The 72,089-nt window shown below is 48.2% G+C and overlaps 1 long non-coding RNA gene across 1 annotated transcript; it reads left to right on the plus strand.

Moving 5' to 3' along the window:
- Positions 1 to 25,263: 25,263 nt before the first annotated feature.
- Positions 25,264 to 43,008, plus strand: LOC141171673 (uncharacterized). The gene is made up of 4 exons (XR_012252368.1): positions 25,264 to 25,447; positions 38,786 to 38,875; positions 40,794 to 40,859; positions 41,831 to 43,008. It is a non-coding gene; the product is annotated as an uncharacterized lncRNA (long non-coding RNA).
- The last annotated feature ends 29,081 nt before the right edge of the window (positions 43,009 to 72,089 follow it).

Here is a 72,089-nt window from a genome sequence, read left to right on the forward strand (position 1 = left end):
TTTTTTATTACCTGAATAAGGCTATTGTGAAAAATTAGCCGAAACGCGTTGTGCTTTATTGATTGCCTAGAATAAAAAAATATTTTCATATATATGATGAAAACATCTGAAAAAATTTTTTGGGAAGCGCCACATTGATTTTTCAGTTGGATACCTGTGATCCTTGATGTTGCCTTAGGAGAGCCGTTCAAATTTCTGCTAATTATCCACCGTGTGCTGCATACCCGTGAAATATAAAAATCTATTACTGGATCCCCCAAATTTTCCTTTGACATACGATTTCAATTGAAGCCTCAATATACTGGATACCAGGGGAGCAAAACACTTGGTGAATTGATTCTCTTATCTTTAACAGCTAATCTTAGATCGGCACCGCTGGTCTCCTTTTTCTCCCTATAGATAAACACTTCCTGGGAACCTATCTAGTGTGAATCCTCTCTCAGAATGAAGTCTATATGTATATGGGAAGGAAGGATCCTGTTATAATTAAAACCGCCGGAGACTTATTGATGGAGTGCTCAGTCAGAAAGAATATATATACAAATATCAAATATACAAATATGTACAGGTGCTTACTAAGAGTAGCCATCTCCAAATATAACCAACATTTCATGTTTGCATACTATAGCGCTACAGAGTGATACTTTATTTGTTGGTTATATATGGAGATGGCTACTCTTAGTAAGCACCTGTACACACCAGTTTTCTGTTTTTGAAGTGACAGTCTTTTGATATTTGTATATGTGGCGCCCCTGCGGGTTCAGTCGCCACAGAGGTACTGCATCTCACCCAGAGTTGTGGTACCCCACTCTCAGATAAGGAGGGAGTACTGCCCGGGACCCACCCACCTGCATCCAACACTACACCATTCCAGACCAGCAGGCAGGGTCAAGTTGCATGTGTACAATGCTGAGCCCTGCTCCCTGGTTGGAAGGGGGGGAACCAAGAGAGGGGGAACCATGCAGTGGGTGTGGGTGGAGGAAGTAGATCAGGGGAGCACCTTCAGTAGGAGTATAAGAAGGGAACCATCTTGAAGGAATCAGTTCAGTCTGAGGAGAGAGTCAGAAGAGAGAGAGAGCTGGGAGCAGGAGCTCAAGAGGAGCTCTGCTCAGGAAGAGAGGAGGAAAGAGTGGGCCTAGACTGAGAGGCTCAGGAGGACAGACTGAGAGAGGATGGGAGCAGAGGGAAGGCTCCAGGGAAACAGAGGGGATCCCAGGGGCACGGGAAGTGCAGGGAGCCACCCGTGTGCCCGAATCTATACGGACGTGGAGGGATCAGGCCGCAGAGGGGACCGGCCCCTAAACTAGTGGAGAAGAATCAGGCTCAGCTAGATAACTGGAGGCTACTGTACTTTCAAGGTGCAGCTGCCCACTACCACAATTATATCGCTCGAAAAGGTGGCCGCATAGGGTCCAGGGGACTGAAGGTTGCCGGACAAGATCCGAGGCTACCGGCTTGGGACACTGATTGTGAGGCGCAGGGCAGGAGGATGAGAGCCAGCGAAGGAAGACGACCGAGGAAGGAACATAGAACGGGGTCCCGTTTAAGTACTCCTGAAATACCTGAGAGCTGCTGAACCCCTTTCTTGGTGAACGCAGGATGACATGGGTGGTTATAATCTGGCAGTTGTAACCTGGAGCAGCGTGATAACTGTGAGTAAAACCTTGAAGACTGCACCCCACTGTGTCCTAGAATTATTGCTGCGCCATCACCAGCCCTGCACTATACAGCGTAGCAACATCTACCTCATACCATCACTATCCTGACCTGGAGCTAAGCTCTGCCTGTGGAGAGCTGAACCAACTCTGCTGCGTCACCATCAGCTCCAGAGGATCTGCACCGCAGCGGCGGCCCCATATAGCCGCATACCACAGTTGGCGTCACAAACATTATCTATAAAAACTTTATTCCCCTTTTACTCTTTCCCTTTAATTGACCGCCCTGGGTCACGGCCCGGGTCACTGCCACTGTGACATCCCCCAGCATCAACCGGCCCGGCTACCGAGTACCCCACGGCCCAGGGGACGCGTCATATACATAGACTTTCTGACTGAGCACTCCACCCCTAAGCCTCAGGCGGTTTTAATTATAGCAAGATCTTACCTCCGCATACACATGCAGACATCAGTCTAAGAGAGAATTCACATTAGGTAGGTTCCCAGCAACGAAAGTTGCCTTACCATGGCTACCTGGCGCACATGAATTGACCAATTTATGCACTAAGGGGTTGAAGCCTAGTACAGTTCTTCAACCCCAGTCGGGGTACAGTTTCATACACGGTGTCAGGACTGGGAACAGAGTATATATGAATGCTGGGTCCCTGCGTTTCCAGCGCACCCCACAGCAATGGGATCGTGTAACCTTCCTTAAATAGGACAGGCCTAGGGGGTGAATTATCCAGTAAAATTTAAATTGTAATGAGCCGGGTGTTCCCTGATGTGTGCGGCTGTTCCTGGATCCAAGGACGAGGATACAGCGATGGCCTGCAAACCAAACTTCACAGCACAATACTACTGGACGGGGACACTGTTAAGTGCCAGGGCGTGGGGAAACATAAGCTCTCCCATGGCTACTACTACATGGCTACTACTACTGGGCAACTTACACTGACTGTACACAACACAAATGGCCAAGAGCATGATGATGGAGACCACCAACTTCTAGTTTAGCATCAGGCCCACTGATGAGTTAAAATGGCCAAAGGTGGACCCTCATCAAAAAAACATTTATAGAGTAATAAAATCAGTTTGCAATTGATGATATTTGTGATAAAATCTCTTTAAGTGCAGAATGTAAGAATGTATAGTGTTTTGTCTTCTAAATCTAGTCCTAGCTAACATTTTAAATGACCTTTGAATTAAAAGTTTTCACAATATTTTTAGTATTTCACCAGTAGATGGCATTATATGCATGTCATAATACAGCATGTGTTTTTTTTACACTCCATTATTATACTATAGTCAATATAATCCTGAAAACCTTCAATTTGCAATGAATGATATTGCATTGTATGCCTCTCTAAGGGTTGTATGTGTTGAATAATTCCTGATTGTGATTTGTACTACATCTATAGTAGAAAAGTAGCAATCACAACTGTTCACTTAATGCTAATGAGTGGTTATATCGCACTTACGTTATTTGTGCAGCTTGCACGCCATTAATTTTGTATTGTACCGGGCCAAGCTAAAAAGAATGTGGTGCCCCCTGGCATGAAGTGAAAATATGCTTGTCACCATAAACATTTATTTGTCGCATACTACATCTTTATACAGCAAGTATTTATTTTCTGTGCAGCACCCCTTTCACACTGGTAACTCGCACTCCTTCTCGTCGCCGTCCTACTCACTGCATTCACCGCTCTGCTCCTCCCTGTGTCAGGTCATCACGCTGAACCTCCTCTTGCAGCACTCCTAGCATTGCTGCATTTCACTGTTGCTGGAGAGTCTCCACCTGGCAATAGGGAGGAGCGGCCAGAATCTGCATGAATTTAACCTGCTGTGACCTGCAGATTTTTACTTCCCTGGCCTATCCCCTCCCAGCAGGGGATATATTAGGCAGCTCATTCGTCCACACCTTGCCTGAAGTTAGGTTCCTAGTTTCAGTCCGTCTCTAGTATTCTGTTAAGGTGCATTTTTGTTTTGACTCTCCTGTTACTGACCCGGCTTGTTTACTCGTTTTGTCTGATCTCTCTGCTCCTGACCTGGCTTCCTATTTTGAACCTGTGCTGGCCGCCCCAACCTCAGACTGACCACATCTCTGTTTTCGTTTTCTGTGCCTCACATTTCTGGCTTGACCCACAGATCTGCTGCTGCTTGACCTGGCACTGCCCTGGCGTGGCCCTTGGTGACTACCCTAATGGCACAAGCCTGTTCTCACCATCAGAGGCTCTAGTGAAAATAAGGTAGTCACTTAGTCCCACCACTCTAGGGTAAGCCCAGCCAGTGGCGCAGTGGGTCTACACCCACTGCAGATTTATTTAGGCATAACATTGTTTCCTTTGCATTTCATAGGCTGTCTGTGTAATGTATGATGGTGTTGAGTGCATAACAGCAAGCCACCCTGTTCTGGTAATTAAGAGGGGTCTTTCAAAATCACACAATCACTTTAACAAATATGTAGCCCCAGGGGTGTAGAGATAGCAGGTTTACTTAGACCCAGGATATAGCAGGAAGCCCTTTTATCACATAAGAAATTGCCACATGTTAGGGAACGTAGGGGTCCCACTTACCAATTTACCATAGGGGTCCATGAGCCTCAAGTTACATCTCTGCTGCTTAATTTAATAAAAATATTTTTTTCAAACCTGGGACAAACTGTGTTGCGCATGATAGGACAATTTCTCAGGATCTTAAGGCCTTCATACACATTAGACTAGCTTTGGCCAAAACTCACCAGTATTGAGGGCAGCCAACTGATGATTGTTGGGGGATTTTGGACAGCCAATCCTTTTGTTTGCCAAAAGATAAGCCGCTGTCAGAGGAGCCTGACAGCAGCTCTCTCATAGATCAGCTTTCTTATAAAGAACACATGATCGAACCATATGTGGTCGACAATTATCTAATGAGTATAGAGGGCTTTATAGTATATCTGTAGCGTCGGCTTTCCTGCCTCCTTCTAGGCAGGGACGCTGTTCCCCTCACCTCTCCGCTCCGTGCCCGGCGTCTTCCTCCCGCTCTGCTGGCAGCGCGCGCTGCTTCCCGGTTACTGTGCTTAGGGCGCGCGCGCTCCCTCTCTCTTAAAGGGGTCGCGCGTGCCGTCCTAAGGAGTCCCCGGCCAATGGCCGGAGGACCTCACTGTATATAAGGCACCTCCTCCAAAATGGAGGTGCCCGAGCAATGTTGTTGCAAAGCCTTTCAACTCTGCTTCAGCCCTCAGGTCCCGTTGCCTGATACCTGCCTGATATCTGCCTGATTTCTGTCTACCTGCTTGCAATCCTGTGGTCCGACAGTCTGCCTACCAGCACCTGCCAGTCTGTCTATGGATCAGTCCTCCCGCGGACCAGGAAGTACCTGCCAGATACCTGCCTGATACCTGCCTGCCTGTCCAGAGACTCTCACCCGCTCACCTGGGAGCGCTCTCCTGCTACCTGCCTGCTAGCCTACCTGGAGGCTTAGCCGTCAATTGCTGTGACCACCTGCCTGTCCAGAGACGCTTACTTGCTCACCTGGGAGCGCTCACCTGCTACCTGCCTGCTAGCCTACCTGGAGGCTTAGCTGTCACTTGCTGTGACCTCCTGCCTGTCCAGAGACGCTTACTCGCTCACCTGGGAGCGCTCACCTGCTACCTGCCTGCTAGCCTACCTGGAGGCTCAGCCGTCACTTGCTGTGACCACCTGCCTGTCCAGAGACTCTTACTCGCTCACCTGGGAGCGCTCACCTGCTACCTGTCTGCTAGCCTACCTGGAGGCTTAGCCATCACTTGCTGTGACCACCTGCCTGTCCAGAGACTCTTACTCGCTCACCTGGGAGCGCTCACCTGCTACCTGCCTGCTAGCCTACCTGGAGGCTCTGCCGTCACTTGCCGTGACCCCCTGCCTGCCTAGAGACTCTTACCCTGTTGTCACTTGCTGTGACCACCCGCCTGTCAAGAGACTGTCCTTTGTATAGTAGCTCAGAGGTTCCACCTCCCAACCTGTTACAGTTTGCTCGGGCCATGGAACCCGGTGGCACCCAAGCTCCCTCGCTCTCGGACCTATGTCATGAACTTTCCCTTCAGAGGTCCCAACAGGAGTCCATCCTGAGTCACCTGCGTAGTGTTAACTCTCGCCTGGACACACTGACTGCCTCATCGGAAGCTGCTTCCACTCGCACACTTACTACCCCGGCACCGCCGCTGCCCATCAATACCATGGCATCCCTTCCCGGTCCCCGTCTCTCCGCCCCGCCTCGTTTTGGCGGAGATCCCGGTCAGGCACGGGGCTTCATTAACCAGTGCACTCTGCACTTCAAACTTTTGGCACACCAGTTTTCCACCTACCGAGCCAAAGTAGCATTCATCATGTCCCATCTCACGGGGGAGGCGCTGGCTTGGCTAAATCCTCTATGGGAGAGAGGAGATCCCCTGGTGTCCAACCTGCCAGCCTTTCTCACGGCTTTCCGGAAAGTCTTAGACGAACCAGGACGGAAGACCTCATTAGCCTCATCTCTGCTACGCCTCCGTCAAGGAAGTCTCACCGTGGGCCAATATGCCATACGGTTCCGTACCCTTGCTTCGGAGCTTGCCTGGGATAACGACGCCCTGGTGTCCGTCTTCTGGGAGGGTCTGTCCGGCCGTATTAAAGATGAACTCGCCGGTCAGGACATTCCTACCACTCTCGACGACTTAATAACACTCGCCACCCGGATTGACATCCGGTTCCAGGAGCGCACCAAAGAGGTCACCCGTGAGAGGAGGTTTCCACGCCTTGCCCCTACCTTTCAGAAACCCGTCACTTCCTCCTTTACTCCTCAGGCGCACTCACCCGAGCCTATGCAGGTCGACCAGACCAAGATGGTCAAAACCCGTCAAGAATTACGCCGTGCCGAGGGGAGCTGCTTCTACTGTGGCAGTAAGGAGCACCGGATCTGTTCCTGCCCGGAGAGGTCGGGAAACGCCTGTGTCTAGGATCGCTCAGAGAGGTCATCCTAGACAAGAGTAAACCCTCTCCATCTCTGATGCTGTCGGTCTCTATCGTCTGCGGGGAGAACCGTTTCTGTGAACTAGCTCAACTTGACTCTGGAGCTGCCGGAAATCTCATTTCTCAATCCCTGGTAGAGAAATACCGCATTCCCACCAAACCCCTGGCTGTACCCTTATCTGTCGCTTCCGTGGATGGGGGTCTCTTACTGCATCCCAATCAACTCATCACCAAATCCATAACTCTGCAGGTGGGAATACTGCACTCTGAGAGCATCTTCTTCCATGTTCTGCCTGGACTCTCTCACGCCCTCTTGCTAGGCCTACCTTGGCTCCATAAACATGCACCCGTGCTTGATTGGCAGACCGGAGAAGTCCTTCGCTGGGGACAGGACTGCCATAAGACTTGTTTAGTTCCCGTTCATCCTGCCCATCCTTCTCCTACCCCAGCCAATCTACCCGGCCTAAAGGTTCCCTATTGGTCTTCTGCGGACGTCTTTAATAAAAGAGAAGCAGAGACATTACCCCCTCATAGACCATACGATTGCCCAATCGACCTGATACCCGGCGCTACTCCTCCCCGTGGGCGTATTTACCCTTTGTCCGCTGCTGAGACCCGGTCCATGTCTGAATATATTGAGGAGAATCTGGCCCGGGGATTTATCCGGAAATCTACCTCCCCGGCGGGAGCAGGCTTCTTCTTCGTCAAAAAGAAAGACGGCTCACTCCATCCCTGTATAGACTATAGAGGTCTTAACCAGATCACGGTGAAAAATAAATACCCTCTTCTGCTCATTCCGGAATTATTTGACCGTCTGAGGGGTGCTAGAATCTTCACCAAGCTGGACCTCCGTGGGGCGTATAACCTGGTCCTTATCCGTCAGGGGGATGAATAGAAGACGGCATTCAACACCCGGGACGGCCACTATGAATACCTTGTAATGCCCTTCGGTCTCTGTAACGCTCCCGCCGTCTTTCAAGAGATGGTCAATGACATCTTCCGTGACCTTCTCTACTCCTGCGCGGTGGTATACCTGGACGACATCTTGGTCTTCTCTCCGGATCTTCTCACTCACCGGAGGGACGTTCGTCAGGTTCTGCTCAGGCTCAGGCAGAACCACCTCTACGCAAAATATGAGAAGTGCCTCTTTGAGCAGACCTCGCTTCCGTTTCTGGGCTACATAATCTCTCAGACCGGCCTACAAATGGATCCTGAGAAACTGTCTGCCATCCAGAAGTGGCCCCGACCGGAGGGGTTGAAGGCTATTCAGCGGTTCCTGGGCTTCGCCAACTACTACCGCCTCTTCATTCCGCACTTCTCTTCCCGGACTGCCCCTATCTCTGCGCTCACCCGTAAGGGCGCTAATCCCAGAGAATGGCCGCCCGAAGCTGAGGAGGCCTTCCTTTCTTTGAAACAAGCTTTCTCCTCCGCCCCTGTGCTGCATCGTCCGGACAGCAACAAACAATTCTTCCTAGAAGTTGACGCTTCATCGTCCGGAGCCGGAGCGGTACTCACCCAAAAGTCGTCTTCCGGAAGAAAGGTAACCTGCGGCTTCTTCTCCAAACTCTTCTCCTTTTCTGAGCGCAATTATTCTATAGGAGACCGAGAATTATTGGCCATCAAGCTGGCACTGGAGGAATGGCGTTACCTGCTCGAAGGGGCTCTTCACCCGGTAATAATTTACACGGACCACAAGAACTTGGCTTACCTCCAGAGTGCCCAGAGACTTAACCCGCGCCAAGCCCGGTGGTCCTTGTTCTTCGCCCGCTTTGATTTCACTCTTCATTTTCGTCCGGCAGACAAAAGCATCAAAGCTGATGCCTTGTCCCGATCCTTTTTGGTCTCTGATCTAGAGTAGGAGCCTAAGCTCATCATCGACCCCGCCAAAGTAATGCAGGTGGCCCCGGTGAATCTAAATCGTCTTCCACCCGGTAAGACGTTTGTAACAGTCCCTGATCGTGAGAAGGTCCTACACTGGGGACACTCGTCTATGCTAGCTGGCCACGCTGGTCAGAAAAAGACCCTCCAGCTTATTACCCGGCATTACTGGTGGCCTACCCTGCACAAGGACGTAATAGACTTTGTTTCAGCCTGTGTGTCCTGCGCCCGCAACAAGGTTCCGAGACACCTGCCAGCCGGCCGCCTGCTTCCTCTTCCTGTACCTGCTGCCCCGTGGCAGCATATAGCTATGGACTTTATAACGGACCTCCCTGTCTCTGCTGGTTGTACGGTCATTTGGGTGGTCGCTGACCGCTTTTCTAAGATGGCTCACTTCATTCCCCTGCCGGGCCACCCGTCTGCATCTGAGTTGGCTAAAGACTTTATACATCATATTTTCCGTCTTCATGGTCTTCCTCTCCACATTGTATCCGACCGAGGGGTTCAGTTCACCTCTCGCTTTTGGCGAGCCATGTGTAAATTGCTGGGGGTCACCTTGGACATTTCTTCTGCTTATCACCCACAGTCCAATGGTCAAGTAGAACGGATCAACCAAAATTTAACCAGTTACCTCCGGCACTTTATTAATGCTCACCATTCCGACTGGGTGGATCTTTTACCGTGGGCCGAATTTTCCTACAATAATCACGAGAGCGAATCTTCCTCCAAATCCCCATTTTTTGTAGTCTACGGTCAGCATCCTCGGATCCCGTTTCCCGTCTCCACCTCGGTGGATAATCCGGCCGCGGAATCTATTGTTAGCGAATTTTCCTCCATTTGGGAGAGTACCAGATCCGCACTTCTTCAGTCATCCGAGCGGATGAAAAAACAGGCTGACAAAAGACGTCTGGATCTACCGCAATTCCGTCCTGGAGATAAAGTCTGGCTCTCGTCCAAATATGTCCGGCTCAAGATTCCTTCCTACAAGTTAGGGCCTCGGTTCATCGGCCCACTGGAAGTTATCAAGCAAATCAACCCGGTGGCCTATAAATTGAAACTCCCGGCCAACTTGCGGATCCCTAACTCCTTCCATGTATCTCTACTCAAACCCGTGGTACTTAACTCTTTCTTCAAGTCTACAGGTACGCCTCCTGCTCCGGTTTCCGCTGAAGGCGAGTTTGAGGTAGAGAACATTCTAGCCACCAAAAGGGTAAGAGGAAAGACCTTTTTTCCAGTGGATTGGAAAGGGTTTGGTCCTGAGGAGAGAACATGGGAGCCCCGGGAGAACATCCATGCCCCTCTCATCCTTGATAAATTTCTCTCTGGCCTAAAAAAGGGGGGCCTAAAGGGGGGGGTACTGTAGCGTCGGCGTCCCTGCCTCCTGCTAGGCAGGGACGCCGTTCCCCTCACCTCTCCACTCCGTGCCCGGCGTCTTCCTCCCGCTCTGCTGGCAGAGCGTGCTGCTTCCCGGTCACTGTGCTTAGGGCGCGCTCCCTCTGTCTTAAAGGGGCCGAGCGCGCCGTCCTAAGGAGTCCCCGGCCAATGGCCGGAGGACCTCACCATATATAAGGCACCTCCTCCAAAATGGAGGTGCCCGAGCAATGTTGTTGCAAAGCCTTTCAACTCTGCTTCAGCCCTCAGGTCCCGTTGCCTGATACCTGCCTGATATCTGCCTGATTTCTGTCTTCCTGCTTGCAATCCTGTGGTCCGACAGTCTGCCTACCAGCACCTGCCAGTCTGTCTATGGATCAGTCCTCCCACGGACCAGGAAGTACCTGCCAGATACCTGCCTGATACCTGCCTGCCTGTCCAGAGACTCTCACCCGCTCACCTGGGAGCGCTCTCCTGCTACCTGCCTGCTAGCCTACCTGGAGGCTTAGCCGTCACTTGCTGTGACCACCTGCCTGTCCAGAGACTCTTACTCGCTCACCTGGGAGCGCTCACCTGCTACCTGCCTGCTAGCCTACCTGGAGGCTTTGCCGTCACTTGCTGTGACCACCTGCCTGTCCAGAGATTCTTACTCGCTCACCTGGGAGCGCTAACCTGCTACCTGCCTGCTAGCCTACCTGGAGGCTCTGCCGTCACTTGCCGTGACCCCCTGCCTGCCTAGAGACTCTTACCCTGTTGTCACTTGCCGTGACCACCCGCCTGTCAAGAGACTGTTCCCGTCACTTGCTGTGACCGCCCTGCCCTTCTACCCTGAGACTGTCCTTGTCACTTGCCGTGTCTACCTACCCGCCTTCCCTGGGAGCCACCCGCTTCCTTACAAGGACTGCCCTTTGTATAGTAGCTCAGAGGTTCCACCTCCCAGACCTATTACAATATCTGTCTTTACATGATATGGATTTTCAGAATATCTGTGATAAAGAACTCTTGGTGTCAGCTAATGGGGTTTGTATAATTGAAAAACGGCTCCATGGACACTTTGAAGAAATTGACATACCATTGGTTCCACAATCAAATCCATGTAACACTGAGCTGTTAGTGTAACTGTGTGGCACCCCAGGGCAGGGCCGGCGTCAGCACCCGGCGCACCCGGGCAAATGCCGGGGCCCTGAGCAGGCAGAGGGGCCCACTGGCGGTCGCACACCCCGCTGGGCTATGGGCGGAGGAGAGCGGTGTCAGCGCCCGCCCTTCTCCGTCGCTTGCTCAGGGCCCCGGCAGCCCGATACTTACCTCTCCCCGTGCCTCCGCAGATCAGCTGTCTTCCTGCTCTGCGCTCCCTGTGACATCTCAGGTCAGAGGGCGCGGTGACATCTTTACACCGCGCCCTTCCCTGAGCCGTCACAGGGAGCGCTGAGCGGGAAGACGCCAACAACGCTGGAGTTCGGACCCGAGCAACGGGCAGCAGGTAGCAGGTGAGGAGAAGGGAGGTGAGTATTTGATTTTTTTTTAATGTATGGAGGCATGGGGCAGTATAAAGAGAGGGGGGGACATCCTGCATGGGGCATTATAAAGAGGGGGGGTGACATCCTGCATGGGGCATTATAAGGTGGGGAACAGCCTGCATGGGGCATTATAAAGGGGGGGGCAGCCTGCATAGTGCATTATGTGGGGGGTAACAGCCTGCATGGAGCATTAAAAGGGGGGGGCTGTATGGGGCATTATGTGGGGGGTAACAGCCTGCATGGAGCATTATAAAGGGGGGACAGCCTGTATGGGGCATTATGTGTGGGGTAACAGCCTGCATGCAGCATTATATGGGGGCCAGTATCCTGTATGGAGCGTTATAAGGGGACCGGTATCCTGTATGGAGCTTTATAAGGTGGCCAGTATTCTGTATGGAGCCTTATATGGGGGCCAGTATTCTGTATGGAGCCTTATATGGGGGCCAGTATTCCGTATGGAGCCTTATATGGGGGCCAGTATTCCGTATGGAGCCTTATATGGGGGCCAGTGTTCCGTATGGAGCCTTATATGGGGGCCAGTATTCCGTATGGAGCCTTATATGGGGGCCAGTATCCTGTATGGAGTTTTATAAGGGGACCAGTATCCTGTATGGAGCGTTATATGGGGGCCAGTATCCCGTATGGAGCTTTATAAGGTGGCCAGTATTCTGTATGGAGCCTTATATGGGGGCCAGTATTCTGTATGGAGCCTTATATGGGGGCCAGTATTCCGTATGGAGCCTTATATGGGGGCCAGTATTCCGTATGGAGCCTTATATGGGGGCCAGTGTTCCGTATGGAGCCTTATATGGGGGCCAGTATTCCGTATGGGGCCTTATATGGGGCCAGTATTCCGTATGGGGCCTTATATGGGGGCCAGTATTCCGTATAGAGCCTTATATGGGGGCTAGTATTCCGTATGGAGCCTTATATGGGGGCCAGTATTCCGTATGGGGCCTTATATGGGGGCCAGTATTCCGTATGGAGCCTTATATGGGGGCTAGTATTCCGTATGGAGCCTTATATGGGGGCCAGTATTCCGTATGGAGCCTTATATGGGGGCCAGTATTCTGTATGGAGCCTTATATGGGGGCCAGTATTCCGTATGGAGCCTTATATGGGGGCCAGTATTCTGTATGGAGCCTTATATGGGGCCAGTATTCTGTATGGAGCCTTATATGGGGGGCAGTATTCCGCATGGAGCCTTATATGGGGGCCAGTATTCCGTATGGGGCCTTATATGGGGGCCAGTATTCCTTATGGGGCCTTATATGGGTTCCAGTATTCCGTATGGGGCCTTATATGGGGGCCAGTATTCCGTATGAAGCGTTATATGGGGGCCAGTATTCCTTATGGGGCCTTATATGGGGGCCAGTATTCCGTATGGGGCCTTATATGGGGGCCAGTATTCCGTATGAAGCGTTATATGGGGGCCAGTATTCCGTATGGAGCCTTATATGGGGGCCAGTATTCTGTGTGGAGCGATTCACCGGTTTCTGAGCTATTGTGGAATTTACAATAGATATCACTCATGTAATGTAAGAAGTGAAATCTTTGCATTGTACTATATATATATATATATATATATATATATATATATATATATATATATATATATATATATTTCTCCGCCGTATCTCTGCATCATGAATCGTGGTATGTGTTAAAGGGGCCCACTGAGACTCTTTCGCCCGGGGCCCAGAAAAACCTGGAGCCCAGGGGTCTGGTTACCACAGTAATAGAAATATTATGTCTGAGAGCAAGTGGGAGGTTTCTCTGGTCAGGAGCCCTAAGCATGCAACACCGCCCGACCAGACCTGGGAGGGGAGGAATCTGCCCTTATAAACTGGGTCTGGGGCGGGATTAAGTGAGTCAGAGCCTGGAGACAGTTCCAGACACAGGGAAAGTGTCAGCAAGGAGCTTTGTAGGAGCAGGAGCGAGTGCCAGGGGCTGGAAGCTAGATAGCTTGCCCTGGCTGAAGACATTAAGACCGGACACGGAGTCCGAGGCTGTCGGGCATCCAGGTCCAGCAGCAGAATCCAACCGGCAAGGGATTCCATGTCCTCTGGCCAGAGAAGCCCGGAGGCACGGTCACAAGCAAGGGACCAGCACCGCCATCGTGAAGCGGAGGCTAACAGAAGGCCCCAAGTCACCGGCCGTACGGGTGAGCACCACACGGTATACTCAGGGACGTGGGCTACTTCTACCCGCACACAGCAAGGTAGCCAGGAAAGAGTACAGATAGATGGGGAGGCCTACAACTCCACCTGGCCAGGGGAGATCCTGCTAGCTCTCAGACTGACCAGGCCTCTACTGCTAGCCAGTACTCCCGTGAGGGTCTTCTTTATAACATCAGTAAAGACCCTGAACTGCACTGCACGGACTCTGAGTTATTCCTGCTGCGCTCGTGCACCATCACTCCCATCATCCACACTAACTGCCCTGAGGCTATACTCCTCCCGTGGGGAGTCATCCCATTCTTAGCTGCACACACAACTCCGGCCTCAGCGGTCTGCCTTGCAGCGGCGGTCCCCACTGACCGCAATCCACGGGTGGCGTAGTCGGACTATTATCTCACTAATAAGTCTGCCACTGAATTGACCACCCTGGGCACGGACTGGGTCAGCGCAACGGAGACTACAGCCCCCAGCGATCCGGCTCCGGGTATTCCCTGCACAACACAGGCCCAGGGGGCGCGTCAGTTTTGGCGTAGTCGGCAGGATTCAAACCAACCCGCCTCAACGGGTATTGCGTGCCTGAAAAAAGACTTTTGCACTTACCTGAGAGAAGTTTCCTGCCGTCCGGAGTCGTTTCCCGCCATCGGACGCCATCTTGGGTCGTTTCCCGGCATCTTCTGCCGTCTTCCCGCCATCCGCAGCCGCTTCCCGCCATCGGACGCCATCTTCGGGACGCCGCGCGGGAAGAAGAGGGGCGTGGACGCCGAAAGCGCGCGAGATCCGAAGCTCCGCCCCACGCGCTGACGCTGCGCAAGGTCCTGGAAGGGAGAGGGAGCGACGCTGACGTCACAGGAGCGCGACGCAAGGTCCTCAACCCCGACGATCGACTGCGGAGCCGCGGCCTACGGAAGAAGTGCATCGCAAGGTAGGCCACGGTCCACTAGGGGGGAAGGAGGATGTCGGATACCGAGGGAAGCTCCACCGCCACACCGGCCGCCAGCGCAACCGCTGCTGCGGTCATGCCATTCACCATGCCCTATATCCCGGGGGCAACCTGGCAACCCCAGTACTCAGGGGAGTCACATACCCTAAGTGACTTTAGGGAAAGACTGGATAGCCTCTTCCAGGTATACCCCCTCACGGAAGAGCAAAAAGTGAGCATCCTGGTGGCCCAGTTAATCGGGGCAGCCCAAAGGGAGGTAAAGTCCTGGCCACCTAGGAAGAAGAGGACTGTCAGAGAAATACTAGCCCGGCTGAAAGACACATTTGATACCAGAACCTCAGCCGAAATAAAGCTCAGATTTTACGGGTGCAAACAACGGGCGCATGAAAGTATAAGAGACTATGCTCTAAACCTACAAGAGGCCCTGAGAGCCATTAAGCAGGCAGACCCTGACAGCGTGGGGAATGAAGACAAGCTGTTGACTGAACAATTTATTGAGGGTCTACTGTGCAATGCCCACCGAACCCAGTTGCGGGCAATGGCCTTACAGGACCCTGACCTTTGCACAGTTAAAGGACAGAGCCATCCGGGTGCTCCGAGAACCAGCAGCAGGTGGCGCTGTGACCCACAGGCGCCCTGCTATCACTTATCACCAGGACGCGGCGCCCTTGTCTGCAGGGCCTGTGGGAGCTGATGCGCAGGCTTTGAACAATAACCCGGCTACAGACCTGCACCATCAGGTCCAAGAGCTGACTAAGAGCGTTGCCGCACTAACCAGAACTGTGCAGTCTTTACAGGTCTCTTCTCCAGAAAAGATCCAGCTGGCATCCGGACCGGAGGACGTCCCGTGGCGCCGACTGAGGAGGACCCCACCGGCCAGAAGAAGACCCAGCGACCGATACAACGAGGACGGACAACCCATCTGCCGCCGCTGCAATCAACCCGGACATATGGCAAGGTACTGTCATTTAAACGGGCACAACCTGGGGTAGAGGGCCAACCCCCAGGCATAAGATCATCAGGCCCATCGAACTGGAGTGATAAATACGTAGGGGGACGTCCGGTCTTGCCTGTGTTACTGGATGGCATTCCTATGAGTGCCCTACTAGACACTGGGTCACAGGTGACTACCATCCCGTACATGCTTTTCAAGCGGTACTGGAATGACTCGGACATAACCCGCTACCCAGATGACGACCTGAGCATTATCGCCAGCAAGGGTCAGCCCATGCCACAGATAGGATTTAAAGAGGTGACCATCAAGGTCGGTAAGGTTGAACTGCCGGCACCAGGACTGATCATTGTAGACATTGACCGCCGCGAGAGTCACCCAAAAATAACCCTAGGTACTAACGTAATCGAAAACTGTCTTGCAGAGGTGATTCTTATTTTGCAACAGGTTGCCAAGAACGCCAGTTCCAGCCAGCAGCGTGTCCTCCAAAAAGAGATCCGGGCACTGATGAAACGGCAACAGGTGGAACTATCTGGTGGTGAGATTGGTAGCGTGAGAATGTGTGACCCGTTCCCTATTGCCATGCCCCCGAAGAGTGAGATGATGATTTGGTGCCGGGCAGCTATTGGTCTAAGAGGTAGAGACTACCAAGCAATGGTAGAACCCGTCTCCTCAGACAGTAGGCCCACCATTTTGACAGCACGGGGGGTGGTCGATGTACGCCATGGGAGGGTGCCCGTCCACATCATAAATATCGGGGAGAGAGAAGTATACCTGTCCCGGTATGCCACGCTAGCCAAATTGTTCACCATCAACCAGAACTCTGTACAGGCCGTGGAACCCTTGCCTCCATCTCAACCAGAGGAAGGTAACGGCTCTAAGAAACCAATGGAGGACTGGTGTCAGCAACTGCATTTGGGTACTGACTCCACTCCCTCACACCAAAAACAGGAAGTCTATCGGGTGGTTCAAGAGTACGAGAGAGTGTTTAGTAAACACCCGCTGGACTTCGGGCGAGTAAAGGGGGTAGAACATCACATTCCCACGGGAGACCATCCTCCCATAAAGGAGAGATACCGACCCGTACCCCCTGTACACTATCAACACGCCAAGGGGATGCTAAAAGACATGAAGGAGGCTGGGGTAATTAGGGACAGCTGTAGCCCCTGGGCAGCTCCAGTAGTCCTAGTGAAAAAGAAAGACAACACCATGAGAATGTGTGTAGACTACAGGAAGGTCAACCGTATCACACACAAAGATGCGTACCCGTTACCAAGGATAGAAGAGTCCTTAGCTGCATTAAAATCTGCTAACTTCTTCTCTACTTTGGATCTCACTAGCGGGTACTGGCAGGTTCCTGTAGCAGAGGCGGACCGGGAGAAGACCGCATTCACCACCCCGATGGGACTCAACGAATTTAACTGTATGCCGTTCGGGCTCTGCAACGCACCAGTAACCTTCCAACGGTTGATGGAATGCTGTCTGGGACACCGGAACTTCGAGACGGTCCTATTATACCTGGACGATGTCATCGTCTATTCCAAGACCTATGAGGACCATCTGGAACACCTGGCAGAAGTGTTTGAAGCCCTGGCAAACTATGGCGTAAAGGTCAAACCCTCAAAGTGTCATCTACTGAAGCCAAAGGTACAGTACCTGGGACACGTGGTGAGTGCTGACGGAGTAGCCCCCGACCCTGACAAGATCACCTTGATTAAGGACTGGCCAAGACCATCCAGCATAAAGGAAGTGCGGCAGTTCCTCGGGTTGGTAGGCTACTATCGAAGATTCATTCCCGGTTTTACCAAGAAGGCAGCTCCTATGCAGGACCTCCTGATAGGCCAGTCCAGGAAGGCCAAAAACCAGAAGCCACCCTTCAGATGGGAAAAGCTGGAAGAGGAGTCATTCCGCCAGCTGAAGATGGCCCTCACGGGGGATGAAATCCTGGCATACCCTGATTACAGCCAGCCCTTTATCCTCCACACGGACGCAAGCAACATCGGGCTAGGAGCCGTACTGTCCCAGATCCAGCACGGGAGAGAACGGGTAATTGCTTACGCCAGCCGAAAACTGCGACCCACGGAAAGAAACCCTGAGAATTACAGCTCGTTCAAGCTAGATTTCCTGGCAGTGGTGTGGGCGGTAACCAAACGTTTTAAGCATTACCTTGCCTCTTCCAGGTTCACCGTGTACACGGACAACAACCCATTGACACACCTGGACACTGCAAGACTGGGTGCCCTGGAGCAGAGAGGGATGGCCCGCCTGTCCAATTATGAGTTCACGATCAAATACCGGGCAGGACGCTCCAATACCAACGCGGACGCCCTCTCCAGGATGCCAAACCTACCAGACGGAGGGGAAGATCCAGAAGAACTGGAAGAGGTCGAACTCCCTGCGTTCCACCGTCATGGGATTACCCAGTATTCCCACCGTGTGAGGGGCCAGCGATCCGCTACTTCAACCCCTTATCCCACTACAACTGGGCGGAGACGCAAGACAGTGACCCCGCAGTCCATCTGGTGAAGGAGACTCCTGGACCCAGACGCTCCGGAAGGGACCAAGCAACTGTGGACGGAAAAAAAGCAGACTGTTTATCTACAAGGAGAAGTTATGCCGCAGAATGGTCAATTCCCGGACACATGAACTGATCTGGCAGGTTGTGGTACCGAGACGGGACGCAGCTATGGTGCTGGAGGCCTACCACAATGGGGCAGGGCACTTCGGATGGAAGAAGCTGGAGGTCCTGCTACGTGAACGGTTCTACTGGATAGGCATGAGAGGAGCCATTGAGAGATGGTGTAGAGACTGTGGCCCGTGCAATCTAAGAAGGAGGGACCGTGCCAGCCAGAGGACTCCCCTGCAGCCCATCCTCACCAGGCAGCCGCTGGAACTGGTCGCTCTGGACCATGTTAAACTGGCTCCAAGCAGAAGCGGGTATGTCTACGCCCTAACCATCGTGGATCACTACTCCCGTTTCCTGGTGGTGGTCCCTGTCAAAGACTTGACGGCTCAGACAGCAGCCAGAGCCTTACAGCTGCACTTCTGCCGCCCACACGGGTACCCGGACCAAGTGCTGACGTACCAAGGACCAGCCTTCGAAGCGGAGGTCTTCCAGGAGTTCTGCAACCTGTATGGCTGCAAGAAGATAAGAACAACGCCCTATCACCCCCAAACCAATGGACTCTGCGAGAAGATGAACCAGGTGGTGATAGATCTGCTAAAAACATTGCCCCTGGAAGAACGCAGTCTGTGGCCTGAGAAACTGCCCGATCTGGTGGACCTGTATAACCACATCCCGGTAGGTTCCACCAACTGTACCCCGGCTTACCTAATGCGAGCAAGACCTGGTAAGCTGCCTGTTGACCTGGATATGGGAGTCCTGACACCCGAGGACACCTCGCCAGAGGCAGACTGGGATACAGAACGGCAGCAGCAGTATCGGAAAGTACAGGAGAGCGTCGAGCGAAGTCTCTGTCAAGCAAGAGAAAGGCAGGAGAGGACTTATAACCAACATGCTCCCGCTGTTCCCCTGGTACCTGGAGAGCAGGTCTTGAAAAGAAAAAGGCGGCTCCATAAGTTGGACGACCAGTGGGAAAAGGACCCGTACACCGTACTGCCCTCAAGCCACAATAATCCAAAGGTGTACGTCATCAGCAAGGATGGAGGAGAGACCACAGCCACTGTCTCCAGAGACCACCTGAAAAAGTGCCCCGAGAAGTTGCAAAGCACTGATGAAGATCAGGAAGACCCTCAACCCGTAGAGGAAAAGGAGGAAATGATCAGCACCGTACTCGGAGACTTTCCCCGGTCCTGGACACAAGTAAACAACGCTATCGTGGTGCCCGTCCTCACCTTTCTCCAGCCAGCCCCTCAACTGCCTACAGAAGACCAGGTAGAGCTGGAAGAACAGCTGGCCCAGGAGGCAGAAGAGTCCACACCAGCAGCGCAGGAGGATCAACCCTCTGCTAGTAGTGAGCCTGCCGTGCCCCTAGTGAGCCAAAGAGTGCACAGACAGTTGCCCAGCTTACCCATAACACCTCCTACACCCTGTAGTGCAGGACCAGTTAGTGAGCTCCGTAGGTCTACTAGAGTCACTAGAGGTCAGATGCCCGCTCGCTGGAGAATATAAAGTAATGCACTGTAAATTTACCTGTTTCTTGAAAATGTTTACGGTTTTTGTTGTTGCCTGTTATTAATTATGTTTCTCAGTTACCCTGCAGATTTCTATGGACTAACAGGTTATGGACGCTGGATAACCGGAACAATCTTGTAGATAGTTGCACATTGTGCCTCTTGCGAAGACGGCCGCGGAAGAGAAAACCTGTCTGGCGTGGCCTCCTTGCGGCCCAAAGTAGCTAGCTTCAGCCTTGCAGCCACGCCCAAGGCCAACGCAAGGGGTTTTCTTTGGACAGGTCCCCTACCTCGCTTAAAACTTCACCTTGGGTGATATGGACACCCGGTTATGGAAACGCCGTGACCACAAAATGTACTTTTTCATGTTGTCTTGTTATTGTTATACCCTACATTTATGTTTCTTTAAAAATATGTTTAGTCCCGGAGTACTAAATTTTACTAGGGGGGAATGTGGCACCCCAGGGGTCTGGTTACAACAGTAATAGAAATATTATGTCTGAGAGCAAGTGGGAGGTTTCTCTGGTCAGGAGAGGGGAGGGGAGGAATCTGCCCTTATAAACTGGGTCTGGGGCGGGATTAAGTGAGTCAGAGCCTGGAGACAGTTCCAGACATAGGGAAAGTGTCAGCAAGGAGCTCTGTAGGAGCAGGAGCGAGTGCCAGGGGCTGGAAGCTAGATAGCTCACCCTGGCTGAAGACATTAAGACCGGACACGGAGTCCGAGGCTGTGGGGACATCCAGGTCCAGCAGCAGAACCCAACCGGCAGGGGATTCCATGTCCTCTGGCCAGAGAAGCCCGGAGGCACGGTCACAAGCAAGGGACCAGCACCGCCATCGTGAAGCGGAGGCTAACAGAAGGCCCCAAGTCACCGGCCGTATGGGTGAGCACCACACGGTATACTCAGGGACGTGGGCTACTTCTACCCGCACACAGCAAGGTAGCCAGGAAAGAGTACAGATAGACGGGGAGGCCTACAACTCCACCTGGCCAGGGGAGATCCTGCTAGCTCTCAGACTGACCAGGCCTCTACTGCTAGCCAGTACTCCCGGGAGGGTCTGCTTTATAACATCAGTAAAGACCCTGAACTGCACTACATGGACTCTGAGTTATTCCTGCTGTGCTCGTGCACCATCAATCCCATCATGCACACTAACTGCCCTGAGGCTATACTCCTCCCGTGGGGAGTCACCCCGTTCTTAGCTGCACACACAACACCGGCCTCAGTGGTCTGCCTTGCAGCGGCGGTCCCCTTTGACCGCAATCCACGGGTGGCGTAGTCGGACTATTATCTCACTAATAAGTCTGCCACTGAATTGACCACCCTGGGCACGGACCGGGTCAGCGCCACGGAGACTACAACCCCCAGCGATCTGGCTCCGGGTATTCCCTGCACAACACAGGCCCAGGGGGCGCGTCAACTGCAATGAAGAATAGAGGGGTCCGGCTACTATTCATAATGTTCCCCCCTCCACTGTAATCATGCTGTGACATTCTCTCTTGAAGGCCTTTTCATGGCATTGCCCATGGTCTCCAGACTAATCACAGGCTATCATAATGTCCAAAGCAAAAGCAGGACTCATCACTGAAGAGGAGAGACTTCCATTGCTGTCTTGCTCTGCATTATAATAGCCTTTGAGAGTGATGGCATGTGGTCAATGGAACACATGTCTCTGGATATCTGTCTTGCAGCCCAATATCATGAAAATGCCTTCTGATAGTTTGTGTAGACACTGTTTGACATCTTAAGCTTCTTATGTGATATCCAATTTCACTTGTAGTACAGAATATGTAAATCGTGGAACCAGTGGTATGGGCATTTCTCCAACATGTCCAGGAGTAGTTCTTCAATATGACAACGTCAGGCTGTACATTGCTCACACTAATGTGAGCAGCCTGCCTGGCCTAAATGTGTTACAATTCCCTGCAGCTTCTCCAGATTTGTCTGCAATCGAGCACACCTGGATCACTATTGTTCAGTATTTGAAAAGGTAGCTGCCAGCAGCATATCTTGATGGTTTTCGTGCCTGAGTGCATTTAGCATGGCAGACTATTCCTCAGACCACCATTAATAATCTCATTGATAACAGCCAAGGCATTTAAAAGTGGGCATTTCTCCGTGTGGTGCTCATACTCGATAGTGAACAAATCAAGATGTTTTGAAAATGTCTATCCTGTGATTTCCATAAGTCCATGACTTTTTCTTCTTGGTGTTGCAATTTAAATGTTGAGGAGTGTAGCATAACTTATAGATGTATTTGAAATAAGTCCTGCCTTTACTGCTGATTTTAAGGTCGAATTCAGATGTTCATTTATTACTGTCTAACTGTGGGCCATGATTTACGGACTGACCTAAGGCTCTGAACCCGAACTCAACAGCCTCATAAGATAAGACACAGTTGAGTTCAGGTCAAGAGACCCACGGTCAGTCCTCAAGTCAAGGTCTGTACTCGCAACATGATATTTGGACATCTGAAGTCGGCCTAAATATATATATCATGGTCTTCAACTTAAAGAGAACCTGTCACCATGATCAGGGCCGGCCTTTGGGGCGTGCCAGCTGTGCAACTGCACAGGGCGCCTCAAACTTGAGAGTGAAGGGGGGCGCTGCGCTGGCTCCCTCCCCGTCGGTATTTTTCTTATGGAAGAGCAGAGAGGGAGCGCCCAGCGTTTCTTCTGTGCTCAGGCGCCGGCGCCCCCTCTCTGCTCTGAAATGTCCGGCCGGGACCCGGGCGCGCTGCACTCTCTCCTCCTCACACACAGGGGCGGAACTACCGCCCGTGCAGCCGGTTCATTGAACGGGGGCCCCGAGGGAGAGGGGGCCCCTTCAGCCTCCAGCAGGGCCGCCATCAGGGCATGACTGCCCTGACTCCAGTATGGGGCCCGGCCGGTAGGGGCCCCCTTGGGGGCCCCCCTCTTGTGTGTCTCTCTCCTCATGGGGCCCCCGGCCCCATGCTAAGCGCCGGGGCCGGAACATCTCTGTCATGATTTCTCTGACTTCCGGTCATGTGACGGCACCGTCACATGACCGGAAGTCAGGAGAACCTGGTGTCATCGATTTGGACGAGGATTCTGCAGGGATCGCATGGGGGTAAGTATAACAAGTTTTTTTTTTTTTTTAAATACAATTTACTAGGAGTGGGGGGAATGGGAGGTGCACATGTGGGGGAGGGGAATGAGAGAGGTGCACATGTGGGGGAGGGGGATGAGAGAGGTGCACATGTGGGGGAGGGGGATGAGAGGTGTGCACATGTGGGGGAGGGGGATGAGAGAGGTGCACATGTGGGGGAGGGGGATGAGAGAGGTGCACATGTGGGGGAGGGGGATGAGAGATGTGCACATGGGGGGGATGAGAGAGGTGCACATGTGGGGGAGGGGGATGAGAGAGGTGCACATGTGGGGGAGGGGGATGAGAGAGGTGCACATGTGGGGGAGTGGGATGAGAGAGGTGCACATGTGGGGGAGGGGGATGAGAGAGGGGCACATGTGGGGGAGGGGGATGAGAGATGTGCACATGGGGGGGTGAGAGCTGCACATGGGGGAATTGGGAGAAAATGAGCTGCACATGGGGGAATTGGGAGTAGGGGGATAATGAGCTGCACATAATGAATGTGGGGTGGGGGACAGTAAATGATGATGGGGTGGGGAGAGCAGGACATGATATAATGAATTGGGGCAGGGGGTGCATGTAAATAATGAATGCGGGGAGCAGGAAGTATAGAGTAGGGGGCGTTGCGGATGCAGGAGTGTAACTGGTAACAAATTGGCGGAAAGAGTAGAGGTTCTAATTAAATTATATATTAAGTGCCTATTTACAGTTAATGGGGGCACCGTGGTGGATTACAATTTATATTTGGAATGGTAGGTTGTATAATAACTAACCATATATTGATGGTGGATACACGTCTGTATTCAGCTGCGTAATGTAGAAGTTGGGGAATGTGCTCTAGATAACTGTGTTATTTTATGCAGAGACGAGTCCTGGCTGGAAGACGTAATGGCGGTCTGTGCTGGATGAAGGAGAAAAGCGTAGCTGAAGGACTTCACCTAGAGACGTCACCAGTGAGTCAGTGTATTACATGTACACTTACACTATATACTATGTACCGGGCTCCTGTGTATAATGTCACTGGTGATCACTGTATTACCTGTACACTGACACTATATACAGAGCTCCTGTGTATAATGTCACTGATGATCACTGTATTACCTGTACACTGACACTATATACAGAGCTCCTGTGTATAATGTCACTGGTGATCACTAGATTACCTGGACACTTACATTATACATACCATGTATAGAGCTCCCGTGCATAATGACACTTATGGTAATATTAGTAATGTGGTGGTAATATTAGTAATGTGGTGGTAATATGTGGTCTGGTCATGGTGTGGCAGTTTTTCCCCCTTCTGTGTGGTATTATTCGGTCACTATGTTGTGGTAATATGTGGTCTGGTCATGGTGTGGCAGTATTCCCTGTATGTGGTATTATTGGTCATTTTTTAAAAAAAATGTATATGACACATTCCCTTAAAGAAAACTAAATAAAAATATATCTAAAAAGAGTATTGGATATTTTAAGAAAATTTTAATAGGTTAGAGTAGGGCCCTGCCAGAAGAGTCTACCTTATCGTGGTGGCGGCTTTAAAACTTTTCAACTTTTGTTGCTTGTTATTACTTGATCATTTGATTAATAAAAAATGCACTTGTTGTTTTCACCTACATGAGTTTAATTTTTTTTCTTTGGGGGGGGGCGCCAAGAGGGATTTCGCACAGGGCGCCATATACCCTAAGGCCGGCCCTGACCATGATTTTATACCCCAAACTAATGATATGTATGTAAAGGTGCTTTTATACTGATTTGATTCTTACCTGTCTTGTAGAAATCTGTATTTCTATTTTAGAGAAATCCATAGTTGAATGTGGATTACCGGCCTGCTACCTGCCTTCTGGCTCTGACTGACAGAACACTCATTTTTCAGTGACCTGTCAGTCAGAGACAGGAGACAGGCAGCCCCTGTTTAATAGGTGGAGGCAGGAGAGCTGTAAGTGCAGGGCCCACCCCACTGCACTTGCGACTCATTAACATACAATGTCAACTATGGATTTCTCTAGAAAATAAAAATGGATTTCTATAGGAAAGGTAAGGAATAAGTCAGCCTTTACATACATGTCATTAGTTTAAGGTATAAAATACTGATTGACAGGTTAACTTTAAAGAGTGTAATGATCCCTGAGCCCTCACAACTTTCAGTAGTTATATTGCATCACTATGTACTTTTACCTTTTGTTATTACTGCTTAATGTGCTGGCAGGTGATAAAGATAGAAGTGTGATTGACCCTGGCTAAGGACTCTCATGGAAAAACACCTACTGATAACATGGAAAACTACACTCAGGGTTCCTAGGAACATTATGCTTGATAAAGTACAAAATATTGCAAAACATAATGGTTTACATTTATTAACAAACACCAGGAAAAAGAGGAAAAGGTATGTAATATATCAAAGGGTACATAATCTTTATTTGATGCAATTTAAAGCACCATTCCAGGATTTTTTTTATTGCACCGCTGGAGTGGTGCTTTAAATGTAAGTCCCCTGCCCCCTATCATATACCCACCTTCCGCTGCCTTTATTGGTTAGCCTGCTACTCCGCTCTGTCTCCTGTGAAATGTGACCTGCCAGCGCTCTCCAGTGTCTGCTGGAGCTGTGCAGAGGTCACTTTTCAATACAAGTCTATGAGAGCCTCATTCTGGCTTCATAGAGTTGTATTGAGAGCTTGTGAGAGCTTGCTGCACTCACAACATGGTGCCATGGGACCGGAGTGGTACTGAAAACCGGGGAAGACACCAGAGGGTGAGTATATCACGAGGGGCTGGGGGCTTACAGTTAAAGCGCCACTCCAGCACTGAAAAAAAAAACCCCGCTGGAATGATGCTTTAAAGACTATAAAATTATATAAAATTATATATATGTATATATATTATATATATATATATATATATATATATATATATATATATATATATATATATACAGTGCCTACAAGTAGTATTCAACCCCCTGCAGATTTAGCTGGTTTGATAAGATGCAAATAAGTTAGAGCCTTCAAACTGCAAACGAGAGTAGGTTTTATGAACAGAAGCATAAATCTTACAAACCAAAAAGTTATGTTGCTCAGTTGAATTTTATTAAATTTTAAACATAAAAGTGTGGGTCAATTATTATTCAACCCCTATGTTTAATATTTTGTGGAATAACCCTTGTTTGCAATTACAGCTAATAATCGTCTTTTATAAGACCTGATCAGGCCAGCACAGGTCTGTGGAGTTATCTTGGCCCACTCCTCCATGCAGATCTTCTCCAAGTTATCTAGGTTCTTTGGGTGTCTCATGTGGACTTTATTCTTGAGCTCCTTCCACAAGTTTTCAATTGGGTTAAGGTCAGGAGACTGACTAGGCCACTCCAACACCTTGACTTTTTCCCTCTTGAACCAGGCCTTGGTTTTCTTGGCTGTGTGCTTTGGGTCGTTGTCTTGTTGGAAGATGAAATTACGACCCATCTTAAGATCCTTGATGGAGGAGCGGAGGTTCTTGGCCAAAATCTCCAGGTAGGCTGTGCTATCCATCTTCCCATGGATGCGGACCAGATGGCCAGGCCCCTTGGCTGAGAAACAGCCCCACAGCATGATGCTGCCACCACCATGCTTGACTGTAGGGATGGTATTCTTGGGGTCGTATGCAGTGCCATCCAGTCTCCAAACGTCACGTGTGTGGTTGGCACCAAAGATCTCGATCTTGGTCTCAGCAGACCATAGAACCTTGAACCAGTCTGTCTCAGAGTCCTCCAAGTGATCATGAGCAAACTGTAGATGAGCCTTGACATGACGCTTTGAAAGTAAAGGTACCTTACGGGCTTGTCTGGAACGGAGACCATTGCGGTGGAGTACGTTACTTATGGTATTGACTGAAACCAATGTCCCCACTGCCATGAGATCTTCCCGGAGCTCCTTCCTTGTTGTCCTTGGGTTAGCCTTGACTCTTCGGACAAGCCTGGCCTCGGCACGGGAGGACACTTTCAAAGGCTGTCCAGGCCGTGGAAGGCTAACAGTAGTTCCATAAGCCTTCCACTTACGGATGATGCTCCCAACAGTGGAGACAGGTAGGCCCAACTCCTTGGAAAGGGTTTTGTACCCATTGCCAGCCTTGTGACCCTCCACACATCTTGTCTCTGATGGCCTTGGAATGCTCCTTTGTCATTCCCATGTTGACCATGTCTGAGTGCTGTTCACAAGTTTGGGGAGGGTCTTAAATAGTCAGAAAAGGCTGGCAAAAGAGATCTTTAATCCACACATGTGAAGCTCATTATTCTTGGTGCCTGAACTACTTCTTAATACTTTAGGGGGACCAAACAGAATTCTTGTGGTTTGAGGGGTTGAATAATAAATGACACTCTGAATTAACTTTTAACGTTTTAAAAAAAAAACAAAAAAAAAACAAAAACAAAATTTGCTGCAGTGCATTTCCCACTTCCAGGCTGATCTACAGTACAAATGTCACAAAGCCAAGTTAATTTCGCATGTGTCAACCAGCAAAATCTGCAGGGGGTTGAATACTACTTGTAGGCACTGTATATATATATATATATATATATATATAATTATTTTATAGAATTTTAAAGTTTTCATGTGGCCCTAGCCTAAATCAACCCTCTTTTCCACCTTCAAAAATAAGGAAAAGAAAAAAGAAAAAATATCTGGTATCGCTGTGTCCAATAAAGTCTGATCGATCAAAATATAAAATACTATAAACCATATGTTAAATGATGAAGAGAAAAACAAAAAGGGGGAGCCAAAATTACCATTTTTTTTGCATCTCTCTTCCCCAAAAAAATCCATTAAAAAGTGATCACAATTTCATATGTACCCGAAATAGTAGTAATCATATTTTCAGTTCAGGGAGCAAAACAAGCTTTCACACAGCTCCATCAATGAAAAAATAAAACATTTACAGGTCTCAGAAAAAGGCGACACAAACAATTATTTTTTTACAAATTTTAGACCTTTTTTCACCACTAAAATAATAAAAAAAACTGAGCAACGAACACCAGACAAGTAAAACCCCCAAAGCAACGCCAGAATTATGGGTTTTTTCATTTTCACCGGACTTGGAATTTTTTTTCCTGTTTTCCAGTAAGTTGTCTGACAAAATGAAGTGTTATTCAAAACTGCAGAATCATGTGACGCGCCCCCTAGGACCGTGGGGTACTCGCCACCAGGTCGTTCGGTTCCTTGGGATAGTCACGGGGCCGTGACCGGGTCCGGGGCCCTAGGCGGTCAATAAAAAGGACAGCTTATTTAGGGGAAAAGTTTTGTGACGCCACCAGTGGTATGTGGCTATAGGTGGCCGCCGCTGCTGAAAGAGACCGCTGGGGCCATTGGTGATGCAGCTGGGATGGATTTGCTCCCCATTGGTAGAGCGGGACTCCAGGGCTACCGGTACAGTTTATGTAGGGGATTGTGGATGTTGGGGAGCAGGATTGAGGGTGCAGATAATGACCAGACGACACAAGAATGGCGGTTTCCTCTACCTTTACTTGATGGTGCAGACCGGGGCACTGGTAACAGAAGGTAATGGAGATTCAGGCAGCCTAGAAGCAATTTGGGATCCACCTCGCCAGGTGGGGTTGTAGGCCTTCCTTCTGCGCTGTCCTCTTTGGCCCTGCTGCCTAAAGCTATGCTGTGACCCTCTTTCCTGAGTGATCGTTAAATCCTAGCCCATATGGCAGGCACCTCGAGCCTTTTACAGGTGTCGCTCCTTCGTGGCGTCTCCGGGCTCTAGTATGCTGCTGAGTCACCGGGTGTTTGATGGGGCAAGGAGACCTGCAGTCTCCTGTCCTCCAGATTTAGTTGCTGGGACTTCAGTTCTAAAGCAACCACGGACTCTGGTGTCTGGTTTCTGGTGCTTTTCTCTGGGGTGAGCTTGGTCACAGCTCCCCTCCCCAGGTTCTCCCTCGTCTCTCTCCCGCTCTCCTCCATCCCCAACTGACTTTTCTCCGTCTCCAACTGACTTTTCTAACTCCCGCCTCCGGGCCCCAATTTAAAGGGGAAGCACCCCTGAAACCGGGTTAGAGCTCCCCCTTCTGGTCTGTAGCCAGGAAAAGTGTTGGATGCTTGTGTTACCTGATAAGGGGACCCCTCTTTGCGTCTAGGCATGGCATCACCCCCCTTGAGGGAGGCAATGCCAATGTGGCAACCGGACTCCTGGGGTGCCACACATGGATTTCCATGATTGAGGACAGAACTGTCTGACACACATAGGAAGATGTTATTCACTATGCCTGGAATGTTTTTATGCTGTTGAAATAAAGATTTTGAGACCATGTTAACAACTTAGTAACCACCAATATATCCTTTTACTGACCTGTGGTTTAAGAGAGTAGAATCCACCGATTGGTGACAATCCTGTAGCTATTAGCTGTACACTATAGCTGTCTCCCTGCTGCATCAGCCACGATTAGTATCAGCATCAACCATGCCGTTTAACCCCTTACATGCTGCTGTCAATAGTGACTACGGCATTTTGATGGTTAACAGAGAGTGGAGGCTCCCTCTTTTACCCCATCGGTACGATGAGTTCATGGTTATGTGGCCCTAATGTTTGCCATGGCAATTCACGGCTAAATAAAGGCCTTAGAGTCTTCTGGCTCTAGTGGCCTGTTCAGAAGTTAGCAACATTTAGGTGGTAAAAATACATTTTTTTCATTCTTGTTATGCCACTTTGTATTAATTTCTGAAAAGCACCTGAAGGGTTAATACACTACCTGACAACAGCTTTAAATCTGCTAAAGGGCACTGTTTATAAAATGGTATCACTTTTGGGTAGTTTCCAATATATAAGTCCATTAAAGATACTTCAAAACTGAATCGGTCCCTAAAAAAAATAAGTTTTACAAATGTCCTTGACTAAATGAAAAATGAATGCTACATTTTTAAACTTTATTATTACATTTATTGCCCCATAAACTGACACATTTGATAAAAAAATGGCCTGGTCACTAAGGGGTTAATCTGGAAAATACAATGTTTTGAAGTTGTCTATATATTCATCTATTGTCATTTTAGTGTCCAGATACTTACCCCCCCTCCACAGTAATCACTATAATAGATCTGAAGTCCCTGGGGACAGTGACGTCAGCGCTGATTGGGCGCCGGGCTCACATGTCATAACAACCGCAAGAGCCCTGGGAACGCGAGTGCTGACACCGCTGGAACGGCGCCGGCACGGGAGGGGAGTATAAGCTTTTTAGATCAAGAAGGGGTTGTCCTAGAAGTGGACAACCCCTTTAAAAGCTGCTTTTGCCACAGTCACATTATTGGACTGTGAAGGACCTAAATACTGTTCTTGCACAGGTGTCTGTGTGCCATTGATGGTGCAAAATTATTACTTAACTATGAAGGATGCTGTGTTTTCAGCATATACTTGATAATTCCCTGCTCCAAAGGTTCATGGTCCACACAGCAGGTGAAGTACTCGCTGACTCGCTTATCTTACAGCTGTTAGATATCCTAAGTTAAAGGTTTTGCTGATTCCCTTTAATTATGTTTTCTTTCAGGATTTCATACTTATGTTCAAAGTGTATACCTTGTGTTTGTAAGAAGATATTGTTGTCTGCAAAACAATATACATGTGTTATCACACTGAAATAACACCTACAAAAGCAATTAAGAGGTTTTATGAATACTAAAAGAATGTAACACTAGAGGTTGCTGTGGATTATTGTATTAGAAAGTAGCCGTGTTCCTTACGCTCAGGGCCGGCCTTTGGGGCGTGCCAGCTGTGCAACTGCACAGGGCGCCTCAAACTTGAGAGTGAAGGGGGGCGCTGCGCTGGCTCCCTCCCCGTCGGTATTTTTCTTATGGAAGAGCAGAGAGGGAGCGCCCAGCGTTTCTTCTGTGCTCAGGCGCCGGCGCCCCCTCTCTGCTCTGAAATGTCCGGCCGGGACCCGGGCGCGCTGCACTCTCTCCTCCTCACACACAGGGGCGGAACTACCGCCCGTGCAGCCGGTTCATTGAACGGGGGCCCCGAGGGAGAGGGGGCCCCTTCAGCCTCCAGCAGGGCCGCCATCAGGGCATGACTGCCCTGACTCCAGTATGGGGCCCGGCCGGTAGGGGCCCCCTTGGGGGCCCCCCTCTTGTGTGTCTCTCTCCTCATGGGGCCCCCGGCCCCATGCTAAGCGCCGGGGCCGGAACATCTCTGTCATGATTTCTCTGACTTCCGGTCATGTGACGGCACCGTCACATGACCGGAAGTCAGGAGAACCTGGTGTCATCGATTTGGACGAGGATTCTGCAGGGATCGCATGGGGGTAAGTATAACAAGTTTTTTTTTTTTTTTAAATACAATTTACTAGGAGTGGGGGGAATGGGAGGTGCACATGTGGGGGAGGGGAATGAGAGAGGTGCACATGTGGGGGAGGGGGATGAGAGAGGTGCACATGTGGGGGAGGGGGATGAGAGGTGTGCACATGTGGGGGAGGGGGATGAGAGAGGTGCACATGTGGGGGAGGGGGATGAGAGAGGTGCACATGTGGGGGAGGGGGATGAGAGATGTGCACATGGGGGGGATGAGAGAGGTGCACATGTGGGGGAGGGGGATGAGAGAGGTGCACATGTGGGGGAGGGGGATGAGAGAGGTGCACATGTGGGGGAGTGGGATGAGAGAGGTGCACATGTGGGGGAGGGGGATGAGAGAGGGGCACATGTGGGGGAGGGGGATGAGAGATGTGCACATGGGGGGGTGAGAGCTGCACATGGGGGAATTGGGAGAAAATGAGCTGCACATGGGGGAATTGGGAGTAGGGGGATAATGAGCTGCACATAATGAATGTGGGGTGGGGGACAGTAAATGATGATGGGGTGGGGAGAGCAGGACATGATATAATGAATTGGGGCAGGGGGTGCATGTAAATAATGAATGCGGGGAGCAGGAAGTATAGAGTAGGGGGCGTTGCGGATGCAGGAGTGTAACTGGTAACAAATTGGCGGAAAGAGTAGAGGTTCTAATTAAATTATATATTAAGTGCCTATTTACAGTTAATGGGGGCACCGTGGTGGATTACAATTTATATTTGGAATGGTAGGTTGTATAATAACTAACCATATATTGATGGTGGATACACGTCTGTATTCAGCTGCGTAATGTAGAAGTTGGGGAATGTGCTCTAGATAACTGTGTTATTTTATGCAGAGACGAGTCCTGGCTGGAAGACGTAATGGCGGTCTGTGCTGGATGAAGGAGAAAAGCGTAGCTGAAGGACTTCACCTAGAGACGTCACCAGTGAGTCAGTGTATTACATGTACACTTACACTATATACTATGTACCGGGCTCCTGTGTATAATGTCACTGGTGATCACTGTATTACCTGTACACTGACACTATATACAGAGCTCCTGTGTATAATGTCACTGATGATCACTGTATTACCTGTACACTGACACTATATACAGAGCTCCTGTGTATAATGTCACTGGTGATCACTAGATTACCTGGACACTTACATTATACATACCATGTATAGAGCTCCCGTGCATAATGACACTTATGGTAATATTAGTAATGTGGTGGTAATATTAGTAATGTGGTGGTAATATGTGGTCTGGTCATGGTGTGGCAGTTTTTCCCCCTTCTGTGTGGTATTATTCGGTCACTATGTTGTGGTAATATGTGGTCTGGTCATGGTGTGGCAGTATTCCCTGTATGTGGTATTATTGGTCATTTTTTAAAAAAAATGTATATGACACATTCCCTTAAAGAAAACTAAATAAAAATATATCTAAAAAGAGTATTGGATATTTTAAGAAAATTTTAATAGGTTAGAGTAGGGCCCTGCCAGAAGAGTCTACCTTATCGTGGTGGCGGCTTTAAAACTTTTCAACTTTTGTTGCTTGTTATTACTTGATCATTTGATTAATAAAAAATGCACTTGTTGTTTTCACCTACATGAGTTTAATTTTTTTTCTTTGGGGGGGGGCGCCAAGAGGGATTTCGCACAGGGCGCCATATACCCTAAGGCCGGCCCTGCTTACGCTGATCGTTTCATAAAGCTACGGTTAGAATGTATGCTTTTTGCATGATATGCTAGCAGTTTTCTCTTAAAATGACCTTTACACCTGGTTGCAAATAATTATTTTTGTTATGTAAATGATGTTTTTTTTCAAATATACACATTGATGGTTTCTGTCTCAGGGCTCTTTGGATCACATAAATCAATCTCAAACACCTGTGATAATTAATTTGCCAGGTGAACCCAATTAAAGGAAAACTACTTTAGAAGGACATTCTATATTATAAAGCAGGTCACAGGTTTCAAGCAATATGGGAAAGAAAAAGGATCTCTCTGCTGTCAAAAAGCATCAAACATTGGTGGCATGGAGAGATAAAGTGGCGCCCCCACACCTTGCTGTGTCCGTGGGCGCCCCTTTACCTCTCCATGCCACTAATGTTTGGTACTACGTGCATGGGAAGGCCACCCTGACACCTGACGCAGGAGCACCCTATGATCTCAGTATAAGATTCCTGTGGCCCTATATCCCCTTGGGACTTATCTAAGCCTTTCACTCTGGATTTCATTGCCTTACTCTCGTCCATATACTAAGCACTGACATGATTGCAAACCACAGAACAATAGCAACTTAATGATTAAGGCCGAATAAGTGGCCGAAACGTCTATTACTGTCACCTTGAAACTTGGTTTGACTATCCTTTTGATTATAAATAAATGAATTCTGCATTCACATCACCGGAGTGTGCGATGAATTAATTCTCTACAGTAATTAGGCACTAGATGCTTATTACATCAGCACCTCCACTCTAACAGAGTGTACGCAAATTGCTGCTCTACTTCCTTAAGAGAAACAGAAGATAGGTGCAGGGTAAAGAACATAAAAAGCAGAGAGATAAACCCTAGCTGGTCTTTCACTGACTGGCTTAAAGTGTAGCAGTATGGCTGGACATCCAAATGAGAATATCACCAGCAGAAAATACCAGCAGGGGGAAAGTAAATAAAGCCCCACCTGAAAGGTGACAGGGCAGACAAATGAATAAATGAAAACACCTATATCCATTACACATGCTTTGGGCCGGAATCATGGGGAGAGAGAGCTGGTAGACCCCTGAAGGTGTGAAAATGAGAGTATCTGACTGATCCCTTTCTTCCATTGAACAAAAAGAAGAGCTATGACATCCATAGCAAAATCATAATCATGCTGACAATGCACCATCTCATGCAGCAAAGAATACCTCTTAGTCATTGGATGTTAGGGACATGAAAGGAGAGAAACTCATGGAGTGATCACCATTCTTCCCTGTCCTCAACTCTATTGAGAACCTTTGGAGTATCCTTTAGCAAAAGATCTACGAGGGTAGGAGGCAGGTCACATCAAAACAGCAGCTCTGGGAGTAACAAATTACCATTTTCAGTTCTTTACAACCTATAAAATGTTTGGAAACTCTGTTGTGCATAATAATTTGGTACAGTACATTTTGAGTTTTTTTTTAGTTTTGAAAAAAATACTGTTATCATTGGGAGGTTTGTACAATAAAATGTGATTTACACTAACAGTTGATGATTTCAACAGTATACTGACTCTTTTGCATTAACTATTTAGGAAAATCAGAGAAAGATAGTATTTGAATAGTAATTCGAAATGTAGTGTAGTAGAAGTATAGCACTGCATTTACTATTTTGGCAGCAGGAAAACACTTCTATAATCACCTATTAGTAAAATATTGCAGAATATGGCAGTTGCTCCATTAGTGACAAGCATATTTATAAATATGCGTTCTATCGATAAAAGTGTCCTTTTTATCATAGGGGAACCAAAGTAAAGTGTCAACCTAGTTTCTGGAGGTAAAGTGAGTTAGGCTGTGAAAGCACTTGGGACTGCTCTGTGCAACAATTATTACTAAAGGTATGTATAGGTGTATAGATATGGACAGTGAAATTGGGAGGTTAAAAGCAGAGTCATAGTAAGTAACTATGGAGCTATATGCAAACCGTGTAAAGAATAAAGATGCAAAGATCACAGTGAATAGTCATTGTGTTCAAGAAATGAAAGAGTGGGTCCAGATGAGTGTATTTTTGGTCAGTGTGTTGCCCATGAGCATATCTCCCAACTTTCAAAGACAAGGACAGCTCCTAGCCACACACATTAACCATTGCATTGTACCCTGGCCACATGAAGAACATGTTAGAAAGAAGGCTGTGTTCAAACTACTGTTAAACCCTTCCATGAATCTGTTCCATTATAGGAACAAAAGAATGGAAGTCAGCTAGGTATGGATTCATCAGTAGATGCATATTAGATAAGATTGTTCTCATTGGTTATAATGAGCTCTGTCAAAATTCTGAAGTAAAATAAAACAAAATATGTGCCAGGACCAAAATCTCACCTCTGATGAAGCACTTGTGAAACGCGCGTCAGGTGTTTGGTGGGTGAGTCTCCTATTACTAATTACACTTTGCGCCTACTTTTACTGTTTTTCACCTTATTCTATGGGTGATTCTTGGCTGACATTCCAATCTACAACATTGTATGAACATATACACTGACTGATTATACTTTAATCACCCGACAGATATTGAATATGTAGCAATCAAAGAGGTAGGTGGCACACCCAGTTAAGTAGAATTAGCTTGAGAATGGTGCCAATTCCTCTGGAGCCAACCACTCAGCTCCAGTAGACTAATAGTAGACAGAATAAAGGAGCTGTACACCTGAAGGCACTTGGAAATGCTTCAAATAAGATTTATTATCAGTATTTCATATCCATTGGTAAGTACAGTATTACGTTAACGTTTTGGATGAAAACACTTCATCAGACGTATGGGCCATATTCAATGATTATAGATCAAAGGGGTTCAGGCTATGGGGTGGCATACCTCCAAAAATGGACAACCAGGATACAGCTGTATGAAGACCTATTGAACTTAGCCTATATGTCTGCTGAAGGGTTTTCACCCAAAATGTTAACATAATGCTGTACTTACCGCCGTGTAACCAATGGATATGAAATACTGACAATAAATCCTATTTAAAGCATTTCCATGTGCCTTTAGGTGTGCAGCTTCTTCACTCTGTCTAAATATCGAGTATGTATTTCTTACTGTTTAAAGGGAATCTGCCAGAAGGTTTTTGCTATCTCACCTGAGAGCATCCTGATGTAGGCAAAAAGAAGCTGAATCCAACGATGTATCACTTAGATTACAGGGTACCGCCATTCTGACACAATCTGAGTTTTTAGATTTAGCAATGAAGCAGAGCTGAGCAAGTTAACCCACCCACACTATGCTCTGTATATATTATGTCCATAGACAGTGAGGTGCCTATCAAAGAAGGGGCGGAGTCGGACCAAGACTCACAGTGACCAGCTAGTCACAGCAATTTTAAGCTCCTTATGCTAAAACAAACAACCACGATGCTTGATAAGAAAGGCATTGCTGAAATCTGTGTTTTTAACCCCTACAGCATGCTGTCTTCAGAATGCATAACAAAAACCTGCTGGCAGATTCCCTTTAATTTATATGCATCTGTTCCATGAATGGTGCTTTTTATTACTGGGATTCCCATAGTCGCTCACTCACCAATTTTGTCCTTGTGTCTGTATGTTGGGATTTTTGTATGCCTTTTAATATAAAACCTACAATGAATGACTGCACTGGAATAAAATTAACTTTATTGAATACAATAATACAAGAAAAAATATCATAAAATGTCAGAAAAAGTGGCTATAAGTGAAAACATCATGAAAGGATCCAAAGAAGATAAATTAAAAAAGTAATGCAATAAGATATAGCTGAGAACAATTCATATCCCTGTGTATTTCTAACTGATGTGACATAAATACTAATAAAGTAATAATGGTTCATAAATGGCAGAATTTTGGCCTGGTTAAAGGGTGAATTATAGCGATAAAGATAAACTCAATGTAAGAGATCGGCTCACCCGACTGTAAGAAGAGATAGACACAGGAACGCTGTCTCTTTAAATCTTCCACTGGTTCATTAAAGATACTGCATAAACCAGTGCAGGCTTAGCAAAATTAACATGGCCTTTCTGGCTTAACGGGAAAATAAAACATAATGTATAGCACAGTCCTTGTTGCTGCGGGTTTCCACCAGCTCAGGAACCAGCATGTAAAGGTTCAGCTTTCCTTAACACAAGCAGCTCCCAACTCCAGACACACCCAACAATGCTCAGTCAGAATGCTGTGTATTTATTTTCTGGACTCCACCGTGGGGTGGAGATATGATGAACAGCCTCCCACCCACTCTACAGATGTTCAATCAACCTAGCCCTAAACATGGCTGATTAACCCCTCTTAGCACTTAGTGTGCTGGAGCATTTTTCTAGGTTCATATCACTGAAGATAACAGCCTCAGTGATACATATCTCCCTTCCAGTACTTTTCCAGTGACTTTGTCACAACGTATAAGGCCAAAATGAATAGAACCTTAGAAGAATAGCAGTATTACACAAAAATACAGATCAACAATCCTAAATAAGATTGGAGATAACACAAAATACATAGGGGTGCAAGATTATCTACAACTCATAGTGAGTACAAAAGATAACTGGTAGATGTTACCTTAGATGCCCGATGCGCTTTTTGCTGAGGCTTCTTCAATGGGCCCTTTTATATTTTGTACCCAATAAAGTTTAATTGTCTTTAATTACTTATTGTCATGATTTTAGCACATATTTTGTTTTGATTTTCTGCACATTTTTAGTTTCTTTTGGGACATCTTACTTTTTTCCCTAGGATTACAATCTTCGGTACCTCTGTCAACATTCTATCAAGATTCCCATCATATTTCTCACCAAAGTTCTTGTTCTTATAAATCTATGCTTAGGCCATCTGCTCAGCATTCTGATTTGATGTCAGGCCATGCTGTCTTATCAGCATTTCCCACTGCTCTCATCTACTCAACGTTCCTGTCTGCCCTCAGGCAATCCCTTCAGTGCTCCTCTTTACCCTCAAGCCATCTATTCAGTGTTCCTCTCTGCCCCTAGACCACCTCCTGAGTGATCCCCTTGCCAGACCATTGACTGGTGTTAGGCCACTGTTAGGCATAAGCAGATCGCAGTTCATTGTGGGGGCTATCAAACTCCTTAAATAATTGTGGCAAGTAAGGAGTTAACAAAGACATTGCGTAATATACTGTATCTTTTTAGAGAAAAATGTCCCAATTTTACAGCCATCTTCCCCCCCCCCCTTGTAACCTCTATTGATCATTCACTCTCAAAAACAGTGCACATCTGTCTTCAGATCTGTATTCAAATAAGGATCAAAATGTAGCTGCTGCCTATAAAAGTCTATGGAGCAGCGAGGATGTGGAAGGACATAGAATCAGAGAAGACACCAAAAGAAGCTGCTGCAGCTTTTAGTGACTACCGCCTAAAGAGTGCATGCTGCTAAAATATGGAGGACAGAAATCATATAATGGTCAAAAATAGATACTCTTTATGTGCACGCATGATTTAATTCTTAAAAATCACCTGAAACTACACTTATGCTTTAATAGTGAAATTTGGCCCCCTAATTTTCTGAACCCCATATGAGCTGTTTGCTGTGTGGTAATAATATTAGAGGAATGTAGTCATTATGGCTCACAATTTTTGTTCACAGGAAGCCTTATAAAAATGATATGACCCCATTATATAAGTGGGACTTATTTTGAACTTATTTGCATAAAATTGTATTATTATATTTTATTTCACTATAAAATATGTCTGATTTAATGGGCATTATCTCTGAACTTCACCTAATTTTAGTTTCATCAAAGTGGACTGCTGTTTTCTGTATAATTTGGTTGTTTAATATATGCAGTAGCGAAAGTAGTGCACTGTGACCTGCAGCTTTTTGGCAGCTATGTCCTGCGCACTTGATGTTTAATGGAATGTTAAGTTTTGCTAATGCCATCATTTAACTGGAAAATGCTAGTACATAGAGTATTTAGCAAAGCAATCATCCATCTTTACAGCTTGGTTTTATATAACTCACGTAGCTGTCAGGACCTTCTGGAGCCATGGTCTAACCCTCGTGAGTCTTACCATATCTGAAGTTTAAACTTTCACCAGAAGTGTCAGTCTCCATCTCTGAAATATTTCTTTTTCTGTACTTTTTGTTTAGACTAAATCCTATAGAAGAAGGAAATACCACAGGTTTCAAAGAAGTATATAACAAAATACCTCAAACCATACAAAGTAAACCAACAAAGAGGTATAAAGAACTACAATATAGACAATTATTAATACATAATTTTTATTGAATACATAAAGAAATAAAAACAGACAACAAGACTAAAATTAAAAATGAATATAAAACACAATTAAAATAAGACTCAAGAGGGGGAAAGGGGATGCTCACAAAAAAAAAAAAAAAAAAAGAATATTTTTATATCATCAAATGGGTCTATCACATAGATTCAATTACTAGATAAATTGTTCATAGTCACCACTCCAACAAACATACTCATCTAGATGTGGCGGTATAGTGTGAATATATATCAAGAATATAAAAAATATATATAATATAAAGTGCCAGTGCACAGAATATATTTATCAATTTATCCCAACTTAGAAAAATTAAGTAAAAATAGCAGACAATATGTGTTAATTTATTGCTATAAACACCGCCATATAAAGAGAAGCACACAAATTAGCCCAAAGGAATCCCACTTTATTATAAATTTGGCATCCGTAGTCACTTAAAAAAATGGAAATGTGATGGAAATAATATATATACCAAAGTCAATAAGCGTAAAGTGCTTGTGCAATACATCTAAGAAAAAATCAAATTTAGTTCATCACAAAAATCCCATTCAGGAAAGATTAGCTGCCATACATTTTCTTAAATACCTGCCATGTGCAGGCTCTCACTAATGGGGAGATCCTGAGCACTTCAATAATACATCCAAAATGGGAGACCACATAAACATAAAAAAAATAATGAGTGAACATACCCTGGCCCCCTCACACCACTCCAACGCCGTTTCGCTCCTCGCTTCTTCAGGGAGTGTGGTGTGAGGAGGAGTGAGGGTTTAAATGTAGTCCTGCCAGCTGCTCCACGTTATTAATCAATTGCGAGCGCCTTACTATCGGGCGCTGCTAGCCGCCCATGCGCTCCCTCGGTACTTCCGGGGTAGGAGGTCCGGAGCGCGTCACTGAAGGGCGTGTTGCCATTCATGACACGTGTCCAGTACCAACCACTCCGGAGGCCGACAGAGCGCACGCGCGCTGCGGCGCACGACGCTTGCAGCAGCCATATTTAGGTAGGGAATTCAACCTATTCCTTGCCCATAGTGTATGCACCAGAAAGAAAAACAGAGAAAGGAGAGAAAGAGGGGAATAATAGAAAAACCAAAAAGAAGGAAAAAGAGGGAAAAATGGTGTGAAAAAAGGGGGGGGAGAGAGAGAGAATAAAAAATAAAAATAGTGTATGTGAAATATGAAAGAATTAAATGAATAAAGTAAATGAATAAATAATGAGTAAATACAAGACAAGAAATGTACATAGAAATGTATGTAAAATGAATAAAAATGCTGTGACAAAATATATAGAAAAAAGGTGTGAAGGTGAATGTAATAGAATAAAGCACATATAAATAGTAAAAAATGAAAAACAATTGTTATTTCAAGTGTTGTAAAAAATGATGACAATAAAGTAAAAGAGAATGTGATGGTGCTAAGTGCAAAGTGCAAGTGCATGAAAAAAAAAAAAAATTGGGGAAGGGGAAAGATCAATTGAATCATAATACTACTAATAAAAAATAAAAACACTGTGTGATCGTGCACATGGCAAAAAATATATATATATTAAGACGGGATCAAAGAAAGATCTCTATAATCCCCACTAAACATACCACGCCAGGACCGTTACTATACTAGGAAGACTGTTAATAAACAAAAGACCTTCCTGGATCAGGATAATGATGAAAATGGATCTTTAAAGGTAATTAATTTATCTGGGATAAACTTTTCTGCTGACCAATTATCATTATTATCTTTGGGTTTTGGCTTTAGTCCCACGGCCAATTATGATAGTTTTGTGGCGATAAAGGATGTTTTTTTATTTGCCAGAAAACTCCTCCTACGTAAATTTCATGAAAATAAACAATCCTTTCGCTCTTTTTCTTCAGAAGAGGAATTGGAGGTGCTTCAAGGGCTAGAAGATCTTCTGGCAGAACAAACGGAAAATATTGCGGGTAAGACTCCAACATTTTTAGAGAAGAGATCCCATTGCTTTCCCTCTTTGGGTCTTAGCTCCTCCATTGAAATTTTTGTCCGTATGGTATGTGAGGAATTAACTCACATCCCCTCATATAGACCCTTTGACAATCTCACAAAGGGGGAGAGGCGGGCTTTGGGGGAGCTAAAGAAAATGAGAAATGTGGTTTTTAAGCCAGCGGACAAGGGTGGGAACATTGTGGCATGGCCAATAGAACTCTATGAAAGAGAGGCACTCAGACAATTGGGTGACACTGAATGCTATACTCGCCTGCCCGGTGATCCCACCCTTGTTTTTCAAAAGGAATTATTCCATATCTTGGACTCAGCCCATGAGCAGGGCATCATCTCGAAGGGCCTTATGGAAGGCCTGAAAGTGCATTCTCCATTGATCCCCACATTGTATTTACTCCCCAAAGTGCACAAGGATTTGAAAAATCCACCAGGTCGTCCAATTCTATCTGGAAATGGCAGCCTGACTGAACCAATATATAAGTTTTTGGATTTCTATTTGAAACCAATCGTGGGAGAATTACCTTCTTATGTTAAAGATTCCACGGAGGTTCTTCAGAGATTGGATGGGGTTCATATGGAGTCGGATATGTTTTTAGTTACTTGTGACGTGGAGTCATTGTATACTAACATTGAACATCAACATGGCTTGAGAGCTTTGAGATTTTTCCTGAGGAGCCAAAGCTTAAGTGGATCTTTATCTGAATTAATCCTTATTTTAATGGAATATGTTCTTACCCACAATTATTTCCTATTCAAAGATGGTCATTTCCTGCAGAAGAGGGGAGTGGCGATGGGGGCGGCTTGCGCCCCCTCGTACGCAACCCTCTTCTTGGGATGGTGGGAGAGAGAACTAGTACAGAATGAGGAGGATATTTTCTCTGGCTCTGTGGTCTCGTGGATACGTTTCATAGATGATGTCCTATTTGTTTGGCAGGGTTCTCGGGAACTCCTGGACCTGTTTTTAATTCATCTAAACAACAATGAATACAACATCAAATTATCTTCGGTGATAAGCCAAACCACGATCAACTTTCTGGACCTCAGCATCAGGATCGATACACATGGAAGAATAAACACGAATATTTATCAGAAGGATACGAGTGTAAATTCCTTTCTGCATGCCAGATCAGCACACCCAGCACATGTAATAAAAGCCATTCCCACGGGTCAATTCATTAGGGCTAAACGGATTTGTAGTCAGGAGAAAGTTTTTGAACAACAGGCCAAGGATCTTGAACGTAGATTTACACAGCGTGGGTATAAGAAACAAAATATAGATAGGGCCTATCTACGGGCGAAACAACTGGATCGACAGTCTCTCCTTGTTCCAGCTAAAGATAAAAAGAGAGATCAGAAAAACCATACTAGACTTATCACGAATTATAATTCGAGATGGAAGGAGATGACTGAGGTAATAGGTAAATATTGGCCTATCCTGAGACAGGACATAACTATTTCCACCTTTATATCAGATAAACCGAGCCTAACGGCTAAACGGGCAAAAACGATTAAGGATACATTGGTCCATAGTCATCATACAATACCACCTTCGAAATTTCTGTTTAATTCTAAAGGCCCAAAATGGGGATCTTGGCAATGTGGGAGCTGTAAGGCATGCAGACAGGTAGAGAAGACTAATAGCTTCTCTGATTCCAAGGCAACGCGTGAATATAAAATTCTGCATTTTATAAATTGTAAGACTTCATATGTCATCTATTTGGCCATTTGTCCCTGTGGATTGAATTATGCTGGGATGACGACACGGGAGTTGCGGGTTCGGATTTTGGAACACATCAAAGATATTAGATCTGCCATGAAATTGCAACCTGATGACCTGGAAGCCATTGCCAAATTAAAACCGGTAGCCAGACATTTTAGGGAACATCATCCCCATCAAGAACACCTTCTGAGATTCAGGGGTATTGACCGCCTTTATCCTAGCATCAAAAAGGGAAATTTAGCCAAAAAATTATTGCAGATGGAATGTAAATGGATCACCATATTAAAAAGCATGAGACCGGACAGTGGGGTTTTGGCAGCTTCTTATGAGTGATTTTGTTTTCCCTCTGATGTGTCACTCTGTTTTCCACTGCGACATCTGTCCTTTATATATATTCAGATATTTATATATTTTTATTCCTTTCATTTGTGTTTTTTTGTATTTCATTTTTTCCTTTTAGGCTCAATGATTTTTCTCTACTTGGAGTGATGGGGTATGTAGGTTTTTTTTGCATCTTTCATCTTCTCATGCCGGTCCTGGCGTGGTATGTTTAGTGGGGATTATAGAGATCTTTCTTTGATCCCGTCTTAATATATATATATATTTTGCCATGTGCACGATCACACAGTGTTTTTATTTTTTATTATTAGTATTATGATTCAATTGATCTTTCCCCTTCCCCTATATATATATATATATATTTTTTTTTCATGCACTTGCACTTTGCACTTAGCACCATCACATTCTCTTTTACTTTATTGTCATCATTTTTTACAACACTTGAAATAACAATTGTTTTTCATTTTTTACTATTTATATGTGCTTTATTCTATTACATTCACCTTCACACCTTTTTTCTATATATTTTGTCACAACATTTTTATTCATTTTACATACATTACTATGTACATTTCTTGTCTTGTAATTACTCATTATTTATTCATTTACTTTATTCATTTAATTCTTTCATATTTCACATACACTATTTTTATTTTTTATTCTCTCTCTCTCCCCCCCCTTTTTTCACACCATTTTTCCCTCTTTTTCCTTCTTTTTGGTTTTTCTATTATTCCTTCTTTCTCTCCTTTCTCTGTTTTTCTTTCTGGTGCATACTCTATGGGCAAGGAATAGGTTGAATTCCCTACCTAAATATGGCTGCTGCAAGCGTCGTGCGCCGCAGCGCGCGTGCGCTCTGTCGGCCTCCGGAGTGGTTGGTACTGGACACGTGTCATGAATGGCAACACGCCCTTCAGTGACGCGCTCCGGACCTCCTACCCCGGAAGTACCGAGGGAGCGCATGCGCGGCTAGCGGCGCCCGATAGTAAGGTGCTCGCAATTGATTAATAACGTGGAGCAGCTGGCAGGACTACATTTAAACCCTCACTCCAGGGTATGTTCACTCATTATTTTTTTTATGTTTATGTGGTCTCCCATTTTGGATGTATTATTGAAGTGCTCAGGATCTCCCCATTAGTGAGAGCCTGCACATGGCAGGTATTTAAGAAAATGTATGGCAGCTAATCTTTCCTGAATGGGATTTTTGTGATGAACTAAATTTGATTTTTTCTTAGATGTATTGCACAAGCACTTTACGCTTATTGACTTTGGTATATATATTATTTCCATCACATTTCCATTTTTTTAAGTGACTACGGATGCCAAATTTATAATAAAGTGGGATTCCTTTGGGCTAATTTGTGTGCTTCTCTTTATATGGCGGTGTTTATAGCAATAAATTAACACATATTGTCTGCTATTTTTACTTAATTTTTCTAAGTTGGGATAAATTGATAAATATATTCTGTGTACTGGCACTTTATATTATATATATTTTTTATATTCTTGATATATATTCACACTATACCGCCACATCTAGATGAGTATGTTTGTTGGAATGGTGACTATGAACAATTTATCTAGTAATTTAATCTATGTGATAGACCCATTTGATGATATAAAAATATTCTTTTTTTTTTTTTTTTTGTGAGCATCCCCTTTCCCCCTCTTGAGTCTTATTTTAATTGTGTTTTATATTCATTTTTAATTTTAGTCTTGTTGTCTGTTTTTATTTCTTTATGTATTCAATAAAAATTATGTATTAATAATTGTCTATATTGTAGTTCTTTATACCTCTTTGTTGGTTTACTTTTTGTTTAGACTGCTCTAGCAGTTAAACTAATTTCAAAAAGTGTATAGATATTGAGTCCATTTATACTTTTCCTTTAGTTTTTGGTTTAACTATGTAGGTTTTTGCCTTAATTTTAGTTGGTTAACATGGAAAAAATATATAATTTTTCAGTCTTCAAATGCTACTTAGTTGCCTAAGCATGAAATACCCGTGCTCTCTATTCATCCAAACAATACCGTGTCAGATGATTTACTTCAAAGTTATGATCTCCTGTATTTAACAAGTACATGGGGCTTCTCATTTCTAACCAAAGCAACCTATACATAGCGAGTATCATTAACAAATACTTTATGGTAGATAATGAAAATAATTTTGTTGATTGTACTAAAAACATTTGTTCTTACCACTGGAAATCTACTGCATTGATTCAATTTCTTTTCTATGTTGCAAAATAAATTTGAAATACTCACCCCATCTTGGTGACATCAAAGAGTCAGTTTTGTCAGTTTTAACATGGTACCACACTCGAGGATGACAGTTACACTTAAAGATGAGGCACTGAGCTTGGTGGTTGTTAACAAAACAGGAAAAGTTTCTAAGTTAAATGGGTTCTGCAAAAAGGGGATAAAATGGCCCCATCACAATATTCAAACGTTAGCCCTTCCTGGTCGCGTTTCAGGGCTTTTTGCAGTCTGACGAAATACTGCTCTAGACATGTGTCTCAACTAACAGAAGAGCTGTATCGTAATCACACACATCTGAGCTGCCAGAGAAGGGCTATGACAGGAAAAGATATGAATCTTGTTCTCGGCTAGGTGTCTGTGTACTGAGCCCTGAGGGTGAAGAAAATTTTTTGGGATTGGGCTTTTGAAAACTCCAGTCACATATGTTGTACTGTAATTTGTCACATTTTTTGGTGCCTATTTTGCATTAAAATCTGTAACAAATCTACCATTCAGGGTCCCTGTGTATTAATCAGAGTGGAGTACATCTCCAAAGAGAAACTCCTGGTTGCTACCATAAAACACATGATCATCACCCATCTTTATTATAATGCCTGCAGATTGACACTGAAAATAGCCATAGAACTAGAGATGAGTGAATCTTTTCAAACTAAAATTCAAAACTTTTTAAATCTAAATTAAAATTCACCTGCATGGTCAAATTTTTCTAAGAAAATTTGATTTGCAATGAATCGATTTTCCGTGAATTGTAATATAGCAAAATTTCCAATTGCTGGAAAAGATGTGTGTAAACCTCTCAGGACTCCTGAACCCCTTTTAAGATATTTAGCACACATGCAGCCTTAGTAATGTTCAAATGATGTCAGTATGTATGGCTATGGGAAAAAAGTTGCTAACTGGCGGTAACCAACAGCTTGTTTAATAACACATTGCAATGTAAAATGGTTAAAAATTACCTCTTTTGGGGATAGATCACTGCCTTGCTGGTGTTTATACACAAGTACTCTAGTTGGAAGAAGCCATGGCTTTTGGCAATCAATGATCCAAAAGATATCTCTCGAGTGTAATAACAGGTCTGTTATTTGTTAAATCAAGAATCTTTAGCTTTGTAAAATGAAGAATCTATAGCTTTTAAACAAGAGAGGAAGTAATGGCTTTTTTTAACAAGCCTTCCCAAAAATTATCACAATTTTAAGATCAGCAGCAGGTTTACTGTTTGGAAAAACAAGAAGCAATTATCCTTTTTTTTAACAAGCTGTCTAAAAATAATTCTTATTTTGAGATCAGCAGCAGGCTTGCTGTTTGTGAAACATAGAAGCAATGATTTTTCAACAAGTTGTCCAAAAATGATCCATTTTTATGGGAGCAACAACATGTTTACTATTTTGAAAGTTAAGAAGCAATAGCTGCTTTAAAAAGACGTTGAAAATGATCAATTATCAGGTTCATTTACATGTACAGGCTAGGGTTCCCAGCTGCAGTACAGTATAGCTACAGAACACAATGGACAAACAGGAGATGTGTGTGGCTGTCTCTCTACAGTGGAAGTAGAAGTGGCAGTGGAAGCAAATACACAGTATAGAATATGATAGCAAAAGCAAGGAGATGTCAAGCTGTATAGGGCCTGTACTAGAAACCCCGGGAGCAGTAGCAGAAGCACAGTATAAACAGTGGCTTGCGAAAGTATTCAGCCCCTCGGCTTTTTACCTATTTTGTGGGCTGTCCAGTACTATCTAAGTGCACTCCATGAGTACAGACACCCTAGTTTACAATGCCAACACTGATGGGCCTAGCTGCACCCTGGAATAAAAAAGTGCAAAAAATACACATATATAATATATGAGGTATTGGTCGATATTTTGGCCAAAGTACGCAAGCTCGTTACCCGCGTTAAGCGTCCTCATACAGTACAGACCAAAAGTTTGGACACACCTTCTCATTTAAAGATTTTTCTGTATTTTCTTGACTATGAAAATTGTACATTCACACTGAAGGCATCAAAACTATGAATTAACACATGTGGAATTATATACAAAAAAGTGTGAAACAACTGAAAATATGTCTTATATTCTAGGTTCTTCAAAGTAGCCACCTTTTGCTTTGATGACTGCTTTGCACACTCTTGGCATTCTCTTGATGAGCTTCAAGAGGTAGTCACCGGAAATGGTCTTCCAACAATCTTGAAGGAGTTCCCAGAGATGCTTAGCACTTGTTGGCCCTTTTGCCTTCACTCTGCGGTCCAGCTCACCCCAAACCATCTCGATTGGGTTCAGGTCTGGTGACTGTGGAGGCCAGGTCATCTGGCGTAGCACCCCATCACTCTCCCTCTTGGTCAAATAGCCCTTACACAACCTGGAGGTGTGTTTGGGGTGATTGTCCTGTTGAAAAATAAATGATGGTCTAACTAAACGCAAACCGGATGGAATAGCATGCCGCTGCAAGATGCTGTGGTAGCCATGCTGGTTCTATATGCCTTCAATTTTGAATAAATCCCCAACAGTGTCACCAGCAAAGCACCCCCACACCATCACACCTCCTCCTCCATGCTTCACGGTGGGAACCAGGCAAGTAGAGTCCATCCGTTCACCTCTTCTGCGTCGCACAAAGACAAGGTGGTTGGAACCAAAGATCTCAAATTTGGACTCATCAGACCAAATCACAGATTTCCACTGGTTTAATGTCCATTCCTTGTGTTCTTTTGCCCAAGCAAGTCTCTTCTGCTTGTAGCCTGTCCTTAACAGTGGTTTCCTAGCAGCTATTTTACCATGAAGGCCTGCTGCACAAAGTCTCCTCTTAACAGTTTTTGTAGAGATGTGTCTGCTGCTAGAACTCTGTGTGGCATTGACTTGGTCTCTAATCTGAGCTGCTGTTAACCTGCGATTTCTGAGGCTGGTGACTCGGATAAACTTATCCTCAGAAGCAGAGGTGACTCTTGGTCTTCCTTTCCTGGAGCGGTCCTCATGTGAGCCAGTTTCTTTGTAGTGCTTGATAGTTTTTGCAACTGCACTTGGGGACACTTTCAAAGTTTGCCCAATTTTTCAGACTGACCTTCATTTCTTAAAGTAATGATGGCCACTCATTTTTCTTTACTTAGCTGTTTTTTTCTTGCCATAATACAAATTCTAACAGTCTATTCAGTAGGACTATCAGCTGTGTATCCACCTGACTTCTGCACAACACAACTGATGGTCCCAACCCCATTTATAAGGCAAGAAATCCCACTTATTAAACCTTACAGGGCACACCTGTGAAGCGAAAACCATTTCCGGTGACTACCTCTTGAAGCTCATCAAGAGAATGCCAAGAGTGTGCAAAGCAGTTGACGGGCCCCCTGGGCCGTGGGGTACTCGGCAGCCGGGCCTCCGGTTGCTGGGGGATATCACGGTAGCCGGCCCGGTCCGTGACCCAGGGCGGTCTGTAAAAAAGGGATATTTATAGGGGATTTGGAAAGTTCGTGACGCCACCTGTGGAATGCGGCAAAGGGGTGCCGCCGCTGCGGAGCAGTCCTCTGGAGCTGGTGTTATGGCAGCAGGGATGGTGTGGCTCTCCACAGGTAGAGTTAGCTCCAGGGCAGTGTAGGGGTAGATGGTGGATGCTGGGGAGAGGGGACCCAGCCAGGTCAGAGGAAGAACAGACACACACACCGGGGCTAGTTTCAGTACCTTTACTGCAGATGGTAGTCAGGTACGGTCCGGGGTACTTGTAGGTGGTGTGCACTTCTGGTCTTGCTCCCCAGTGAGCGGGTGTAAGGCCTCCTTTCTGTATCTTCCTGTCTCTCTCCCTGGAGCTTCCGACTAGCCTGGAACAGGGCCTAGCTCCCTTGATGTTTCTCTCACCCGTGTGCTTGGCAGCGAGGGCTTTCCCACTGGTTACCACGATCCCTGGACGCTGGGGCCTTTGTGTTACCTAGTCCTCTGAGTGTGCGCTATTCACAGGTGGACTGAGGGATATGAAATCCTCCTCAGTATGCCGGATTCCCTACTGGGCATAGAGATCCCAATAGGCTCGGGCCCGATGCCCGGCTTGCATCAGGGGACGAACTCTCTGTGGTTCCTCTGTCCCTCATGGCTCTTTTCTTCTCCTTGCCTTCTAGCCCACTCTAGGCTCTCACTGGCCAGACTAGTCCACAGCTTTGACCTAGCCTGGCTTTCAACCACACAGACTTCAGCTTGTCTGGTGCTGCGGCATCGTGTCACACTGACTTCTTCCCACTGACTGACTTCCTGAACTCCACCCCCCAGTATATATATACCTGACAGGGCTCCATCTAGTGGACTTGGGTGGAGGTGTCTGCATGTATTGAGGCCACTGGGGAGAATCCCATCTGTGCAACACCAAGGAGTTTTGTGACAGCCTGCAGCTGCAGGGCGTCACACAGTCATCAAAGCAAAAGGTGGCTACTTTGAAGAACCTAGAATATAAGACATATTTTCAGTTGTTTCACACTTTTTTGTTAAGTATATAATTCCACATGTGTTAATTCATAGTTTTGATGCCATCAGTATGAATGTACAATTTTCAAAGTCATGAAAATACAGAAAAATCTTTAAATGAGAAGGTGTGTCCAAACTTTTGGTCTGTACTGTACTTGTCCTGGTCCTAACACTAAACTAAAAGCAAAGCCACAATAAGAGGAATTGAAATTCCCCTAAGATACATGTGTGAACAGAGCCCTATACAATCCTTTTTGTGTTCAATTTTAATACTAAGCAATCACCCCCTCCACGAACTGGTAATATATGGGTTTGGGGCATCCTGGTAGTGCATTAGTTTTGAGACCTGCGCAGTTAAATACTGCTGCCCCTTTTTTGCTGTGTTTTTCTTGAATCTTGGGGGAAGATTATTTGCTGACAGGGGTTAATCCAACTTTTGTAAAAGGGCATGTTTTTATGAGAACAACCATAGAGTGGGAGTGGGTGGGAGGTTGTTCTCCATATCTCCACCCTAGGGTGTGGTCTGGGGTTTAAATACACAGCCTGCTGAGGCATTAGTTGTTCAGTAGGTCTGGAGAGAGGAACTCCAGAGCTGTTTGTGTGGTGCTATCCTGAACCATGTGGAGTTGCTGAACTCTGAGAATGCGGATCCCTGCTACTACAAAGACTGTGCTTTTGTGTTTCTATCTTGCTTTGTTTTCCCTGTTTTGTCCAAAAGCCGTGTTTTCTTTTATGGACTTAGTGTTGGTTTATGCTGTATTTTAATAAACCAACTGTTAAGGGAGGGCAATAACCCTTCACGGTTGACCAAGTGAGTGTCAAATTATTAAATTATTATGTTGATTGCAATCCACAGAAAACCAAACGGAAACAATGTTCTGTATTGGGAGGATTCAAAGAATCTCTGATCCCGTTTATTTTGCTTAGCATTTTATATTGTTTTGAGTATATCAAATAGCCAATCAACTCTACAGCCATACTACAATACTATAGGCTAACTGATGTTAGTATAATTATTACGGAAAACACATATATGGTCATATTATCATTGTTAGTTTGAAGCACTATGGAAATTTTACAAGGTCAAACTTGGCCTAAACAAGTTAGATAACAGAGTGTCCGACAAAATGTTCTCTTGAGAAAAGGTTAGTGTGAGATAAGTTCTATGGGAAGAGAAAGAAAGAATGGAATGTATGTTATGCAAGGAGTGATAATAACATGATTTTAAAGCGAGTAGACAAAATGAAGTTGCTCTAGCATGAGTATCAGTATGTCCTCTATACAACCAGAAGTTTAAAAGAGACAGCTTACCTGTGTCTACCTCTCTGTGCAGCTGAGTGAGCGATCTACAACAATATATATACAGATACAGTATTAATCCATGCCTGATGCATTTTGATAAATGTAAGGTTTTCCACACTTGTAGAGGACAATTTTTATCTGTTTGGGTCTGACAAAGCCAAATACCACCCTGAATACTCTCTTTGACAGTACACTGAAGGCTGGACAATACAGTGTGCCATTGGCAGTACTGGCCCAGTTCTTGCCATTGGTCCAATCTGCTGAAACAGAAGTCTCTGGGAGTTGATGGGAGTTAAACTGAACTTGGCGTGATATAAGACTGCGTGTTTTGAATTTTTATTGGGAATACCTCATCGGCAGCGCAGGTCACCACTCCTGTCCTCCAAGCACACGTTATACACGGCAGATTTTCCTGCCTTAGGGTGCTGCAGGAGCTGATCTTGTCTTGATTCACCCATTTTGGGTTGCACAACTCCAAAACATGAGCAATTACTTACTACTTCACCCTTTCGTTTTATACCGAATAAGACCCTATTGCACTGCTGTCCCCCGCCACCCCCACCCCCCGTTTATCTAGAAATTTATTTTTGTATATTTTGAGTTGTTTCATTATTATTCTCACTTTACTTGATGAAAATAAACCAGTGAGATTTGAAAATGTAGATTTTTACTTTGGTTAGTTGTCCAATAAATCTGCATACATGGATATTCTGCTAAGAAAGACAAAACATCACTTTTACTTCTTAAGTATTCAGGTTTTAGATTTATTAACCTTTTGGATTGACCAACAGCACTGTAGCTGTTCAATAATAAAATTAGTCATCAAAAGTACAAATTGATTAATAGTGTGCTCAGGGTAGTCCCCCCTTGGTGCTTCTACATGATAATAGTGCCCCCACATACTAATAGTGCCCCCTCATTACCACTAAACAGTAATAGTGCTCCTTCTGCTCTTTGTGCTCCCACACAGTAATAATATTCATCCCCACAACAATAATAGTGCTCCACACACAAAATGAATGCACCCACACAGTAAGACCCCCTATACCATACTATTAGTGTTCACACACAGTAATGTACCCTATTTGTGTCCTCACACATTAATAATAGTGCCCCTACATTAATGTTGCCAATAAAGTGAGGTTATCACAGAACCTAATATTCACCCTGCATTAAGGATCTCTAACAGGCCACCAGACTACTGCTGTCTGTGGCTTATCAGAGTAAGTAGTGGACAAACGGAGATGGCTCACCGTTCCACTTTAGTTTTCAACCTTATCTACATCCTGAAAACAAGGCTTGTCTGGGAGATTTGAAGTCTTCTCTGGGAGCATCTCAGGCCCTCTTGGGGATTTGGCAGTAGTACAGTTGTGTGTGTCATATTGATTCTTATAAGTTGGCTACAAATGCAACATTGCTATATAGCACATCCATTTCTCCATTCCATGCAACCTTTCTCCATGTCCCTAATTTATATAAAATTCTGGGTTAATTCAGATTAAACAAAGTTAAGTCTAGATGATGTTGACCATAGTGGAATTCCCCATAACAGTTTTTTTGAACATGTTTTCTTTCACCAATTAACCCCTTTAACTGACAAGAATATGTCTTATTAAATATCTCTATATTGGCAGCACTAATTGGAATGAATATGCTATGTTCAATGAAGCACAAAATGTTACATTTAAATATAAGGACAGCACAACAGAAAGTGCTTTCAGAAACTGAGTACTAATCCCCTCAATGTCTGTGTATTTTAAGCTTTCCATTCTCTGGTCATTGTAGATTGGGATTTAGTTGTGCATTTCTGAAAGTCATAGTCGGCGTTCAATGGTGGAGGGGACACAATCTTTCTGGTTAGTGATGTAAATAAACCTATTTGACAATGCTATCCAGTGTGCATCTTGCCACATGTATGTATTCCTTGAACATCCGGTCGAGGTTGCTTACTGCTGCGCGAGATGTGTGCACGTTGTGCGTTTGGAAGCCCAGATACTGGATCTAAATGAGCAGCTGGCAATACTGAGATCCATTGACAACATGGAAAGGAGTCTGCTGCTCACTGAGCAGCAGCTCACTGGGGTAGATGTGGGGGAGAGTGGTAGTCGGGAGCTGCAGGACAGTGAGGTCGCTAGTTGGGTGACAGTTAGAAGGGGTGGTAGAGGGAAGAGTGCCAGGGAGGCTAGTCCTGATCTGGCACACCCCAATAAGTTTGCAAAGTTGGCAGATGAGGGGAGTGACGGTACAGGGGTAGCACTACTGCAGCAAGGCATGTCCCCTGAAAGCCGGAGGAGTGTCAGCTCCAGTAAAGAGGGAAATAGGAGAGTAGGGCAGGCCAGGCAGGTGCTGGTAGTGGGGGACTCAATTATTAGAGGAACAGATAGGGCAATCTGTCACAAAGACAGGGATCGTCGAACAGTGTGCTGCCTACCTGGCGCTCGAGTCCGGCACATCGCTGATCGGGTTGACAGATTACTGGGAGGGGCTGGTGAGGACCCAGCGGTCATGGTGCACATTGGCACAAATGACAAAGTTAGAGGTAGGTGGAAGGTCCTTACAGATGATTTCAGGGAATTAGGCTGCAAGCTGAAAGCAAGGACCTCCAAGGTGGTATTCTCTGAAATACTACCGGTACCACGTGCCACGCCAGAGAGGCAACGGGAGATTAGGGAGATAAATAAGTGGCTCAAGAACTGGTGTAGGAAGGAGGGATTTGGGTTCCTGGAGAACTGGGCCGACTTCTCAGTTGGCTACAGACTCTACGCTAGGGACCGGCTGCACCTTAATGGGGAGGGTGCAGCTGTGCTGGGGGAGAAAATGGCTAGAAGGTTGGAGGAGTGTTTAAACTAGGGATTGGGGGGGGAGGGTATTCATTTTATAGGTGGGGAAGATAGTGCAGATAGTGACCTGTGCACAAATAAAGAAATTGGGGGTGGGGTTAGGACAGTCAATAAAGTAAGAAGGAATAGAGGTACAGAGAGATACATAAAATGCATGTACACTAATGCCAGAAGCCTCACCAACAAAATGGAGGAATTAGAATTAATTTTGTTGGAAAATAATTATGACATGGTAGGGATATCTGAGACGTGGTTGGGCGAGAGCCATAACTGGGCAGTTAATTTACAGGGCTATAGTCTGTTCAGAAATGACCGTGCAAACAAGCGAGGGGGGGGTGTGTGTTTATATGTAAAATCATCCTTAAAACCTGTCTTGCGGGAGGATATATGTGAATCTAATGAAAATGTAGAGTCCTTGTGGGTGGAGATAAGGGGAGGGGGAAAAAATAATATAATACTGATAGGAGTTTGTTATAAGTCTCCAAAAATAATGGAAGTAGCGGAGAATATCCTCGTAAAGCAAATAGATGAAGCAGCGACCCAAGGAGAAGTCATTATTATGGGAGACTTCAACTACCCTGAAATACAATTGGGGACAGAAACATGTAGTTCAAGCAAAGGAAATAGGTTTTTGACTACTATGAGAGATAATTACCTTTCACAACTGGTTCAGGACCCAACAAGAAGGGGGGCACTGCTAGACCTAATATTAACCAATAGGCCAGACCGCATATCAAATATACGAGTTGGGGGTCACTTGGGTAATAGTGATCACAAAATTATACGTTTTCATGTAACCTTTAATAAAATATGTAGTAGAGGAAGGCAAATTTCCAACGGTTAAGAGATGATCTTAGTGCAATAAACTGGGACGATATCCTGAGACATAAAACTACACAAAGCAAATGGGAGACATTTATTAACATCCTGAATAGGACCTGTGTACAATATATACCCTATGGGAATAAACATGCTAGAAATAGGAGGAAACCACTATGGCTAAATAGAGCTGTAAGGGGCGCAATAAGTGACAAAAAGAAAGCATTTAGAGAACTAAAGCAAGTAGGTAGTGATGAGGCATTAAATAAATATAGAAAATGAAATAAATTATGTAAAAACCAAATCAAGGCAGCAAAGATTGAGGCAGAGAGAATCATTGCCAGAGAAAGTAAAAATAACCCCAAAATATTCTTTAACTACATAAATAGTAAAAAACTAAAAAATGATAGTGTTGGCCCCCTTAAAAATAGTCTGGGTGAAATGGTGGATGAGGATGAGGAAAAAGCCAATATGCTAAATGATTTTTTTTCAACCGTATTTACACAAGAAAATCACATGACAGAAAACATGATTAGTGATAACAAAAATTCTCCAGTAAATGTCACTTGCTTAACCCAGCAGGAAGTACGGCGGCGTCTAAAAATCACTAAAGTTGACAAATCCCCGGGCTCGGATGGGATACACCCGCGAGTACTGCAGGAATTAAGTAACGTCATAGATAGACCATTATTTTTAATCTTTAAAGATTCCATAATAACAGGCTCTGTACCACAGGACTGGCGTATAGCAAATGTGGTGCCAATATTCAAAAAGGGGACAAAAACTGAACTTGGAAATTATAGGCCGGTAAGCTTAACCTCTACTGTGGGTAAAATCCTGGAGGGTTTCCTAAGAGATGCTATACTAGAGTATCTGAAGAAGAATAACCTCATGACCCAATATCAACATGGGTTTACGAGGGACCGTTCCTGTCAAACTAATCTGATCAGTTTTTATGAGGAGGCAAGTTCTGGACTGGACCAAGGAAATGCAGTGGATGTTGTGTATATGGACTTTTCAAAACCTTTTGATACGGTTCCACACAAAAGGTTGATATATAAAATGAGAACAATGGGGATAGGGGAAAATATATGTATGTGGGTTAAGAATTGGCTCAGTGATAGGAAACAAAGGGTGGTTATTAATGGAAAAATCTCAGACTGGGTATCAGTTAACAGTGGGGTACCACAGGGGTCAGTATTGGGCCCCCTTCTTTTTAACATATTTATTAATGACCTTGTAGGGGGCATACAGAGTAATATTTCAATATTTGCAGATGACACTAAACTCTGCAGGGTAATCAATACAGAGGAGGACAATTTTATATTACAGGAGGATCTATGTAAACTAGAAGCTTGGGCTGATAAATGGCAAATGAGCTTTAATGGGGATAAATGTAAGGTAATGCACTTGGGCAGAGGAAATAAAATGTATAATTATATGCTTAATTGTAAAACACTGGGCAAAACTGTAACTGAAAAAGACCTGGGTGTATTGGTGGACGACAAGCTCACGTTTAGTGGCCAGTGTCAGGCTGCTGCTGCAAAGGCAAATAAAATAATGGGGTGCATTAAAAGAGGCATAGATGCTTATGAGGAGAACATAATTTTACCTCTATACAAGTCATTAGTGCGACCACACTTAGAATACTGTGTACAGTTCTGGTCTCCGGTGTATAAGAAAGACATAGCTGAACTAGAGCGGGTGCAGAGAAGAGTGACCAAGGTTATTAGAGGACTGGGGGGTCTGCAATACCAAGACAGGTTATTACACTTGGGGTTATTTACTGTGGAAAAAAGAAGGCTTAGGGGTGATCTTATTACTATGTACAAGTATATGAGGGGACAGTACAAAGACCTTTCTACTGATCTTTTTACTCTGAGGCCTGAGACTGGGACAAGGGGGCATCTTCTACGTCTGGAGGAAAGAAGGTTTAATCATAATCACAGACGGGGATTCTTTACTGTAAGAGCAGTGAGACAATGGAACTCTTTGCCGCATGATGTTGTAATGAGTGATTCACTACTAAAATTTAAGAAGGGCATGGATGCCTTTCTTGAAAAGTATAATATTACAGGTTATAAATACTAGATTCCTTGATAGGGCGTTGATCCAGTGAACTAGTCTGATTGTTGTATGGAGTCGGGAAGGATTTTTTTTCCCCAATGTAGAGCTTAGTGTTTGCCACATGTTTTTTTTTTGCCTTCCTCTGGATCAACAAGTTAGGCTATGGGTTGGACTAGATGGACTTAGTCTTCCTTCAACCTTAAAAACTATGTTACTATGTTACTAATTTCTTACACATCACTGGCAATTTTACGATTTGAAAGAAGATGCTGATCACACTGGCCAACGTATTCATGGCTATTAAAACGATTCACTAAACCATCTCAGACAGATGTCTGCCCAGCCTCATAGAATCATAGAATGTTACAGTTGGATGGGACCTCCAGGGTCATCTGGGCCTTTTTACTTGGTGCTAATTTTTATGGTTTTAAAAGTATTTTCCAGTATGGTCTTATTATCACCTGAGTAGAGATGATCAAAACTTGTGGCATGTAAGGTTATACAATTTGACTAGTAAAACAATGTGTTAAAAAAAAGTAACGTAGGCAGTTGCACTTATAGGTCTGGATTTTGGAGAATTTTCTTTTGCATTTTTAAAAAACAATTACTTCCCCTTCACAAAAAATATTGCACAAGAAATGCAAAAACAGTCTTTTGTGACAAGCAAGCATACTGTCTTGAACACTGATTTCAGATTTATTTTTCTTTAAAAACTATTGTACGGTTTGGTTTCTGTTTTTTATTATATTAAGAATAAAGAACAAAATGTGTAATTGTAATTAAAATGCAGCCTGACAGATGCCATCTACACCATATTACTGATCAACCACACTGATTCTGGCATTGCTGCTGGCACCTCTCCTATCTCTCTCCTCCCTATCAAATGAATCTCGGAGTGATTTCCAGACTTTTCTGATCTCTATTGTTGAGCTGTGAGCTCTGACATTCTCTCACTATCCTAAAATCACCATAAAATTAATGCTGCCTTCCTTTCCTTTGCTTTTATACAGGCTATAATAGTCCCTCATGATTGGCTGCATTATACCATGTGATGAAATAGCTGCTGCAAGACATTATGGGGAAGCCTGAGAACATGTCAGCCGTTGGTGGCTGAAGAAATCTTCTGTAATGTGTAAAATGGTGGAGGGAATTTTTTGAGTGATTCACATGAATTGAATTTGCCAGGGCAATTTCATAAAATTCGACTCAAATTCAATTTGCATCATCTCTACCCCTAAATATTCAACTTTCAAGTTAAAATAGCATATATTAGAGCATATTTAATAAATTCTAGCACTAAAGTTTAGGAGAAATTGAAGTGATGCAGTTGTGTACATTCTACTGTATATCTGTGACAAAATCCACATGTGTTATTTGCAGATTTTGCCTAAAATGTTGTGGCTGAAATACAAAATAAACAAAGTAAAATTAAGATACTAGGCATGGATTTTGAAAAGCATGCCCTAAAATCCGTGAGAGTATTTTAAGCTACATATGAAGAAAGTTTTGAAATTGTGCAATAAATCTACCATGTATCCCCCACTATTTAAAAGAACGAAGTCCCTTTAAAATGAGGGAGGACTTTAAGGGGTTATACAGAATGGAAAAACCCATGCCATATGGCTGCCATTTGTTTTTTAAGCATAAACTACTCTTTACTTTCCCTGCCCGGCATCAGGGCTGAGTCACAACTTCTGCTTCCGGTATCTGTTATTGTCAGCAGTGTTGATGTCATGTAGACAGTGCTACGGCCAATAAGCATACTCAACAGCTCTGCCCTTGTTAACTGCGCAAGCTGCTCAGAGCCGCTGAGCTCACTGATTGGCTGCAGCGCTGTCAATGTGATATCAATGCTGGAGACAATAACTGATACCGGAAGTAGCGGTGCAGACTCAGCACTGAAACAGGACAGGGTAAGTAAAGCACTGTTTATTTTTGTTAAAACAAATGGCAGCCAAGGAACAGAGGTTTTACAAATCGAGAAAACCCTTTTAAGTCCTCCTAAGCAGGAGACAATAGCAGACATCGGGAGCAGCAGCGGAGACTCAGCGCTGGACCCAGGGAAAGTGTGTAAAGTCCAAATTGTTTTTTAAAGCATAATGTAGCCAGGGAAGCAGGGTTTTCCAGAACCGGAAAACCCTTTTGAAGTTACCATGTGTTACATGATTGCCCCAGTTTATTTAGTGTGCCTGCAGCTTCCCCAGTGCTAGCATTATTAAGACGAGAAGATAATTTCCTATGCATATGCATACTCTATAGTCTCGTAGTTTTAATTTTTCTAATCTAATATATATAATTGTCTTATCCCGTCTGTCTTTCTGTCTGTCTGTCCTTCTGTCCAGGAAATCCCGCGCCCCTGATTGGTCCGGCCGCGGCCAATCAGCGACGCGGGATTTTAGAACAAGATGGCGGCCGTTAGCGGCTCATCTGCTGCACGGAGGTCAGCAGCGATGCATCGCGACCAATCAGCGATATGGGCGCCAAATTTACACTCTCGCCGTCACATGCTCACCCTCACCCGCTCACACGCACACCCACAGACGCTCACACTCTCACCCTCACACCCTCACCCACTCACGCTCACACCATCACCTTCACACACTCATCCTCACACGCTCGCCCTCACGCGCTCACCCTCACACGCTCACCCCCACACACTCACCCTCATCCTCAGACTCTCACCCTCAGACGCTCACCCTCAGACGCTAACCCTCTCACGCTCACCCTCATCCTCACACGCTCACTCTAACACGCTCACCCTCACACGCTCACGCTCACCCTCAGACGCTCACCCTCAGACTCTCACCCTCACACGCACACCTTCACACGCACACCCTCACATGCACACCCTCACACTCACACGTTCACCCTCACACCCGCACACGCTCACCCTCACACCGTCACGCTCACCCTCACACGTGCACACCCTCACACGCACACCCTCACCCGCTCACCCTCACACGCTCACCCTCACACACTCACCCTCAAACACTCACCCTCAAACACTCACCCTCACACGCACACCCTCACCCGCTCACCCTCAAACGTTCACCCTCACACGCTCACCCGCTCACCCTCACACGCTCATTCTGACATGCTCACCCTCACATGCTGACCCTCACACGCTCACACCCTCACCCTCACATGCTCACCCTAACACGCACACCCTCAACCTCAGACGCTCACCCTCAGACGCTCACCCTCAAACTCTCAGACGCTCACCCTCAGACGCTCACCCTCAGATGCTCACACGCTCACCCTCAGACGCTCACCCTCAGACGCTCACCCTCAGATGCTCACACGCTCACCCTCAGACGCTCACCCTCAGACGCTCACCCTCAGACGCTCACCCTCAGATGCTCACACGCTCACCCTCAGACGCTCACCCTCAGACGCTCACCCTCAGATGCTCACACGCTCACCCTCAGACGCTCACCCACACACGCTCATAGTCACACCCTCAGACGCTCACCCTCAGATGCTCCCACCCACACACGCTCACCTTCACATGCTCCTACGCTCACCCTCACACGCTCACCCGCACACGCTCACCCTCAGACGCTCATCCTCAGAGGCTCCCACGCTCATCCTCACACGCTTCCACGCTCACCCTCACACGCTCCCACGCTCACCCTCACACCCTCACCCTCAAACCCTCACCCTCACACACTCACCCTCACACGCTCACCCTTACACGCTCACACCTTCACACCCGCACACGCACCCACTCACGGCCACACGCACACCCTCACACGCACACCCTCACACGCACACCCTCACACGCACACCCTCACACGCTCACCCTCACACCCGCACACCGTCACGCTCACCCTCACACGCGCAGACGCTCACCCTCACACGCTCACCTTCACACGCTCACCCTCACACGCTCACCCTCAAACGCTCACCCTCACACGCTCACTCTCACACGCTCACCCTCATCCGCTCAACCTCTCACCCTCACACTCTCACACGCTCATTCTCACATGCTCACCCTCACATGCTGACCCTCACACGCCCACACCCTCACACGCTCACCCTCACACGCTCACCCTCACACGCACACCCTCAACCTCTTCGCTCACCCTCAGAAGCTCACCCTCAAACTCTCAGATGCTCACCCTCAGACGCTCACACGCTCACCCTGAGACGCTCACCCTCACACGCTCACCCTCACACCCTCAGACGCTCACCCTCAGACGATCACCCTCAGACCATCACCCTCACATTCTCCCACCCTCACACGCTCCCACGCTCACCCTCACACGCTCCTACGCTCACCCTCACATGCTCACCCTCAGACGCTCACCCTCAGACGCTCCCACGCTCACCCTCACATGCTCGCACGCTCACCCTCACACGCTCACCCTCAGACGCTCACCCTCAGACGCTCCCACGCTCACCCTCATACGCTCCCATGCTCACCCTCACCCTCACATGCTCACCCTCACACGCTCACCCTCACACGCTCACACCCTCACACGCTCACCCACACACTCACACTCACACCCTCACACTCGCACACGCTCACCCTCACACGCACACCCTCACACGCACACCCTCACACGCACACCCTCACACGCACAAACTCACACGCACAAACTCACACACTCACCCTCACACGCTCACCCTCACACCCGCACACGCTCACACTCATACCGTCACGCTCACCCTCACACACACAACCTCACCCGCTGACCCTCACACGCTCAAGCGTAAGCGGGTGAGCATGTGAGGGTGAGCATGTGAGGGTGAGCGGGTGAGGGTGTGCATGTGAGGGTGAGCATGGGGAGGTGTGCGTGTGAGCGTGTGAGGGTGAGTGTGTGAGCATGTGAGGGTGACCGTGTGAGGGTGTGAGGGTGAGCGTGTGTGAGGGTGAGCGTGTGAGGGTGAGCATGTGAGGGTGAGCATGAGCGTGTGAGGGTGAGCGTGTGAGGATGTGCGTGTGAGGGTGAGCGCGTGAGGGTGATCGTGTGAGGGTGAGAGTGAAGGTGTGAGTGTGAGCGTGTGCGGGTCTGCGTGTGGGTGTGAGGGTCAGCGTGGGAGCGTGTGAGGGTGAGCGGGTGAGAGTGAGAGCGTGTGAGGGTGAGCGTGTGAGGGTGAATGGGTGAGGGTGAGCGTGTGGTCGTGAGAGTGTGAGGGTGAGCATGTGAGGGTGAGCGTGTGAGGGAGAGCGTGTGAGGGTGAGCAGGTGAGCGTCTGAGGGTGAGGGTGTGCGGTTGAGGGTGAGCGTCTGAGGGTGAGCGTCTGAGGGTGAACGTCTGAGGGTGAGCATCTGAGGGTGAGCGTCTGAGGGTGAGGGTGTGCGGTTGAGGGTGTGCGTGTGAGGGTGAGCATGTGAGGGTGAGCGTGTGAGAGTGTGATCGTGTGAGGGTGAGCATGTCAGGGTGAGCGTGTGAGGATGAGAATGTGAGGGTGAGCGTGTGAGGGTGAGTGTGTGCAGGTGTGTGGGTGAGGGTGAGGGTGTGAGGGTGAGCATGTGAGGGTGTGAGGGTGAGCATGGGAGTGTGTGAGGGTGAGCGTGGGAGCGTGTGAGGGCGAGCGTGGGAGCGTGTGAGGGTGAGCGTCTGAGGGTCAGCGTGTGCGGGTGAGCGTGTGAGGGTGAGAGTAGGAACGTGTGAGGGTGAGCATGGGAGCATGTGAGGGTGGGAGCATATGAGGGTGAGCATCTGAGGGTGAGCGTGTGAAGGTGTGAGTGTGAGCGTGTGATGGTGAGCGTGTGTGCATCTGAGGGTGAGCGTCTGAGAGTTTGAGGGTGTGCGTGTGAGGGTGAGCGTGTGAGGGTATGAGCGTGTGAGGGTCAGCATGTGAGGGTGAGCGTGTGAGGGTGAGCGTGAGCGTGTGAGGGTGAGCGTGTGAGGGTGAGCGTTTGAGGGTGAGCGTTTGAGGGTGAGCGGGTGAGCATGTGAGGGTGACCATGTGAGGATGTGAGGGTGAGCGTGTGTGAGGATGAGTGTGTGAGGGTGAGCATGTGAGGGTGAGCGTGAGCATGTGAGGGTGTGCGTGTGAGGGTGTGCATGTGAGTGTGAGCGTGTGAGGGTGAGCGTGTGTGGGTGTGCGTGTGAGGGTGAGCGTGGGAGCGTGTGAGGGTGAGCGTGGGAGCGTGTGAGGGTGGGAGCATCTGATGGTGAGCATCTGAGGGTGAGCATCTGAGGATGAGCGTCTGAGGGTGAGCGTCTGAGGGTGTAAGGGTGAGCGTGTGAGGGTGAGCGTCTGAGAGTGAGCGTGTGAGCGTCTGAGGGTGAGCGTCTGAGGGTGAGCATCTGAGAGTTTGAGGGTGAGCATCTGAGGTTGAGGGTGTGTGTGTGAGGGTGAGCGTGTGAGGGTGTGAGCGTGTGAGGGAGTGCGTGTGAGGGTGAGCAGGTGAGCGTCTGAGGGTGAGGTTGTGCGTGTGAGGGTGAGCGTGTGAGGGTGAGCGTGTGAGGGTGTGAGCGTGTGAGGGTGAGCGTGTGAGGGTGAGCGTATGAGGGTGATCGTGTGCAGGTGTGCGTGTGAGGGTGAGGGTGTGAGGGTGTGAGGGTGAGGGTGAGTGTGTGAGCATGTGAGGGTGAGCGTGGAAGCATGTGAGGGTGAGAGTCTGAGGGTGATCGCGTGCGGGTGAGCGTGAGGGTGAGCGTAGGAGCGTCTGAGGGTGAGCGTGGGAGCGTGTGAGGGTGGGAGCATCTGATGGTGAGCATCTGAGGGTGAGCGTCTGAGGGTGAGCGTCTGAGGGTGAGCATCTGAGGGTGTAAGGGTGAGCGTGTGATGCTGAGCGTCTGAGAGTGAGCGTGTGAGCGTCTGAAGGTGAGCGTCTGAGGGTGAGCATCTGAGAGTTTGAGGGTAAGCATCTGAGGTTGAGGGTGTGTGTGTGAGGGTGAGCGTGTGAGGGTGTGAGCGTGTGAGAGAGAGCGTGTGAGGGTGAGCAGGTGAGCGTCTGAGGGTGAGGTTGTGCGGTTGAGGGTGAGCGTCTGAGGGTGAGCGTCTGAGGGTGAGCGTCTGAGGGTGAGCGTCTGAGGGTGAGCGTGTGAGGGTGAGCGTGTGAGGGTGAGCGTGTGAGGGTGAGCGTATGAGGGTGATCATGTGCAGGTGTGCGTGTGAGGGTGAGCGTGTGAGGGTGAGCGTGGGAGCATGTGAGGGTGAGCGTGGAAGCATGTGAGGGTGAGCGTCTGAGGGTGATCGTGCGCGGGTGAGCGTGTGAGGGTGAGCGTGGGAGCGTGTGAGGGTGGGAGCATCTGATAGTGAGCATCTGAGGGTGAGCGTCTGAGGGTGAGAGTCTGAGGGGGTAAGGGTGAGCGTGTGAGGGTGAGCATCTGAGGGTGAGCGTGTGAGCGTCTGAGGGTGAGCGTCTGAGGGTGAGCATCTGAGAGTTTGAGGGTGAGCATCTGAGGTTGAGGGTGTGTGTGTGAGGGTGAGCGTGTGAGGGTGTGAGCGTGTGAGGGAGAGCGTGTGAGGGTGAGCAGGTGAGCGTCTGAGGGTGAGGGTGTGTGGTTGAGGGTGAGCGTCTGAGGGTGAGCGTCTGAGCGTGAGCGTCTGAGGGTGAGCGTCTGAGGGTGAGAGTCTGAGCGTGAGGGTGTGCGGTTGAGGGTGTGCGTGTGAGGGTGACCATGTGAGGGTGAGCGTGTGAGAGTGTGAGGGTGTGAGCGTGTGAGGGTGAGCGTGTGAGGGTGAGCGTGTGAGGATGAGCATGTGAGGGTGAGCGTGTGAGGGTGAGTGTGTGCAGGTGTTTGTGAGGGTGAGCGTGTGAGGGTGAGCATGTGAGGGTGTGAGGGTGAGCGTGGGAATGTGTGAGGGTGAGAGTGGGAGCATGTGAGGGTGGGAGCATATGAGGGTGAGCATCTGAGGGTGAGCGTCTGAGGGTGAGCGTGTGCGGGTGAGCGTGTGAGGGTGAGAGTAGGAACGTGTGAGGGTGAGCGTGGGAGCATGTGAGGGTGGGAGCATATGAGGGTGAGCATCTGAGGGTGAGCGTGTGAGGGTGAGCGTCTGAGGGTGAGTGTGTGCAGGTGTGTGTGAGGGTGAGCGTGTGAGTGTGAGCATGTGAGGGTGTGAGGGTGAGCGTGGGAGCGTGTGAGGGTGAGCGTGGGAGCATGTGAGGGTGAGCGTGGGAGCATGTGAAGGTGGGAGCATATGAGGGTGAGCATCTGAGGGTGAGCGTCTGAGGGTGAGCGTGTGAGGGTGAAAGTAGGAACGTGTGAGGGTGAGCGTGGGAGCATCTGAGGGTGAGCATCTGAGGGTGAGCGTGTGCGGGTGAGCGTGTGAGGGTGAGAGTAAGAACGTGTGAGGGTGAGCGTGGGAGCATGTGAGGGTGGGAGCATATGAGGGTGAGCATCTGAGGGTGAGCGTGTGAGGGTGAGCGTCTGAGGGTGAGTGTGTGCAGGTGTGTGTGAGGGTGAGCGTGTGAGGGTGAGCATGTGAGGGTGAGCGTGGGAGCGTGTGAGGGTGAGCGTGGGAGCATGTGAGGGTGAGCGTGGGAGCATGTGAGGGTGGGAGCATATGAGGGTGAGCATCTGAGGGTGAGCGTCTGAGGTGAGCGTGTGAGGGTGAGAGTAGGAACGTGTGAGGGTGAGCGTGGGAGCATCTGAGGGTGAGCATCTGAGGGTGAGTGTGTGCGGGTGAGCGTGTGAGGGTGAGAGTAGGAACGTGTGAGGGTGAGCGTGGGATCATGTTTGGCTGGGAGCATATGAGGGTGAGCATCTGAGGGTGAGCGTGTGAGGGTGAGCGTCTGAGCGTCTGAGGATGAGCCTCTGAGAGTTTGAGGGTGAGCGTCTGAGGGTGAGCGTCTGAAGTTGAGGGTGTGAGTGTGAGGGTGAGCGTGTGAGGGTATGAGCGTGTGAGGGTCAGCATGTGAGGGTGAGCGTGTGAGGGTGAGCGTGTGAGGGTGAGCGTGAGCGTGTGAGGGTGAGCGTGTGAGGGTGAGCGTTTAAGGGTGAGCGGGTGAGCATGTGAGGGCGACCATGTGAGGATGTGAGGGTGAGCGTGTGTGAGGGTGAGTGTGTGAAGGTGAGCATGTGAGGGTGAGCGTGAGCGTGTGAGGGTGTGCGTGTGAGGGTGTGCGTGTGAGGGTGTGCGTGTTAGGGTGTGCATGTGAGGGTGAGCGTGTGAGGGTGAGTGTGTAAGGGTGAGCTTGTGAGTGTGAGCGTGTGAGTGTGAGCGTGTGCGGGTGAGGGTGTGAGGGTGAGTGTGGGAGCGTGTGAGAGTGTGAGCGTGTGAGGGTGAGCGGGTGAGGGTGAGCGTGTGGTCGTGAGCGTGTGAGGGTGAGCGTGTGAGAGTGAGCATGTGAGGGAGAGCGGGTGAGCGTCTGAAGGTGAGGGTATGCGGTTGAGGGTGTGCGTCTGAGGGTGAGCATCTGACGGTGAGCGTCTGAGGGTGAGCGTCTGAGGGTGAGCATCTGAGAGTGAGGGTGTGCGTTTGAGGGTGTGCGTGTGAGGGTGAGCGTGTGAGGGTGAGCGTGTGAGGGTGAGCGTGTGAGGGTGAGCGTGTGAGGGTGAGCGTGTGAGGGTGAGCGTGTGCAGGTGTGCGTGTGAGGGTGAGGGTGTGAGGGTGAGCGTGGGAGCATGTGAGGGTGAGCGTGGGAGCGTGTAAGGGTGAGCGTCTGAGGGTGATCGCGTGCGTGTGAGCGTGTGAGGGTGAGCGTAGGAACGTGTGAGGGTGAGCGTGGGAGCGTGTGAGGGTGGGAGCATCTGATGGTGAGCATCTGAGGGTGAGCGTCTGAGGGTGAGTGTGTGAGCGTCTGAGGGTGAGTGTCTGAGGGTGAGCGTCTGAGAGTTTGAGGGTGAGCATCTGAGGTTGAGGGTGTGCATGTGAGGGTGAGCGTGTGAGGGTGAGCGTGTGAGAGTGAGCATGTGAGGGAGAGCGGGTGAGCGTCTGAAGGTGAGGGTATGCGGTTGAGGGTGTGCGTCTGAGGGTGAGCATCTGACGGTGAGCGTCTGAGGGTGAGCGTCTGAGGGTGAGCATCTGAGAGTGAGGGTGTGCGGTTGAGGGTGTGCGTGTGAGGGTGAGCGTGTGAGGGTGAGGTTGTGAGGGTGAGCGTGTGAGGGTGAGCGTGTGAGGGTGAGCGTGTGAGGGTGAGCGTGTGAGGGTGAGCGTGTGCAGGTGTGCGTGTGAGGGTGAGGGTGTGAGGGTGAGCGTGGGAGCATGTGAGGGTGAGCGTGGGAGCGTGTAAGGGTGAGCGTCTGAGGGTGATCGCGTGCGTGTGAGCGTGTGAGGGTGAGCGTAGGAACGTGTGAGGGTGAGCGTGGGAGCGTGTGAGGGTGGGAGCATCTGATGGTGAGCATCTGAGGGTGAGCGTCTGAGGGTGAGTGTGTGAGCGTCTGAGGGTGAGTGTCTGAGGGTGAGCGTCTGAGAGTTTGAGGGTGAGCATCTGAGGTTGAGTGTGTGCATGTGAGGGTGAGCGTGTGAGGGTGTGAGCTTGTGAGGGTCAGCATGTGAGGGTGAGCGTGTGAGAATGAGCATGTGAGGGTGAGCGTGTGAGGGTGAGCTTGTGAGGGTGAGCGTTTGAGGGTGAGCGGGTGAGCATGTGAGGGTGACCATGTGAGGGTGTGAGGGTGAGCGTGTGTGAGGGTGAGCGTGTGAGTGTAAGCATGTGAGGGTGAGCGTGTGCGGATGAGCGTGTGAGGTTGAGCGTAGGAGCGTGTGAGGGTGAGCGTGGGAGTGTGTGAGGGTGGGAGCATCTGAGGATGAGCATCTGAGGGTGAGCGTCTGAGGGTGAGCATCTGAGAGTGAGGGTGTGCGGTTGAGGGTGTGCGTGTGAGGGTGAGCGTGTGAGGGTGAGGTTGTGAGGGTGAGCGTGTGAGGGTGTGAGCGTGTGAGGGTGAGCGTGTGAGGGTGAGCGTGTGAGCGTGAGCGTGTGAGGGTGATCGTGTGCAGGTGTGCGTGTGAGGGTGAGTGTGTGAAGGTGTGAGGGTGAGGGTGTGAGGGTGAGCGTGTGAGGGTGAGCGTGAGAGCATGTGAGGGTGAGCGTGGGAGCGTGTAAGGGTGAGCGTCTGAGGGTGATCGCGTGCGGGTGAGCACGTGAGGGTGAGCGTAGGAGCGTGTGAGGGTGAGCATAGGAGCGTGTGAGGGTGAGCGTGGGAGCGAGTGAGGGTGGGAGCATCTGATGGTGAGCATCTGAGGGTGAGAGTCTGAGGGTGAGCGTCTGAGGGTGTAAGGGTGAGCGTGCGAGGGTGAGCGTCTGAGGGTGAGTGTGTGAGCGTCTGAGGGTGAGTGCCTGAGGGTGAGCGTCTGAGAGTTTGAGGGTGAGCATCTGAGGTTGAGGGTGTGCGTGTGAGGGTGAGCGTGTGAGTGTGTGAGCGTGTGAGGGTCAGCATGTGATGGTGAGCGTGTGAGGGTGAGCTTGTGAGGGTGAGCGTTTGAGGGTGAGCGGATGAGCATGTGAGGGTGACCATGTGAGGGTGTGAGGGTGAGCGTGTGTGAGGGTGAGCGTGTGAGGGTAAGCATGTGAGCGTGTTTGGGTGAGCGTAGGAGCGTGTGAGGGTGAGCGTGGGAGCGTGTGAGGGTGGGAGCATCTGAGGATGAGCGTCTGAGGGTGAGCGTCTGAGGGTGAGCGTCTGAGGGTGAGCATCTGAGGGTGAGCGTGTGAGCGTCTGAGGGTGAGCGTCTGAGGGTGAGCGTCTGAGGGTGAGCGTCTGAGGGTGAGCGTCTGAGAGTTTGAGGGTGAGCGTCTGAGGGTGAGCATCTGAGATTGAGGGAGTGCGTGTGAGGGTGAGCATGTGAGGGTGAGCGTGTGAGGGTGTGAGTGTGTAAGGGTCAGCATGTGAGGGTGAGCGTGTGAGAATGCGCGTGTGAAGGAGAGCTTGTGAGGGTGAGCATGTGAGGGTGAGCGTGTGAGGGTGTGCGTGTGAGGGTGTGCGTGTGAGGGTGTGCCTGTTAGGGTGTGCATGTGAGGGTGAGCGTGTGAGGGTGAGTGTGTAAGGGTGAGCTTGTGAGTGTGAGCGTGTGAGTGTGAGCGTGTGCGGGTGAGGGTGTGAGGGTGAGTGTGGGAGCGTGTGAGGGTGAGCGTGTGAGAGTGTGAGCGTGTGAGGGTGAGCGGGTGAGGGTGAGCGTGTGGTCGTGAGCGTGTGAGGGTGAGCGTGTGAGAGTGAGCATGTGAGGGAGAGCGGGTGAGCGTCTGAAGGTGAGGGTATGCGGTTGAGGGTGTGCGTCTGAGGGTTAGCATCTGACGGTGAGCGTCTGAGGGTGAGCGTTTGAGGGTGAACATCTGAGAGTGAGGGTGTGCGGTTGAGGGTGTGCGTGTGAGGGTGAGCGTGTGAGGGTGAGGTTGTGAGGGTGAGCGTGTGAGGGTGAGCGTGTGAGGGTGAGCGTGTGAGGGTGAGCGTGTGCAGGTGTGCGTGTGAGGGTGAGGGTGTGAGGGTGAGCGTGGGAGCATGTGAGGGTGAGCGTGGGAGCGTGTAAGGGTGAGCGTCTGAGGGTGATCGCGTGCGTGTGAGCGTGTGAGGGTGAGCGTAGGAACGTGTGAGGGTGAGCGTGGGAGCGTGTGAGGGTGGGAGCATCTGATGGTGAGCATCTGAGGGTGAGCGTCTGAGGGTGAGTGTGTGAGCGTCTGAGGGTGAGTGTCTGAGGGTGAGCGTCTGAGAGTTTGAGGGTGAGCATCTGAGGTTGAGGGTGTGCATGTGAGGGTGAGCGTGTGAGGGTGTGAGCGTGTGAGGGTCAGCATGTGAGGGTGAGCGTGTGAGAATGAGCATGTGAGGGTGAGCATGTGAGGGTGAGCGTGTGAGGGTGAGCTTGTGAGGGTGAGCGTTTGAGGGTGAGCGGGTGAGCATGTGAGGGTGACCATGTGAGGGTGTGAGGGTGAGCGTGTGTGAGGGTGAGCGTGTGAGTGTAAGCATGTGAGGGTGAGCGTGTGCGGGTGAGCGTGTGAGGTTGAGCGTAGGAGCGTGTGAGGGTGAGCGTGGGAGTGTGTGAGGGTGGGAGCATCTGAGGATGAGCATCTGAGGGTGAGCGTCTGAGGGTGAGCGTCTGAGGGTGAGCATCTGAGAGTGAGGGTGTGCGGTTGAGGGTGTGCGTGTGAGGGTGAGCGTGTGAGGGTGAGGTTGTGAGGGTGAGCGTGTGAGGGTGTGAGCGTGTGAGGGTGAGCGTGTGAGGGTGAGCGCGTGAGCGTGTGAGGGTGATCGTGTGCAGGTGTGCGTGTGAGGTTGAGCGTGTGAAGGTGTGAGGGTGAGGGTGTGAGGGTGTGAGGGTGAGCGTGTGAGGGTGAGCGTGAGAGCATGTGAGGGTGAGCGTGGGAGCGTGTAAGGGTGAGCGTCTGAGGGTGATCGCGTGCGGGTGAGCGCGTGAGGGTGAGCGTAGGAGCGTGTGAGGGTGAGCGTAGGAGCGTGTGAGGGTGAGCGTGGGAGCGAGTGAGGGTGGGAGCATCTGATGGTGAGCATCTGAGGGTGAGAGTCTGAGGGTGAGCGTCTGAGGGTGTAAGGGTGAGCGTGCGAGGGTGAGCGTCTGAGGGTGAGTGTGTGAGCGTCTGAGGGTGAGTGCCTGAGGGTGAGCGTCTGAGAGTTTGAGGGTGAGCATCTGAGGTTGAGGGTGTGCGTGTGAGGGTGAGCGTGTGAGTGTGTGAGCGTGTGAGGGTCAGCATGTGATGGTGAGCGTGTGAGGGTGAGCTTGTGAGGGTGAGCGTTTGAGGGTGAGCGGGTGAGCATGTGAGGGTGACCATGTGAGGGTGTGAGGGTGAGCGTGTGTGAGGGTGAGCGTGTGAGGGTAAGCATTTGAGGGTGAGCGTGTGCAGGTGAGCGTGTTTGGGTGAGCGTAGGAGCGTGTGAGGGTGAGCGTGGGAGCATGTGAGGGTGGGAGCATCTGAGGATGAGCATCTGAGGGTGAGCGTCTGAGGGTGAGCGTCTGAGGGTGAGCATCTGAGGGTGAGCGTGTGAGCGTCTGAGGGTGAGCGTCTGAGGGTGAGCGTCTGAGAGTTTGAGGGTGAGCGTCTGAGGGTGAGCATCTGAGATTGAGGGAGTGCGTGTGAGGGTGAGCATGTGAGGGTGAGCGTGTGAGGGTGTGAGTGTGTAAGGGTCAGCATGTGAGGGTGAGCGTGTGAGAATGCGCGTGTGAAGGAGAGCTTGTGAGGGTGAGCATGTGAGGGTGAGAGTGTGAGGGTGAGCGTGTGAGGGTGAGCGTTTGAGGGTGAGCGGGTGAGCGTGTGAGGGTGAACGTGTGAGGGCGAGGGTGTGTGTGAGGGTGAGCGTGATGGTGTGAGTGTGAGCGTGTGCGGGTGTGAGGGTGAGCGTGTGAGGGCGAGCGTGTGAGGTTGTGCGTGTGAGGGTGTGCGTGTGAGGGTGAGCGTGTGCGTGTGCGGGTGTGAGCGTGTGAGGGTGAGCGTGTGCAGGTGTGCGTGTGAGGGTGAGCGTGTGAGGGTGTGAGGTTGAGGGTGTGAGGGTGAGCGTGGGAGCGTGTGAGGGTGAGCGTGGGAGCGTGTGAGGGTGAGCGTGGGAGCGTCTGAGGGTGAGCATCTGAGGGTGAGCGTGTGAGGATGAGCGTGGGAGCATGTGAGGATGAGCGTGCGAGCGTCTGAGGGTGAGCATCTGAGGGTGAGCGTGTGCGTGTGAGTGTAGGAGCGTGTGAGGGTGAGCGTGGGAGCGTGTGAGGGTGGGAACATCTGAGGGTGAGCATCTGAGGGTGAGCGTCTGAGGGTGTGAGGGCGAGCGTGTGAGGGTGAGCATCTGAGCGTGAGCGTCTGAGGGTGCGCGTCTGAGAGTTTGAGGGTGAGCGTCTGAGGTTGAGGGTGTGCGTGTGAGGGTGAGCGTGTGAGGGTGTGAGCGTGTGAGGGTGGGAGCGTGTGAGGATCAGCATGTGAGGGTGAGCATGTGAGAATGAGCGTGTGAGGGTGAGCGTATGAGGGTGAGAGGGTGAGCATGTGAGGGTGACCATGTGAGGGTGTGAGGGTGGGAGCATCTGAGGATGAGGGTCTGAGGGTGAGCGTCTGAGGGTGTAAGGGTGAGCGTGTGAGGGTGAGCGTCTGAGGGTGAGCCTGTGCGGGTGAGCGTGTGAGGGTGAGCGTAGGAGCGTGTGAGGTTGAGCGTGGGAGCATGTGAGGGTGGGAGCATCTGAGGGTGAGCATCTGAGAGTGAGCGTCTGAGGGTGTGAGGGTGAGCGTGTGAGGGTCAGCATCTGAGGGTGAGCGTCTGAGGGTAAGCGTCTGAGAGTTTGAGGGTGAGCGTCTGAGGGTGAGCCTGTGCGGGTGAGCGTGTGAGGGTGAGCGTAGGAGCGTGTGAGGTTGAGCGTGGGAGCATGTGAGGGTGGGAGCATCTGAGGGTGAGCATCTGAGAGTGAGCGTCTGAGGGTGTGAGGGTGAGCGTGTGAGGGTCAGCATCTGAGGGTGAGCGTCTGAGGGTAAGCGTCTGAGAGTTTGAGGGTGAGCGTCTGAGGGTGAGCGTCTGAGGTTGAGGGTGTGCGTGTGAGGGTGAGCGTGTGAGGGTGAGCGTGTGAGGGTGTGAGGGTCAGCATGTGAGGGTGAGCGTGTGA

This window comes from Phyllobates terribilis, unplaced genomic scaffold (assembly GCF_046119375.1).
Source record: "Phyllobates terribilis strain yellow unplaced genomic scaffold, ASM4611937v1 Scaffold_1__5_contigs__length_1240528914, whole genome shotgun sequence".
Lineage (NCBI taxonomy): Eukaryota > Metazoa > Chordata > Amphibia > Anura > Dendrobatidae > Phyllobates > Phyllobates terribilis.